At 32.9% G+C, this 61498-nt stretch overlaps 4 protein-coding genes across 5 annotated transcripts in view; 1 reads left to right on the top strand and 3 right to left on the bottom strand.

The window, feature by feature from the left end:
- Nucleotides 1-7292: 7292 nt before the first annotated feature.
- Nucleotides 7293-9889, top strand: LOC105331839 (DNA damage-regulated autophagy modulator protein 2). The gene is made up of 7 exons (XM_011434198.4): nucleotides 7293-7442; nucleotides 7955-8080; nucleotides 8211-8278; nucleotides 8592-8731; nucleotides 8877-9045; nucleotides 9360-9436; nucleotides 9580-9889. Exons 2-7 carry the CDS (start codon nucleotides 7959-7961, stop codon nucleotides 9736-9738), a joined length of 735 nt encoding a protein of 244 aa, XP_011432500.3. The 5' UTR covers nucleotides 7293-7442; nucleotides 7955-7958; the 3' UTR covers nucleotides 9739-9889.
- Nucleotides 9890-19671: 9782 nt separating this feature from the next.
- Nucleotides 19672-35194, bottom strand: LOC105331840 (mucin-like protein). Of its 2 annotated transcripts, none has more exons than XM_066084931.1 (35): nucleotides 35067-35194; nucleotides 34409-34569; nucleotides 34133-34283; nucleotides 33795-33990; nucleotides 33471-33715; nucleotides 33135-33360; nucleotides 32724-32966; nucleotides 32510-32638; nucleotides 32218-32421; nucleotides 31674-31922; nucleotides 31001-31202; nucleotides 30596-30762; nucleotides 30215-30376; nucleotides 29956-30084; nucleotides 29534-29662; nucleotides 28808-28933; nucleotides 28377-28499; nucleotides 27659-27910; nucleotides 27411-27539; nucleotides 27021-27146; nucleotides 26590-26724; nucleotides 26308-26427; nucleotides 25969-26217; nucleotides 24723-24956; nucleotides 23842-23967; nucleotides 23338-23595; nucleotides 23138-23161; nucleotides 22896-23002; nucleotides 22716-22780; nucleotides 22405-22589; nucleotides 22107-22209; nucleotides 21997-22016; nucleotides 21137-21248; nucleotides 20603-20712; nucleotides 19672-20123 (listed from the first exon to the last, which is right to left on the bottom strand). In XM_066084931.1, exons 1-35 carry the CDS (start codon nucleotides 35115-35117, stop codon nucleotides 20107-20109), a joined length of 5265 nt encoding a protein of 1754 aa, XP_065941003.1. In that variant the 5' UTR covers nucleotides 35118-35194; the 3' UTR covers nucleotides 19672-20106. The 2 variants fall into 2 exon arrangements, with proteins under 2 accessions (XP_065941003.1, XP_065941004.1); XM_066084932.1 differs by having other exon boundaries at nucleotides 19675-20123; nucleotides 28808-28930.
- Nucleotides 35195-35351: 157 nt separating this feature from the next.
- LOC136275352 (uncharacterized) lies at nucleotides 35352-42446 on the bottom strand. Its single transcript, XM_066084215.1, has 10 exons — nucleotides 42296-42446; nucleotides 41290-41598; nucleotides 41074-41208; nucleotides 40593-40886; nucleotides 40230-40505; nucleotides 39722-40051; nucleotides 39117-39242; nucleotides 36197-36517; nucleotides 35572-35868; nucleotides 35352-35383 (listed from the first exon to the last, which is right to left on the bottom strand). The coding sequence occupies exons 1-10, from the start codon at nucleotides 42444-42446 to the stop codon at nucleotides 35352-35354; spliced, it is 2271 nt and encodes a 756-aa protein (XP_065940287.1).
- A 13816-nt stretch (nucleotides 42447-56262) lies between these two features.
- The window catches only part of LOC105331841 (flap endonuclease GEN homolog 1), a 6912-nt gene continuing 1676 nt past the window's right edge, over nucleotides 56263-61498 (bottom strand). The window contains exons 4-11 of the mRNA XM_034453807.2: nucleotides 61148-61234; nucleotides 60700-60884; nucleotides 60387-60489; nucleotides 59672-59755; nucleotides 59196-59329; nucleotides 58939-59000; nucleotides 58506-58634; nucleotides 56263-58206 (exon numbers count right to left, since the gene is read on the bottom strand). Coding sequence (XP_034309698.2) covers nucleotides 56534-58206; nucleotides 58506-58634; nucleotides 58939-59000; nucleotides 59196-59329; nucleotides 59672-59755; nucleotides 60387-60489; nucleotides 60700-60884; nucleotides 61148-61234 — 2457 coding nt within the window. The 3' untranslated portion in view covers nucleotides 56263-56533. The remainder of the gene's footprint in view (nucleotides 58207-58505; nucleotides 58635-58938; nucleotides 59001-59195; nucleotides 59330-59671; nucleotides 59756-60386; nucleotides 60490-60699; nucleotides 60885-61147; nucleotides 61235-61498) is intronic.

Below are 61498 nucleotides of genomic sequence, written 5' to 3'. Positions count from 1 at the left end.
GGGATATATATGTTTTTAAACCCTTTTTTATTACATTCGTATTTTGTCTGCATCAATTTCATCAAACAGCTGGGTGGATTGATTTATGAATAAATTAATTCATTTCCTCGCATTTTATAAAATCACACAAACCAACACACTATCATAAAAAAAACCAGCAGCTACATTTATAGAAATAAATGGTTACCACAACATATGTAAAGACTAGTTAAAAACAAAGAACGAACAAAGGATCCAATAAAATATATGTTGTACACGTACATCTTGTACCATTGGCATAAATCTTTTGACACGACATTGTATTGGCCAAAACATCGCTAGAAGACGTGTCCCTTATCTTACGTTTACTGGAAAATAATAAAAAAAAAAACAGTCCAATGCCGATTGTAAACTATTTACCATAGATATGTGCTTTTAAAAGTTTCAGAAATGGCAACACCATGGCCTGAAATTTTATTGAATGAGCTTTTTAGATTCTGGAAGGATACATATGTAGATCACAATACCAATATTTTGCAACTTAAAATAAAAAAAACATCGATAAGTATTCAAAAAAGAATTTTCTCTCAATTTCTTCTTTGTTATTGGAATTCTAGTTCAGAAGTGAAAAAGCGTGTCAGTGCGTGAATCAATGATTAAGATTGTGTAATGAATCTTATACAATTTAATCGTTTTCTCATCAGTCAAAAATCTGTTATCTATAAACTTTTTACATATCACATTGGGTTTCAATTTTGCTTGGCATATGTAGCAATTATTGATAACGAGTATGTTACCTGTAGTAACGATTTTATCAACATTTAACAAATGACACAAGGTGAGCTACGTTGATACAAACTTTGATAAAAAATATTCTTTAAAAAAGTTTAATAATCAATCGACTGCAAGAATAAATTCATGATGAAAGACTTCAGGTGTTTCTCTTTATAATGAATGAGACCAGTATTAAATCAAGTTTGGCCAAGTAGAATTTTCAATGAATGTTAATTATCTGCTGGTGATGGTGATAAAAGAAGAGAAGGTTTATTAATGAGTCAATATGTAATAATTAAGTTCCTGATGGAAAGGATCTTGTGGTTTATCTACATACTGTGGTTAGGTTTGACCTTATTTGTCATTCATGTTATCTTTAAAATCTCAAACCGCAGACGCCTTTTACAATTCCTTAAAAAAAATTATAGTGATGCGAATTGGCGACATTTAAAAAACAAAGAGAGACTTTTGAAAAATGTTTTAATTGAAACTACATCTTATATTTAGCAGCTGTGTTGGGGAAAGATTTTGTCCTCGTTTTCAAACTTTATGGACAAATGAACAACTTCTACACAGGGTGGGTTTTCTCCAAAAAAAATTACCAAAAGGTAGTTTCTTTTGCGGTTATAAAGCTGTCGTCAGAGTAAGAGATATTTACAATTTTTCTGGATTGGTTGTTTTGGTAAGTTTCACAAAAGTATAAATATTCATATGTATATAAAGCTGTTTAACTGACATTCTATCCCTGATCAATGATGCTCAACCACTGAGCGTAATGATTTACTTTTAAACAAAGCTTGTAACCGAATGGAAACATTCGCCATGATGATCATGAAGCTATCAAAGAGGAAGACCAAAACCAAAGTTTACCCTTAAAAGAACAGATAAACAAAATAGATGTAACCGCTTTCTTGGTAAATCACAATGTTTACAACATGATATCGACATAAAAGCACTATAAAATAGATGATCTTAAAAGACATCCTTTATAAATGCTTATGAAAAAGTTTGACACTTTCTTGAAGCCCACAATAGATCTTAGATTTTAGAAGCTACACTATAAAAGGATGTCTGCATAACAATATCACTGTGGTTTTGGTCAAGTCTATAAAGATTTTCTAGCATGTGCTCTAAAAATGAACCCTATTTGGTCTTAAAATTGCTTTGGATAGTGTCACGAGTTGAACACTTTAAAACCGACACATTATGAGGATGTTTTCAAAATATTATTATTTAGTTACGTTAATGTTAAGTTCTTCAAGATTTTCTAGCATGTACTCTAAGAATAACCTCTTCTTTGTCTCAAATTGCTTTGAAAAGAGTCAGGAGTTTAACAGTTTGAAATTAAAACTTTATTTAGATGCTTTCAAAATAGTGTTATATAGTTTTGCTCCCTTGTACTAATATTTCCTAACTGAAGCGTGGACCCTTCAAAGAGCCCGTTTTAGAAGAAAAGAAAATAATACTAGTATGTTCCAGATAAATCTATTCGCATACTATTATTACAAACCTGACCTTCATACATTATAATGTCTAAGTAGTAATCCCCTTTTAGCGAAAAATAGAATAATAGGTTTTAGATGAATCTATGTTTCCCTTATATGATATATATCTGAATCTATAAACGTCAATTAAACCAGAATGCTTGCATACTATTATTACAAACTTAAACTTGATTCCTCTATACTTATCAATGGTCGGGTTTTTTTTTCAAATTAAAGATATAAAAAAGACATAAAGGAGTCAATTTCAAAAATACGTATACACCCATTTCCCTTATTCAAATACACCTTGGAAAATTTCATACATTAAATGATACATATTTTTGCGAATATCCTTGGATTCAAATATTTTGTACAGAATGTGTGAATAGTATATATATATATATATATATATATATATATATATATATATATATATATATATATATATATATATATATATATATATATATACACACTGCAGTATTATATTGCATATACAAAAACAATAATTTGAAGCCTAAAGTAATCAAAGATCAAAACATTTGAAACTTTCAAAATGCTATATATTTTTTTGCTACTAATATTAATGCAATTCTATAGACACCGAGTCTATTTTGTGATTTTCAGGTAATGATAATTACATATTTCAAATGCAGTGTGTATTTACTCTTAAATTATAGGATTCTTTATATTTGTATTTTTGAAAAATAGATCTGCAAAGGTTTTTCCAGTGAGTTAGACTTTAATGATCTTCTTGGGTCTCACTACAACGCGGAATGTCTTATTAAACAATGAATCTAGATTCTACACTTAGCCTGTACATAAAAGCCTTGTCGTTAGATATAACTTTTCTATTACAATGAATTTTGGAATCATTTTTTTAAAGTTTCGTATTTCTACAAGCTTTATTATTCATACTTTTAGAAATCATATAAAAATAAAAATAAAGTATTGCAACAATTTAAATCCCTTTTTTACAAAGGCTATGAGTGTCAATGAGTTAGGTGGACGAAAAAAGATGCGCCAATTTCTTTTTTTAACAGAGTCCTAAGAGATGTGTGTTACTATATTATTGCAGCCTTTCTCTCTTCAATGTTAACCTCGTAAAGTATGTGAGGGGATGACAATTAATATTTAAACTCTAAATTTGACAATGAATACCCATATAAGTTATAAAAAGTATGTCACCGAGAACTAATTTAAGATAAAAACACATTGACGCATTATGATTTATTGACTGTTAAGGTTTGTTGATCAAACAATTGTTACTGTTTAAACAATGAAAGGTTAAAGGATTCATCTGGTCTGCCATAAAATTAGAAACGTGGATCATGGTGGCTTGTTTTTACGTTCCAACCAATCATCAATCAGCAACTTTTAAAATTTGTCGTCAAAAATCGAGTTCAAGTATTCTATATAATTAGAAATAGAAAATCAAAATGTTCTTTTTAAAATGTTCCTTATTGTCGTACTAATGAAGTATAAATGTCAAACAAAAAATTCTAAAACTTTCGTATACAGCAGAAAATATGTGCTTAAAAAAGAGAAGATATATGACGTATTTGGCTAGGATAGCGAATATGAAAGTGTTGCATCTCCTATACATGTATAATTAGAACGTAATATAGTGGAAACTTACAACTAGAACTAAAGAAACTCTTCAAATAAAAGAAACGCATAGCATTATTTTTTTCTTGAAAATTAGTTTTTAAACACTGTGTAGTTTAAATTATATTTTACGAAAATTGATAACAAAAGACTGTTTTGATTTTAAACTGACTGTTTTGATTCATTTAAAAGGACTGTCCTGAAATTTGGTCATTTGTACTCGCTCGCTTTTCACGAAAAGCAAATTTAAATCGACAACGCATGCTTTTCATGCTAAACCGCGTCTCTGGACATTTAAAAATCAGGGGGTTTCGATGTGAAAACCGGTTCTTTCTTTTGACCGTAGACTCGCACATTATGCCACGTCTAAATGAAGCCCAGCGCAACAATGCTATTGGTAGATTAGAAGCAGGTGAATCTCAGACAGCTGTAGCGAGGGCTTTTAATGTAAACCAATGTACCATTTCTCATATTTGGAATAGGTTTTGACAGCTTGGGTCAACCCGTGACCTTCCAAGGTCAGGCCGACCAAGAATCACCACTGCTGCTCAAAACCGCTACATCAGGTTACAGCATTTAAACGATTCAGAAAAGCAACCTCAACTGCTTCATCCATTCCTGGAGGGCGTAGAATCTCTTAGCAAACGGTCAGAAACCGACTACGAGATGCTGGTATCCGAGCAAGACGTCCTGTAAGAGCTGTTGTTTTGTACCGGCAACATCGTCAAAACAGGCTTCAGTGGTCTCCCACACATAGAGTCTGGCAACAGCACCGCAAGAATACCGTTTAGTTCAGTGATGAATGAAGATTCTTGTTGCACCGCGCAGATGGTCGAACAAAGGTCTACAGACGACGACTTGAACGTTTTGCGGTTCATTGCGTCCAGGAAGTTGACTGATTTGGAGGCGGAAGTGTCATGATGTGAGCTGCAATATCCCATACGGGAAGAACAGACCTGGTACACGTAAACGGTACTTTGACGGCTCAGCGGTACTGTGACCAAATACTGCAACCACACATTGTTCCAGTAATGCAGAATAATGGCAGAATTTTTCAACATGACTATGCCAGACCGCATAAAGCAAGACTTACTACAACTTTCCTTCAGACAAACAACATTACTCTTCTTCCTTGGCCCTCCAAATCACCAGATCTGAACCCAATAGGCTAGAGTATCTTTGGGATGAACTAGACAGACGTGTCAGACAGCGGCAACCTGCACCTCAGTCGCTGCAACAACTTGTGCAAGCGTTACAAGCAGAGTGGACCAACATTCCCCTGCAACTGATTAGGAACTTGACGTCATCAATAGGGAGACGATGTCAGGCCGTTATTGATGCCAACGGTGGGCATACAAGATATTGAACATTTGTGACCTTGAACTTTTGATGTGCTGGAAACTTATTAAAAATGATCATTTAAATCTTTGTGATGTTAAATTAATTTATCTAATATAAAATATCTCTTTTATCTTATTTGCCTTATATCAAAATAACTTCAGTAACTAAATTAATGCTAACCATTACAAGTTTATTTAACCAATATTGGATTTTTGCCCTTGCCCTGAAGGTTGATATGGGTAAGCAATCAACTTTGCAAACATTAACCACGAAAGTTTATCAACTGAGAGGAAATTGAGGGTTTGAAGATATTTTAGGTTGATATATTTTAAAATTAATAGTCCTATTTAAAAAAAATCGGGTTTTTTCTACACAAAAATGCTTATCGAAAAACATTTTCATATAAATTTCAAAAGGTTAAATGACTTTTTGTGCTTTTCATTTGAAGTATCGTGAGAGCGACGAATTGATTGAAATGAAGCATTGTATATAATCATAAAGTTATTTGGGTGTGTCTCTCGTTTTTTAGAGATAATTGTTTGATTTCTTACATGGTTAATGAAATGTTTTAACACCCGTTGCATTATTCTTTATTGCTAATATGGCCTTTTGTAGCCTGTTAAAAAAGTAATATTGAGATGTTATTTAACTCATTGACAGAAGGGATATACAACATGCGTTTAAATAAGAAATCGGCGCCTTCCTAATTCAGAGTACTCCTAAATCTGGCTCCTTGATATGGTTCAATGCCATGATGCACACGTTTGACGTATTCTGCTTAACTAAGATCTTGAAATAGAAGGAATACTAGTTAAATAATATAGCATGATATGAACGTGGATAGGACTGTTCCGTGATTGACCTGAGTTAAAACAATATTTCTGCAAACGATTTTTAAAGACATACTATCTGTGTCTAGAATGAACAAGATAAAATGAAATATTATGCTAAGCGTCATATACATGTACTTGCAAATACAATAGTACATTCCATATCGTTAATATAACTAAAGTAAAACATACATTTCTATTTATTTATATATCTTTTAAACACCGGTAATATATGTCTGTCTTATGGTCAAGATCTAGTAAATGATGCCAGGGTGTCTTTTTTGGTGCTAGAATCATTATGCCGTCATAATTTGTTTGATGAATCTTTTTTCCCATACTTTACAACTTTGAGGGAATTATGTAGGAAAAATCCAATTTCGTGACATTCCATATTAAAAAGTAAGAACCTTTTATATACTATATTTTAACCAGAAGTCATACATTTTTATCATTTAATGAAGATGATTAAAATATGCATTATTTATACTGTACGATTGACGGCTGTATTGTGACTGACTTTGCGGAATAATAAGACGCCGGAGACAGCTACCACAAGACAATGATGATTTAATGTTTCCTGGCGTCCTTCAAAATTTACACCTGGGAATTTTGTACTTTGTGAATGTCGTTCAATGTGGCGGCTTTGTTAAGTAGAATATATTTGCTCCGATTCACAGCATAACGACTTTAATTTTTGTTTTGTTTTTGTTTATTCTTCATAAACATAATATTAACGTCGCATTTATCAAACTTGGTCAATTGCACCTCATTAATTTTTATGAAGGAAAGCCGCTTGACACAATTAGACTTACAATATAGGTCACGACACCTGAGTCATCAGTTCCTCACTGTGTTTACTTTTAATTGTATTATCTCAATAAAGAAAATAAACTTCCTATTATTTTAAATGATAACTTGGATTTCGATTAATAAATGAAAACATAGCAAGATTTAAGGTAGGCCCTGGACAGTCATAATGAAAAATCAAATGTAATTAAAAGTTACAGTTCCAGTGATATCAAGAACAGTAGGATTTAAATGGAAATTTCACCCCCCCCCCTTACCCCCCCCCCCCCCAAAAAAATTAATATGCCTGTAATAAACGAAAAAACAAAATGAATGGCGTTCAACACTTTTCCCATACACCTGATGTAAAGCGACCTCATTTATTAAACTGCGTTGTATGTGATATATCCTCTTTATTGTCTGATTGAATTATACGAGTATCACGTGTTGCCGAGTACCTGTTATCTGCCTTCATTTATGTACAGGTGTACACTTCATCGATAAATATAGAAGTGATTCAAAAAAGGATGAAATGCACGTGGAGCAATCAAATATTGAGCAATGTCTCGTTAATATCCTTACATAACAATCAGCCAAAAACGGATACCCGCATTGTCGTTGGTAACGAACGGTAAATCCAGTAAGTATATTTTAAAACTTGATGTTTACATTATGGATATTTCTAATTACATGTTATACACCAATAACAATCGTATTTGTGGTATTTTATTACGTTATAATCATACACGTATATGTTAATCAACAGAGGAGTTGAATAAGACATAAGCGATTTCTTACATTTGGTGGAAATGTATTAAAACCATTCATACTATAATATTACCTTACTGTCAAGGTCTTAAGAGGTTCCTTCTGTTTTATTCTGTTATAACACACTTTAAACGTTTTTGTGGATGTTAGATCACCGAAGATTGACATTTTATTGATATTTAATAATTATTATGATTTTTTTTCAAGTCACTGAAAAATTGTTTATTTCATTAGACATTCTTCAAATATGCATCATTTCGATAAGAGATAACAGTCATAATAGAATCATCTAGAAAACTTGTTTGTTGTTTTTAAGCTATTCGACCTCTGGAAATAACTTTTTGCTGTGAATGACAACATGCTTTCGCATTTTTGTTTTTCCAGGAACATGTATTTAGGGTTACATGTCCTCCCAGTTTGTCTACTTCTCGTTTCCCTGACAACTTTTTGTTTGACCTATATTTTATCTGTCACAAGAAACGATGTCAATCCAGTGTTACCATACATCAGGTAACAAAGCACGAACACCGCGTTAAACATGGAAAAACAAACTTACATTTAGAACTCATTGATTTTTTCCAAGAATACAGGTATCTCGGTTTGCTTAATGTTTAGTTATGTATTTTTTTTATTTTTAAAGTGACACGGGAACAACCCCATATGAGAGCTGTTTCTTTAGTTTCTTCCTAAACCTTTCAGCTATTCTTGGTAAATATCTTACTATATAGCAAAGTGTTAGACAATCACGCAAACTATGTTTCCAGTTTTCTTTTTAATTGTTTAGAAAGGTTCACTGAAAATTGTTCTTTTCGAAATAAATTGACGTCGTCAACCTCCTGTGTCCTGCTGACATTTTATGTTTTATTATCAATATTTTGATATGTTTTTTACCAAGAACTTTTAGAAATCCACATCCTAAATATTTTCCTGTATTTTGTGTATGGTTAATTCCCCTATGTTATTTCAAGCATTTTTTACTATATACGTTTGTTAAGGTGGATTGCCCCTATATTTTTTGCAGCATTGTGTACAGTATACATTCGTTACCGCTGGCTGCGGTTAGTATCTAATGAGGAGAGATCGCTGCGATGCTGCAACATCATGGCCTTGGTTTTCGGTGGATTATCTGCCCTTGGTCTCTCACTGGTTGCAAACTTCCAGGTAACAATTAAAAACATTTTTTTATTATCTACTTAAAGTACAGCTATTCGGCAAATCGAATGTTAATACCGACTGTCAAAACGAACATAATTAAAAAATCAAACTATGGTAAACTCAAATACATAGAATTAAACAACATCTTAAGGAAACAAACCTGGAAGGTGTTCACATGACTGGAGCGGCAATGACGATTGGTTGCGGTATTCTGTACATGTTCTCACAGACGGCGCTGTCCTACAAGATGGCTGACACGCTATCTCTCAGCAGACTTAGGCTTATCATGGCTGTCGTCTGCTCGCTTACAGCTGCGTCTTGTATCCTTCATGTCAATCATGAACATAAGATCTGTTTTAAATCACCCAATCGACAAAAACATTACTAGTACTGGCCAACTTTTTATCAATGTAAGCAATCATTTTATCGGTTACCGAAATGTCATTGACATTTACCTTGTAATATGAAAAGATTTTATGATTAGAAAATGAGTACATGCGTATATTTTGCGAGGAAGACTTGATTTTTTTTTGGCTATATTTATTGGTACACTATACATTAAAACAGTAAACAAGGGAGGAGGTATTGTATGGATATGGATATTTTTTCTCATGTTTCTTTAACACGTTTTAAGTTTTGATCGCCACTATTGCCGCCAAATCTTTGCGTTCCTCGACAACAGACCCCCTTCATTGGGCCTCTACAGATAAGGTAAAAACATAGCAATAGCAGCTGAAGTAAACTAATTTTGTGTGTATTCAGACCTCGTTACACAAATTTGTGAAGTGTACTAGTTAAACATCCAGATTTAATGATTATGTAAGTCAGTAATTTGTTCCATTTTTACCCAACAGGGATACCCCGCCCACGTGACTGCAGCGGTCAGTGAATGGCTGACCTGTATTGTTTACTTACTGTTTTATGCCACGTTTGTGCAGGATTTCAAAAGGACGTCTGTTTCAGTTAGCTTAAACATAATAAGGATGGAGGAATCTGAAGGAATCAAGGTTTAGAATTGTGATGTGATTTTTACAGCATATAACTGATTGGATTGTTAACTTGCATTTTCAAGCTTGCTCCAAAATCAGTATGTCCAATGTTACTTTATGAATCCAAACTATGAAGTCCATTAAGATTTTTATTTTTTACTTCTTTATTTTTTATGTACTGTATGGTTGATTATACCTTTTTACTTAAGTTTATTAGTAGAAAATAAAAATTGTTTTATGAATATTAATCAATAAACAGTTCCTGAAGACAATCATTTAAAATATGGTTATAAAAGATAGCCAGAGAACGTATGCATGGGTGTAGGATGAACAATAGACCCGGTGCCGGAATACTTCCTCACCCAGACTCTGTCCCCCACTTGCAATTGGAGAGAGACTAGGTTGGTCCCGGTTTGATACATGTTCTGCTCGGGGGTGTGGAATCCTCTGCTTTCTGAAAATGTCCTGACTTGGCTGTTTCCATTCAGCACAATGTCGGTCGATATACTTTCGTCACCCCAGGACACAACAGTGGTGAAGAATACGTATGTACCACTTACTGGTGCAGTGAAGACGCCATTGGTCGGATTAATTGTATCCTCCTCCAAGATTAGTAATGACGTCACGATAAATGATGTATGTGCGCGTTTCATCTCCTAGGACACCATGTGCAACACCCGCTGTAAATGCTACATGTCTATGACTGTGTATAAAAAATAGCATTATCTGAATTATGAACTTTCTTATGAAACCAACAACATAAACATTCATCCGCGGAATATAAAGATTAGAATATAAGATAAAATATGTGCATCAAAAAATATGATATGTTCACCTTCAGCATGTCAAAAAACGATTCAACCGATTGACATGATCTTATGTTTGCTCACCCGATGTTTGCTGAACTTGGCGATAGAGGCTTGTGTTCATTGAATCCATGGTTATTGCCAAATCATGCATCAGACTAGTTACATGCTGATACTTTGTTTCAACAGTCTCGAGACTTGCAACGGGTGATTTCGTCGACCAGTCCTTTGTTGGTTTTCTGGAGGTCGTCCACTTCGCCTCGAAGGAAAGATAACTCCAGTGACATGTTCTGTAAGTGTTGTCCTAGTTCAACCAGAAGCTCGTGGTCATTAGTCCCTGTTTCATTTTGTTCATGGCTATGTGCTAAAAGTCCGAAGGATATGGATATGATTGGAAACAGACAAAACCCAACAAGTGAAAGAGTGCTTGAAAAATACATCTCAGTCGTGCTAGTCAATTCAATATATTTTAAGACACACCACTGCTTTTGCTTTAAAGATAACAACACAAATGTATTTGTTTAAACTTTAGACATATATATTTGTAGTTATCCACAGGCCTCTTCATACTTTCCTGATAATGAAACACGCCTTTGATCTACGTCATTTCTTTGTCGAACAATTAAATAAATGTATTGGTCAGATAACTGAAGAAGCTTTAAATGACGTCACGTTTTCATTTTGTTGAATGATTAGCAGAAATTATATAAAGGATTCCCTATAGTGTCCACAACGAGACTAATCTGCAGGGGGGTTTCTGCAATAATTCATTGTATAGTTTAAATTTGATATTTTAAGTATTCATTTTAAACATTTTCAAAACAACTACGTGGCTACTTGATTATAGAAATAAACCTGAAAATATTTTTAGATATTAAACCAGTTAATGAATATAAAGGTCAATATCCAACCATTTGACACCTGTGTCACGTAATTGGTATGTCTAGAATTCAATGTGTTACATTAAATGTTTTTTGCAGGATAGCACACATTTTTATAGAAATGAAGCAACTTAAAACGATGTTGGTTATGGATTTCTTTAAGTATCACAAACAAAAACACCACACTCACTTTCAGCTCACCTAGACAAAATCAGGGGAAGCTTTTGCTATACCCCTGGCATCGGCGTCTGGACCTGGTTTCACAATTTATCAATAAAACCTCTGCACATTTTAAATTATTTCTGTAATACTTTATAACCTTGATAAACTAATACAAAATTACATAAGTAGTTACTGTAATGTAGAGAATGTGTGAAAAATACAATTATTATTTTTTTCAGTTAAAAAAAGCAATTAAATCATTTGATTTTCATAATATTATTGGGGTTAAATCGGTTGCAGAATTCATAAAATGTGAGGAGCTCATATCAGCTGATATTTCACTATAGAAAACTCTCAAAGTAATGATTTATGTATAAATAAGGCATACAGACCAGCGGGCGAAACGTAATTTATGGCAAACGGCGTCAAGAATCATAAAGGAATGAATTCCTTCTTTTAAGTTTACCGTCGACTTGATTTGTCGGTAAAGTAGATAATAGAGTAATAACGGTTTCAGAAAATTAGTTCAATACCCTCATTCATCAATAAAGGTATAATACGCCATCGATGTTAGATCTCTTCAAAAATATTATAAACCACAATGTACATGGAAAACTTTTTTTTTAAATTGTCTTGATTGTAATTCATTTGAATATTTTTCAATATACTAAATGTGAACTCATTAAATTATTACGTTTAATCAAAGTAATTGATACTAGACTTTGACCCGTGCCTTCAGGGGTTGACATTGCATATGATATTGGACATTTACAAAATTATAGATACATCAAAACACCGTATTGTTGTCATATACATAACCAAGCTACAATAATGATATTAATTTCACTACACTCTGCTTAGTTCGAATAATCTAACTGTGTCTCGAGACAGGCCATTGAAAAAAAATTATGAAGTTCCATTGTTCCATTGAATATATTCCATTGAAGTTCCATTGTTCCATTGTTGTCGTCATATCATTACTAAATTTGACAGACATAATTAAACAATTGTTTCAAACAATTTGCAGGAAAAAAAATTAATAAATTAATTTATTTCTAAGAATTGTTTAGAATCTAATCCTGCAAAAATGAGGTCACGGCGCACGGTCAAAATTTGTGTTATGTCAACAATAAACCATATAATGTTCAAAGTAATATCCCTATAAATTGGGCTTAAAACCAAATATCAAAACCTCAAATTAAGTATATTAATGGTATTCTATGTACCAAATAATGACGGGATACATTGTTTTGTCGAACAGATATTAGTAACTTAAGACAGATAATTCTCTTTAGAATTGACTAAAAACATCGACGTCGCCGGACGTCACGGCGCAACGAGAAGTACAAACAGAATGGATTTAACTCAGGAAAAAGCCTATACAAGCTGTGAAAATGCTCAATGGTGCAAAAAATAAACAACAATTATTTGCAAGTTTGTGTTTGACCGTAATAAATTTTGTGGGGGTGGTGGTAATTGTATTTTGAATATAAAACAGTCCGAAAGAGAGTAGATATCTGTTAATATTTGGTCAAAAAATAAGTAACGTCAACCGACGTTCAGGGTTATCCTAACTGTAAACTAAGAAATACACGGTTACAAAATGTAAACTTTGAAGAACTCACTTATGGTTCTCGAACAAATGTGTGCAAATAAGATGTTAAGTGGTTCAGTGCCATTTTAAATTGTAAGGAGAAAGGAACAAGAGACTAAGCGTGATAGAAGATGGGGTACATATATAAAATGTGCGTCATTAAACTTCTCATTGTTTCAACCCCTGTCACACTGGAGCTGCGTCCTCACGGCGATCCCGCTGCGTCATTGAATATTGTTATATTCAGTAGTATATTCTCACTATATAACTCTATATAGACAAATAGTCAATAACTGTAATATTAGCTCGTCCGAAAAATATTGACCAGTCAATATTTTTTTGATATTGACCGGCTAGGAATAATATCTAGAGAACCTTCCCTCTATTTCAAAAAATCGCTTCTGATTTGTTGATTCGTAAACGATGATGTAAATACCTCTTTGCGACTCCAAAACAAGATGACGTCATAATAGACAGTCAGTCAAGGCAAGTAAACAACGGACGCGCAATGCGACGGTTTGCTATCATAACGGATATAAGGATTTGCGAATTACTTAAGAAATGAACTCAATGTCTACCCAAGTTATACGAGTATAACCTGGGTTGGGGCAATTTACGCTTTATAATCCGCGAAGCGGATTATAAAAAAAGCGTAAATTGCTCCAACCCAGGTTATACTCGTATAACTTAGGTAGATATTGAGTTCATTCCTTATAATTTAATTTTCTGTAATTTGCTGTACAAATTGAGTCCGTTTACTTTTAAAAATGATATTAATCTGTTCAAAATTCAAACGTAACGTCAAGCGGATTAGTACGTTGTTGACGTTAGTGCATTGTGACGTGTCTTGTGACGTGCAAACCAGGTTATACAAATTTAACTTAATTTTTCTATCCAATCAAATGCCGCGTTACAACCAGAATTAAATTATTGTGAAGTGAAATCAGGTTGAACATCTGTATTTTATTTCTTACGGTCGGCGGAATATCACCAGTGACCGTTTGATGCTGAGGATATTTTGGAGATGAACTTTGCACAAAGTTGAATTCGTGAATTCTTTGTTGAGCTGAAAAATTACGGCGATCTGTTTTCAATTACTTTCTTAAATTTTGGTTTGTTTCTTCATATAACAAAACAAATGTTGACTGTGTTTTCGGGCAACATTGTTTATATTAGCCCCCGAGGGACGAAAATATCGCCCTCCGCTTCGCGTCGGGCAATATTTCGTCCCTCGGGGGCTAATATAATCAATGTTGCCCTCAACCCCAGTCAACATTTGTATAATGTAAAACGCCATAGTAAACGAACTAGAGTCTCCTACAGCGCTGTAACAACGCAACGGCATCTTCGTTCGCCGCAGTGGGATATCCTAGAACATTTTAGAACGCCATGCGACGGCGCGCACTGTGAACATGCACAAAGTATGCGCCGTAGCTATGCGTTCTGATAAACACGCTGTAGAAGTGGGGTAAGGTCGCCGTGACAGCGCTGTAAAGTCTACGACAGCGCATGTGCAAGCAGTCAGCGCGCAGAGCATGCTGTGGACGCGCGGTAAAAACTCCTAGCACGTCATGAGCGCACGGCGGATACCCAGCGAGAGCGCAGTCAATCGGCAAGTAGAATTCTGTAGAAACGTAGTTAGGAGCTCTGTAAGAACGCCCCAGTCGCGGTCAGGATGCCGTGACATTTTCACTTGTAAAATTTTTTAAATAAGATTGTATATTTTTTCTGAATTTTCCTTGCGATTCCATGAATTTTACAACGCAGTGAACACGTTCTGGGAACGCAACTTGGTGTGACAGGGCCTTAAAGAGTTTTCAAAACAATTACTCAAACTGTGTTCGACAAATAGTTTTCCTAAAACATTTTGCTTCCTGTCTTTATACAGGCTTTCAATCACAACACGTTTTTATAACAAAAGCAGAAGTGAAATTTTAGTCATTAGTCATTATAATCGTTTGACACAAAATCATATAAATTTTCAACTCGCAGAAACAACGGAAGACCTACTCGTGGCTTTGCCACGAGCTCTGCTCTAGTTTTTTTGTACTATGCATCCTAGACAGGTGTAAGCCCCCCCCCCCCCCCCCCTCCCTTCAACCCCCCTTGGCATTAGCATATAAATTCGATACGGAGTTGAAAGATAGATAAAAGAGAAACACGCATTTTGAAACAACAGTAGGTGTTTACAAGTTGCATTGTGTAATGGAAAAATAGGAAAAATAAACGAAATGTCTACATAAAACTGTATTTGATCAGGATTGGAATTCATTGTTCGTTTCAGGTAAATAATCAGTTACCAGTGTCATTGAATTATTCACCTTAACCAAAGTATTTCGTAGGTTAGTTTCATTGTTACAGTGTACCATAGGAACCATTAACAGCTTGAGAAACAAGAAATGAACATACATGTTTTATCTTATGGTTCTCAACTCATTTAGAGTTTTAATCGCTACTCTTGTCGCCAAATGTTTGCCGTCTTCGACAACAGAACTGAAACCCATGAGATAAGATTAGAACCATTGTTATGATCGCTTAAGTGTACAATATGAATATAATTAAAATGAAAAATTGATCACCAGCACTCAGAATATATCATTGAATTAAAAAAATACAAATATTTTCTGAACATTTTGTTTCCTCTCGATAATGATCTGAATAACCATTAGTTTCATGTGCTTATGTAGATATCTCACTAGAAGCAATTATGATGCCTTCATTAAGTAAGAGAGATTAAACTTGAAATAAAACTTCTATTTAGTACTTGATTAAAAACGACCTACAACTCTAGTTATAAACTAATTACGATAATTACTTATAAGATCTAAATTGTATTACTTAAATTTTTAATCTATAAAAAAAACTTGAAGTTAATAATATATATATATATATATATATATATATATATATATATATATATATATATATATATATATATATATATATATATATATATATAATATATATAACTTTAATGGTATTCTATGTATTTCATTTGGATGCAAACTTCCCAAAATGTGAGGATTTCCAGAGAGCTGACCACTGGTAAAGGAAATTCTTACATAAATGATTTATATAAAAGGGGCCAACCGACCCTCAACGAGCAGAAATTATGACAAACCACGTCAAGAATAAAACATAAGCAGGAATACACATTACGTTATAAAAACATTAAATTATTTTCCATTGTAGAGTTTACGTAACAAAGCTGTTCATATTTTTTATAGATGTATGCAGCTAGCACAGTATCAGTATGCTTTCGGAATGAAGCATATATTGCAATTTTTAAAGGTTTAAATAAATGTTTGTACTTAAAGGCCGAAATTTTTTACAAACGCCCCCTTTTTTAACTTAAAAAAATGATGCCGCTTGTCAATCAAGTTTGAAACAATAGCAGGTTGATTGACGTGTTAGTCGTCATCTGGCCAGGTCTGTGTAACTTTGATTACTAGTGATTAACAATATTATATTTGATTTCATCCATCAAGTATGTAAAGGGGAAAATAACAAGAGACCCACGGGCCACATCGCTCACCTAAACAAAAATAGGCATGATCAAATCAGCTTCATGGAGTCATAATACAAAATATCTGGACAATGTGGTATTACATGTATACATGTAGATCCTATACAAAAAAATCTGTTTCCCCCTGGATATTCTTATATTTATAATCAAGTCAGGATGATTTTATAGTGATATCACATTCAGCATTGCAGTTCTCAAAAAGACCCTTAACAATTGTTTATATACAGGATATCAAACCCTGAACCACTTGTGAGGCCCAATAATCGACCAGGGGCCAATGTTTAAACAATTTTAAAGAATCAGTAAAAGTATAAAAATGATTGCATATAAGTAAAAGCATATACAATAAAATTTCAGTTTTTGTAAATAATTAAAATGTTTTCCTTTGTACAACTGAATCCCCAATATGGCCACACACTATTCCTAAAGATTGTGTTTGAACAAATTTGAATCTACACCATCTGAAGTTGCTTTCACTAAAGTTACAGCTTTTTCTTGGCAAATGTTTTTAGAAGATATAAAGATTTTCATTTTTTATATATTCCTATGTAAAAAAAAAAATTGCCCCACCTTGTGACCCCATCCTACCCCCTGGAATCATGATGTAAATAAACTTGAAATCTCACTACCTGACAATGAATCCAAACAAGTTTCAGCTTTCCTGCCCAAATGGTTCTTGAGAAGCAGATTTTAAAGGGGCATGGTCACGATTTTTGTCAAATTTTATTTTTCTGTTTTTATTATTTGCAATGCTTTAGGAATGCATTTCTAATGATCAAATGAAATTTGTGTGCCATTCGTTGAGTTTTAAGCAAGATACAGGGCTTGTAATTCTTCGTCATGTAAACAAGGCTCGTGCCCTGTTTTTGATTACATAGGTTCAGTATACCAGTAAAATCTGTTTAAAGCTGGTTTGTCTAGCTTAATATTCATTTTAAGCATAAATAAACAGTTCCTAACGATTAACACATTCATTTTAGGTCTAAAACTTGAGTTTGCACTTCAACATTCAAAAGTAAACAATCGCTTTTGTTTACATAGCGAAGAATTGTAAGCTCTGTAACTCGCTTTGACTCATCAAATGGCATTCAAATTTTGGTTGCCTTTTTAAAATGCCTTACTGAAGCATTGTAAACATTAAAATCGAAAAAATAATTTTTGACCACAATCGTGACCATGCTCCTTTAAAAGATTAACTCTATGTATTCCTATGTAAAAATCTACCATCCACCCAATGTTGCCCCACCGTACCCCAGAGGGTCATGATTTTCGCAACTTTTAATTTTCACTACCTGAGAATGCTTCCAAGTTTACAAGTTTCAGCTTTCGTAGATAATGGTTTCTGAGAAGAAGATTTTTACACAGATTTACTCTATATATTCCTGTGTAAAAATTCAACCCCCATTGTGGCTCCACCCTACCGTCGGGAGTCATGATTTTCTCAAACTTGAATCTACACTACTATAGGATGCTTCCATATAAGTTTCCTGGCTAAATGGCTAAATTTTTAAAGATTTACTCTATATATTCTTATGTGAAAATTTAACAACCCCCCCCCCCATTGTGGCAACACCCTACCCCCGAGGGTGATGATTTCACAACCTTGAATTGACGCCAGCTAAGGATGCTTCCACATAAGTTTCGACTTTCTTTTGCCAAATTGTTCTTGAGAAGAAGATTTTTAAAGATTTACTTTATATATTCCTATGTAAAAAGTCGACCCCCCCCCCCCCCCAATGTGGCCCCACCCTACCCCCAAAGGTCATAATTTTCACAACTTTGATTCTCCACTACCTGAAGATTTTGAAAATGTGAAAAGTTTACAGACGGACAGAAAGCCAGACAGACGGACGACAGACAAAATGTGATCAGAATAGCTCACTTGAGCTTTCAGCTCAGCTAGGTGAGCTAAAAACTAGATTTTTAGAATTAGTAATAAACATTTAGCAATTGAAATTACACAATTTATATTTAAATTTTCGTGACCATATAAATTCCACAAAGACGAGCAGCTCAAAAACATATCATTTTTTAAACAAACTTAGGAGCTATTTAAGTTTTATTTAATGGTACATGTAATATAGACAATAAGAATCTGGTGCAAAACGAACTCCATCTTCATTAAACATGGCCTTCCTTTACATTCTACTTTGTTTTGAAACCGTACATGAGGTTTTATTAGCAATGGGTTAATGTTTCGCACATACTGTAGAAGCAAAAAATATTCATTGAGGATTTAATTTCGTTATTTCGTTACTTTCGTTGGCAGTATAAATCAACGAAATTAAATCCATGGCGAACTTTTAACCCTAATTTTAATAAATGCAGAGTTGATACGCGATATATTTCAGGGATTTCAATATGACGAAAATGAATACCAAATATCAACAAAATTGTATTTGGTTTAAAACAACAAAATTTTAACCCAACTAAAATGTGTGCTTCTACAGTAATTATATAAATTTCATTATTTCACTTCATCTCTTTTCCTATTTTATTTAAATATGAGCTTGCTGTGTTATAGGAGCTCTTTCCCGAGCTTAGTATTAGAAAAGAAATTACATTGACACATCTAAAAACTAGAAAAAGAAAATCTATAAATTCAAGTTTGTTCAAATCATGGTCTCCGGGGGTAGGGTGGGGCCACAATAGGGGGATGAAGTTTTACATAGGAATAAATAGAGAAAATCTGTAGGGAGTATCTTACATGTATATATTAATGATATTTCATTCAAGTTAAACAATATCAATGTTAAATACATATTGATATGTAAAAATATCTTATATATTCAACCATGAACTTTGATTATTTTAATAACTGCTCACTAATTGTGAACATTTGCCTGGAATTTCACTTTTTGCAAATTTTTGTTTACAATGAAGTATTAATACTCTTTATTTTTCCCAAATTACACTAAATTTCAAAGGTAATGATAAGAATAGACCTATAATGTTTCATGTAATTCCGTGTATATGTTTGTAGACATGCATCATCTCATTTTGAATGAATTCTATATTTAAAATGTTCTGCATATATTAATACAAACAAGGTAAATGATAAATACCAGCACATTGTACTACAGATATCTAGAGTTGTTCGTTTAGTGCGCTTTGTGTATATGTATACAATAAGATTTTAATACAAATATTTATGTTCATATTTAAATTTTGAACGTTTTTTTTTAATGTTATATTCACTCAATGAGTTGTGATTTGGTGACAAATATTCTGTATAATTGTAATCAATACACAAAATCACTAAAAAATGGTAAATCCTTCACTTTTTAATAATAATATATATCCATACATCTTAAAACTAAAGAGAGAAAGAGAGAGAGAGAGAGAGAGAGAGAGAGAGATGATTATTCAGACTAGTTTTTAAATAACAGTCTTTGTTTTGTTTCGAGAACCCCTTCTTGCATGTCATTCTTTGTTTGGAACTGAAAAAGAAGATATTAGTTTTTTTTATTACGCAAGATTGAAATGATAAACCTTACTCTACTACATATATAAATAATATAATACGCCGGTTATTTAGACACTTGATCACCTTTCCGAACATTATAATCTGTCATTTTTTCCATAGAATTTTTTTTTTAGATATCCTACAGGAATATTGTTTATTCTATGTGATAAATACCTTCTCATAAAAATTTAAATTGAACTCTTACAATAAAGCACATAGTTAAATTTTTCGGACCATTCACCTAAGACAGGTGTTAAAAATATAATTTTGGCATTGGCATACGTATTCAACACAGTGTTGAAAAAATAACATCTATTTCGAAACAACAAAAGGCGTTTCTAAGATTTGTGGGGAAAAAGAAAGTAAATGCCTAGAAGAAAGTGTGATCATGATTGGAATGTATTTTTTAAGGGTAAGTAATCAATTACTAATTACAAATGTATAATTTTTTACCTTGGCCAAAGTACGCGCCATATGCTCGGCTGTCATCGTTGTAATTTGTTGGTGGAGTATATTCTCTGCGAAATTTCATTTTCTGAATGTAAGAATCACTTATGTCGATTCTGTAATAGATGTTTTGATACTCAATATAATTCTAATATCACAAACAATCGGTATCAAACACAAAAGAATAATATTGCATACTTAAAAACAATTACAATAAAAAAAACTGGTTTAATTATGCATATCTTTTTTATGAATAAAAACGGAACTTTTGGTCTTTCATACTTATTAACACTTATTCCTTAAATACCTCATGTCAATCAAAGGAGGAAAAGACACAAAGAAATTTTATTTTTTATGAAACTAAATTAAGAAACAAGAACGAATCATCCTATATATTCGACTCATATGAAAACTGCCCTCCGATGGTACATTAGTAACCTATCTATCAAAGCTTTAATAAAAAGCTTTATGTCATATTTGTATTAATTAATCAGACGATTTTTTTTAAACTACTCGTATGAATATAACAAAGTCACTCACACTTGGACACGATTTGCTGTCTTATGATGATAAATCCAACAGGCCACAATAGCTATTACAACAACGGAGAATGGAATAGTCACTCCAAGAACGATCAAAAACGTCGACAAATCTTGAAAAAAAATTAAATTGTTTCAAATTACGTGTACTAGCTTTTAATCGTTAATCTATAGAAACCTATTTGCGGTTATCGTATGTTTTGTAAGCAATTCAAACGTTCAATCTTAATTCGTTTTGTTTAAGTAAGGCTTAAATCAGATGTAATATAATTGTGTGGTTTCATTAATATTCAAGGGTATCAATTTTCGTGGATAAATGGAAAATCACAGTTTCAAGGATGCGTAAATTCGTGGCCAATGATCGATCCTATCAATACAAAATATTAGTAGAAATTCCAGTTCAATGAATATTCAATTTCAAGGATAAATTTAATAACGATATCAACGAAAATTGGTATTCAACCAATATTGATGAAACCACAGTATATGAGCCAGTCCTATGATATCGCGGTAATTAATCATTTTGTCAAAAAATCTATCAATACAGAAATATTTCCAGAAACTAATGTTATTGTGAGTTTCCTCTATTATATTCCTCAGTGATGTTCAACGTTTCTCTGTTTACTTTGTCTGAAATTATCCCAACGTCAAATGTCAATTTCAGAGCGTGCTACTTTACATAAATAGAAATACCGCTATACCATAGAACCCGCGATATGATAGGAAACAAGTATACCCCTAACCTAATTAAGATTAATTCAGAAAATTCTTTTTTTTAAAATATGATTAACCAATTTGACTCAATGAAAACAAAATCATAGAGATTTTATGACAAAATTTTTACGAATTAAGTAAACTTACCTTTATCAGATGAATCTTTGCTAAAAGTATTAAGTATATGCATATTAAATTGATTATAACTTTATTACTTTCAATATGAAAGACATATCATTTATTGTAGCAATACTTACACACACTTTGCTATACCAGAGGAGTCGATGCATTTTTCGCCTGATAAACACGAATATCCGAAACTGTGCATAACATAACAAGGTGATGCTAACGGTGAGATGCCTTAAAATATATTTGAAAAGATATAGATGTTTTGATTATATTTCTTGCCTCGTAAAATAATATTAGTTTTATATCTCTTTTTTCTTTGAAAACAAGTCGGATTTTTAAAACTAAATGCATTGGTTAGATTCATGCTCAATTTGTTTTACTTTTAACCTTTAGTCATGAAATCAAAAATGATTTAATACTCCTTACTGTATTGTGGAAGTCCAGATTGGTCTTTAATTGTCATATGCAGTATTGTTGGAATATGATGTAGCACCATCAATTTAATTTTACCATGAAGAAGATCTGTCATGCATTTTGCGAGTTCAGTAGTAAAGTTGACCGATTTATTAAGGCTACCTATGATTTCATAGTCAATGATCAAACTCCCAAACCTTCAAATATGAAAAAAAAATAAGAAAAAGATTCGCTAATTGCGGAACTGATTATTTCAGTTTTAATTTGAACATTTTGTGGATAAATTATCGTTCACTGAATGATGAAGAATTTTCGTTACTTACTGAGCAGATAACACTTTCACCAAGTGGAATCCGTCTACATTTTCCTCTTCGTAGAAAGCATTTAACTAGGATACAATATTTTAACATTGTCATTAAAAAAATATGAAACAAATTTTATCTCAACAAAAACCATAATTTATATTTGAAATTAAAAAGTCTATCTATTTTGACATTTCTTACCGATTTTTCAAATTCCTCCACAATCGTAACCGAATCATTCAGGAACTTCTGACGTTGAACGTTTATGTCAAACCTAACTTCAACCTTCACCTTGGTTTCTGTTTCATCTTTATATAAAAGTTTAAATTAAAATTAAAAGATAGGTCACCATTGATGCAAAGATGGTTAAGTCTTTATCCTTAAGATGCATCATCACATGATCTTAATTTGAATTTAAATTGTTACATGTAGTGTGTTCTTACTTGTGGAGTATCCCGCTTTTGGTTCTGTAAAACATAATACAAGAGAAAAATAAAACGTCCAGTCAAAAAACAAGCAATGATTTTAAAACATCACAAAATACTGAAATAAATCATCATGAAAATATCTTTAGAATTATAGTAAAAGTAGTTAAAAAGTAGTCAATTGTACCTTAATTCTTTAAGATAAATCGCATACTTACGAACACAGTTAGTTAGATCTGTTCCTCCATAACGACACTCACAGATAGCAGAACCGGGGGTGTTTACACAAACGTGTAGATCTGAACCACATATCTTAGTCCCTCTTTTACACTCATCAATATCAACGGTGCAGTCCTTCCCCTCCCATTTTGAATTGCAGGTACACTCCCCCGAAACGGCATCACATTCAACAGCGTTAGTTCTGTTACAAGCACATAGTTTGGAACACTGCTCTCCATATGTGAAATTATCGCAGACTGTGTAACGTGTTCAAGTGATGAACAAAAAGACGAAAAAGGGACAATTTTAGCATTCCTCAATCAACACAATTTACTGGTATAATAAAGATAAGTGAAAAGTGTTATATATTCAACGAAGTAATTCAAGTTTATCTAAATAACTTTTATTTAGATAATTCTTATGTTGAAAAAAGAAAAATCTGTTCATGATCATGAGCAGTAGCAAAGATGCAAGATTTCTGATAAACTATTCATTCCCCAAACCTGTGCATTTGTGCCCATCTCCTTTGAACCCTTTATCAGGACATTTGCACGTATAGCTGCCAATAGTGTCCGTACAAGTAGCATAGGATGAACACGTGTGGCTTCCGTCAGAACATTCGTTAATATCTGTAAAAACGTATGGGTATATAAAAGCAAGGTGATGCTGTGTAAATTTAGCTTTAGCTCTTAATAAAGGGATTTTTAAAGTCATTTGCGACAAAAATGGCGGCTCAGAAAAATTTAACAAATAAGATTATGTCTTGTAAAACTCTCTCAAATATGATAAAATATTTCTTTTCAATCTTTTTAAACAATATTGGTGAATACAATAAGGGCTGTTTTATTGTGTTAACTTAAACAAAAGTATATAGATAAAAAAATGTTCTGCCAAAAAATGAAAGCTTTATTCTACGATACCTACGAATTGTTTTGACTCAATTTTTAATTGATATGTAAACAACCAAAATCTTCTTTCAAAATGTATTAATCAAATTAAATCTTTCGATATAACTTTGCTTGAAACAGTTTGTAATTATTTTGACACATTACAACTTTCTTATTACGATAAATTAATTTATATATTAAAAATATTATTTCAGTGATTTTATGAGTACAAATATATATCGGGGGTCTTCTATTTATTAAATGAAAGATATTTAAAACCCCTTAAATAAGCAAACAAACACTCGCTATACTCAGAAGCTTAAGAACCAAAAAGATTGTCATCTGTTGTGTTTGACATGTTTTCGGAGGTAAAAATACAATGTCAATTAAAAATACAATCGAATAAAATTGATTTTCAACATTGACAATTAAGTAACTATTGTAAGAGTAATAATAAATAATGTTTGACTGCTTATAAAAAAAGAAGAGTTTCATACTGTTGCACTCCTTTTGAGTTACTGGATCGATTATGAATCCTTCATTGCATAAACATTTGAAGCTGCCTGGTGAGTTCTCACAATCATGACACTTGGTATCCAAGCATTCATTTATGTCCACACAATCTTTTTCATTTTCCAGTTTAAATCCGTGGTTACAAGCACACTCGTAACTTCCTACAGTGTTATTACATTTCTGTGGACAAATACTCGAGTCCTGGCATTCATCAATATCTGTTTATATAAAATACATCAAATTGACATCGTAGATCTAAAGAACTTATTAAAGGGGAAGGAAAGTAAAAATATGTAGTACAATAAATCAATTAATTATTATCTACTATGATTGTAAATCGTATTTTTTTTAAACCCGGAAAAAAGAATAAATCAAGAAAATTGATCGCTTATTCTAAATTTCCCGCCGCTATGAGACCTGCCATTTAACTTTAATCTACGACGTCATACCATCTATTCCGGTTTGGTTTGTTTTCTCAATATAGCATCAATATTAGCAAATAATGATATTCGCTCTAAATGTTAAGTTCTAGAAAATTTGAAACAATGTCGATTTGAGACCAATCTTTTGCCTTGACTTTCTACTTTACACACCAACGTCAAACGGAGCATGTTGGTTAAAATCTATAAGCGGAGGTTAAAGTCTGGGGAATCTCCGCGTAATTGTGGAAATTGTCAACTAATACAAAGTATCGTAAAACATTTCTGCCTGTCGTTTTTTCGACATGGTAATTCCGACATAAGATTGGGTGTATTTTAAAAATCCCGATTACAATTATAACATACATATTTAGTTGGCAAAAAACATGACTTGCGATAAATATGTTCCTTCAGGTCATTTTCAACTGTGAATGATAGCAGATTTAAATCAATTGTGTTCAGTCGATTACATGAGTTACAGAGAGGCGTAAAACAGCGTTTAATTCAGAGCACCTTATACATTGTATATGTAAACCAAACCGGTATAGATTGAGTGACGTCGATATAATATTTTTTTTGGGGGGGGGGGGGTGGTTAATACAAAAGTATTCTACATCATGTTAGCCTCCTGTAAATACAATTTCTCTAACTCCAAACGTGCATCATAGCTTAATTATGTATTTTATTTTCAAAACAGCACGACCACGTGTAATTATTTTAATCCCTTTATTAATATAAATAAAATATATTTTTGACTTTTCGTCCCCTTTAAACATTTAGAACACGTTCGTGTTGATTTTATAACTTATACCTCTACAAAATCCATTAATTTTTCTAAATCCTGGTGGGCATTCACATCGGAAGGAACCGGGGGTGTTAACGCAGATGTCGTGGTGGCCAGGGCAGGGATTAGATTTGCATTCGTTCACGTCCTGCTCACAAGATTCCCCGGTCCACCCTGGTTCGCAGACACACCCCTTTATATTGTTACATGTCTTTGAACCACGTCCACATTTGCAAGGGGTTTCACAGTTTTCTCCATAGAAAAACTTGCCACAGGCTATATCATGAAAGGAAAACAATATATTAGCAAAATAAAATAAAGGGATCCCTACATTACAGTGTAAATAAAAGCATTAAACAAACTCACGTTCGCAAGATATTCCATCATTCTGAAGTTTGTATCCAACTGCACAACCGCATTTAAATGAACCCTCTATGTTTGTGCAGTTGTGGGCACATTTGTTTTTGCTGCTGCATTCGTTGATGTCTTAAAAGAAATGAAATATTAACTTGTTCTTACGAAATATTTGAAATAGGAAAATGCACGAAGCAGTATTATAATAAGACCTATCATTACTTTAAAATTAAATAGAAAAGTGTTATGAATTTCATATTGAGGGCATCACATGAAGGAGTTTTTTTTAACTACCGATGCAAGTTTTGCCGTCGCTATCAAGCTGGTATCCCGATTCACAGAAACAGATTCCAGATTTTGGGTCATGGCCGCCTCTCCTACATCCATAGCTACAGTTCCGACCAGGGAACAAGGCACACATGTCCTTAACTGAAATGTATCAATGATTTCAGACTTAGAAAGAGCTACATACAAAACCCCTTAACATTTGAATTCTTCTTTATGGTCAAAGCTGACCAAAACACTTTTAGTTATATCAGGGCAGCACGAAAAATCTTATCTTTTACAAATATTTCTATCATATCACATATAAATATACATATGTATGCTAGAGTTATAAATATTTTGAATTTATTAAATATACATGTGTTGACTATTTTTTTGTATGTATATTTGCATTCTCCTCATTGTGTTAATTTGTAAAACTAAATGAACTTGAAACTGACCTCTTTCACAATTCTCCCGATCCTCTCCTAGAGTGAATCCGTAGTAACAACCGCAGTTGTAGCCACCGTCAACGTTGATGCACATTTGAGAACATGGGTGAACGCCTGTCTCACACTCATTTATATCTAAAATTCATCGGATTTTTAATTTGATTTACGTTTATATATATTTCGATAGTTTGAAATTTTTACAATTATGATTACTTGTAAACCGGGCTTAATCTTCAACAACTTTCCTCAAGTCAGTACTCAGCCTAAAGTATGACTTTTTACCTCAAATGTATGCATTATTCATTTTTGGCGCTGACGACTTATTTGGGTAATTCATAGCAATTTAAAACTTTGGAGGCGGTGGGGCCTGCATTGGTAAAGAACAGAATCTAAAATTACCTTCACATGCCCCGTTTTTCATCTGAAATCCTTCCAGGCATTCACAGGAGTAGCTACCATACGCATTTTGGCAAACTGTAGTTGATTTTGGACAATCGTTCAAGCTCAAATCAGAGCATTCATCAATATCTATTATACGTAGAAATATAGAAGATTATGCTCGTGTATAACAACGAATACATTATAAAGAGAAGGTTGTAAAGATAAAAAAAAAAACGAAACATTTTAACAATATTTCCTAAGTTCACCTTCGCATTTGTCGGCCATTAACTGGAAACCGTCTTCACAGCCGCACAAGTAGGAACCCTCCAGGTTTTTGCATACGCGGTTGGAGCCACATATGAATGGATCTGTGGTACATTTATCGACGTCTTCATCACAATTCTCTCCCGTCCACCCTGACAGACAGACACACCCACTCACTACGTCACACCTGTCTCCCCCGGGACCGCACTCGCACACCTTACTGCAGTTGTTGCCATAGTTAGGAGGTTCACAACCTGTCCAACACAAACGCAATGAAAACAAATCAGTTCGTCCTACAAACATTGTCATATACCATACGCAGCTTTTATAGCTCTTATTCTTATTTCCTCCTTTGTATTCTGTCAATATATATTATTACTCACGCATGTATGTCTGCGTTGTAATTTTCTAATACCCCAGTTTCAAACTATAACCACATCCCTCCAAAGAGTTCCCATACTCAAACCAATATTTTCTCAGAAATATAATGAAAATGGAATAACGTTTGTTCTTTTAGTTTAGCGATAATTTGCAGTACATGCGAGGTCGATGATTCCAATATTTGGAGTGATTAGCAAGATACTTTACAACCGACACTAAACTTCTGATTTAAAAACAAAGTTTGGACAAATATTACATTCAAGTATCCTCGCATTTGAAGCAGTTTAAAATTATCATCAAACATTATTCTAAACTAAAACCCTATTTCTTTAACCATACCTTTGCATGATGTTTTATCTTGGCTTAGATAATACCCAGGCCGACAGGTACAGTTAAACGAGCCCTCTGTATTAACACAGCCTTCCTCACACGGTGAAGTCGGAAGCTCACATTCGTTTATATCTGAAGAATTCAGAAACGTGTCCAATAATAATCTTGAAAATATTTCAAAAAGCCCATCAATTCTTTTAAAAAGTAAATGATGAAATCATTTGTCAAAAATGAAACTCATTTCAATTCAGTCTAAAACAACGCCCTTATGGGATTTATATTTATTGATGTGGTCAATCAAAATAGCTCTGATCGAAATTAATTTTTTTTTTTGAATAAAAATAATAACACGTGTATTTAGTACTTATATAAGCTGCAAAAAATTCTGATTGCAGATTAGATATTTTGATTAGATTGTTAAACAAAGTTTGTTTACATACCTTTGCAACTGATTCCATTCGATGCCAGTTCGTATCCCAACGGACAATCACATTGAATTGTTCCGGTTTTGTTACTACAGGTGTACTCACATTTTGAGGGAAAGTCCTTACAAGGATCATTATCTGCTTAGGAAGAATTATCAGATTGAAAGTTTAAATGTGAAGATCCTTAAATCTATTACTGTAGACTTCTCTAATTTTAATCTCATTTCAATATAAGAGGTAGTACAATATAACTAGGTTTTTTCCTAAAATTCGAACATATGCGCTTCGATTTAAAAAAAATTATTTAATATCGTTAAGCGATGCTTTTGTCGAACTCTCACTTTATATTACTTAAACATATTGGGACAAAAAAGACAAAAAAATCATTTAAAATGATTGGTGGTCAAATACACTTAGAAATATATCGTCGGTTTGATTATAAAATTTGACATTTAGGAAGCGAACATTGGTATATTTTTTTTAAAAAGTTATAATCTGCATGTCCAAAGATATCCTTGATTCACATGTTGCTCTATTTCTCGATAATCATAAATATCTTAGAATTTAAATGATGTTCATTTAAAAGTATAAACAAAATTCTAAGATTTGAAACGCCCTCTTTGGCTTATCGCGGTTCAAAACATGGATTATTTTTAACAAAAATCGTCCAAATGTGCGGCATAAATATCTGAGGACAGACTATGATAGTTAAGATAGAAAATGTGAATTGAATAAATATACCTGCTTTGACACACGAACGATGGTCCGATTTCAAGGTGTAACCCAAGAAACAGCTACACGTGAAAGAGCCTGGTGTGTTCTGACATAATTGTTCACATCGCGTTGTTCCAGTCAGACACTCATCAATATCTATGTATAAAACACTTGTATAATATAGCAAATCAGTAGTTGTTATATGTGTAAAATACAAATGTTTATGAAGGAAGAATAGAAACATTGGTTGGATATCAATATTTATCACTTATACTGGTACTGTTTTTGTATGGCGTGAAAAGATTGGCGTATTTGATTAAGAAATGGCCCAATTTTTATTAACAATAATATAGTTAAGTTAAAGCTAGATGATTTAAAGTTTAAGTTCTTCTAATGAGGATTAATTTTATTAGGACAAGTCCAATTTTATCACATAACAAAGGCTTTACCTATGCACTTATCCTCAATTTTCTTGTATCCTGGGAGGCATTGACAAATATATCCACCCTCCGTATTCTCACACGTCTCAACTGTAGCATTGCAGTTATTGTTGTCCTTCGATAGACACTCGTCTACGTCTGGTTAAATGGCGAAAAGAAAAGAAATAACGCCTTCATATCACAATAGTTACATCTCAATATTGTAAGACAATTTAGGAATGAGGCCTTTTTATCAAAATTATTTAATACAATCAAAGTATTGTTCAACCTGAACAGCTGTCATCGCTCGTGTCGTAGCCCCGGGGACAGGCTGAACAGTTGTAACCTCGCCCCAATACGGACTCCTCCTCCGGACTCAAATCTGTGCACTGTCTGTTCAAAGAACAAGGCATCTCGAGGCAGGCGTCAACTTCACTTTCACAATTATCACCTGTATTGATAATAGTAATAAGATTATTCTTACAAAGAGATTTCTTTAAATCCTGGAAAAACAAAATGCATCAATGGTTTTTGTTCCTCCAAAGTTTTTTGTTATAGAAATTCAGGAATATTTTACATGTATATCAGTATCGCTTTTTAAGGTTTATTCAATTTTAGGATGTACACTTTAATTTAATTTGATTATTGGTGTAGTCAATTTCATAGATACCAGTGTATCCTTGATCGCAGTCACACACAATTTTGTGAAATCCAGTTTCCCCCGATGATGGTAAATTATCAAAATCACAGTTTCCATGGTTACTGCAGCCACTACACAAGTTGACGGTAACATCCAGCGCAGGCGACTGTACACCCATATCGTCTTCTGCAAGAATACTAAAACCAAACAAAAGTCAGTTATATTTGTAATAATAATACATGATAAATAAAACAGAGTAATTACAAAATGTACTAAATAAAACCACAAATGAAATTTTTGCGGGATGAACAATGGGAAACTGACACATGTTATCTTGTGATTACTACGTAAAATTGATTTGTATAATAGTCACACTGAAGGTTTCCTTTGCAAAAGGAAGTTTCAAGAGAGTATTGATATCATTTAATCAATTACCTGATCTCAGAAACGTCGTCATTTATAGGTGTCCATGTTGCAATTCCTGTTCGATTGTCGAGAACAAAATGGTCGGGTTTTTTTAGTACAACGTAACGTGGACTTGTCTTTCCGTCATCAGAAATTTCAAATTTGAATTTGACTGTTTTATTTACATGCACATTGATTGTGGTGTTTCCCGATATTTGCGGTGATTCGTTTTCTGTAAAAGTATACGTGTAAACATCTGTATCCACTAAACAAATTGTTATGAAGAAAAGTTTTAATGTAAAATTATAACTTATTATTTCAATGAACAAAATAAAAAAAAATAATGGTTTTCAAAATTCGGTTTGTCAAATTTTTTAGGGGTTTAGGGGAAAACTATTTTGAGGCACTGATTGAAGCAAAATTACATTATTGCCGTCCCGTACAAAAAAATTAGTTTCTTTTATATGCCATTGAAAAGGAATCTTTATTATGAAAAAAAACTAAGATTTGTTTTAATCTTATTTATAACAAATTTTCAAGTAAACAAACTATCATATTAGCATGTTTAGGCAGCAAAATAAATTCTGAAAAATACTGCTCATCTTGCTTTGAAGTAAAAACATGTTCGATAAACGCATTGTAAACGATTTTATTTGTATTTACCTCAAATATATCAGAGATTTAAATCAACAAATTTGATTACCTAGCTCAGCAATATTTTTATCCGATGTTTCCTCTGACTTCCCAGATGATAAAGCGACCTCAATGTCTCCCGTTGCCAAGTAATCAGAAATGCAGGATGCCGAGGGATTAAGTCCACATTTAGCTTTGGCATCGTTTAGACGGCTTTCGTCAACTTCGTCCAAAAACATAGGAACGAACTCAGGATGGAAGAAATCTCTGAACGTCAGTCCATCATCATATTGGAATAAAGATTTTCCTTTTACTGACCCTTTAAATGAAAAGAAAGAATTATATTAAGATCACTTTCAAATTTAAAAAAAATACTTGAATAATAAACGACGAAGAAAAAGATACACAAAACAATCATTCAATTAAATTATACAATATTCATTTGCAACAGTTTGGTTAAATTGACTAACATTGCGGTTTATAAAAAGTTATAATTAATTAACGTTTCGCAGTTTTAGATTAAGTCAACTAATGTCAAACTTTGCGCAAACGAATGGCAATGTACCAGACTCTAAATATATATATATAGATGGTAGTCATTAATATAAACTTGCAATGTTGTCCAAAGTTGAAAAAGATATCTCTCTCCGTTTTGGTTGCTTTCTCATCTAACACTGTCCCGTTTGGCAACATAAAATCGTTGCTATCGTTGCCGTCAAAGTTTCCCATCAAACCGGATGTCAGACCTTTGTATTTCTTATTCACAAGAGTGTCGCTAAGCAACATATTCTTTCCAAGGCTTATCTTCACAGTAATTACTAAAATAAAAACCGTTATTAAAATATAGAACCACAAAAAGAATAGCTAGTGTTGTTGAATAAACGATTGAAGAAAAATGCAACTTACGTGGCTTGAGAAATAAAGCAGAAATCTTTCCATTGTCCCAACGAATGGAAATATTTGTTGTCAAAAGGGTGTAATTTGAGTTTTGAAACTGCTTAGTGAGATCTCTGCCATTTGCTTTAATGATCATACCTAGAAAGAAACGTCAGAGGTTCAATTGAACAGTAGTATAAAACAAACACTAGACTTACTAACTTTCATGAGAATTGTAAATTACTTTTCTTGTTGCGGGCCATCTCAACCTGTATGCTGGCACCAGTTTGGTCCTTCGCTACGAACGCGCTGAAGACAGTGGCGTTAGATTTCGCCCCATTCTGAGATGAGGCAAGTTCTGTGCGTGATTGGAGCTCAAATGTTGTCGTGCCTGTTTCTATTTTCATCAGTGTGTATTCTCCATAACCGTTAAATGTATAGAGTTTTCCATCAAGGGTTGTAATATGCGGATCCCCAAACGTACCAGCTATAAAATGAATCACAAAATGTTTACTGTATCCTTTTTAAAATTGAAGAAAAATCCCCTTTTAATCCCTTTTGTGTCCTTCATTTTAACGTAATTATTTATACAGTTTATACAAAAATTAATTGTCCTCAAACGCCAAGTTAACTACTTTTATTAAAAGACTATTACCAGAAACAAAAGGTGATCTGCTATAGCATGTTGGAATCGGGCGAACCTCGTAAAACAAATCACATTGTTCTGTACTGCAACAAGCATCTCTAGGATGCGAGTCATTATTATTATATTTGTTTTGGTCCATAAACGGATTATATTTTAACATGGTTCCTGCTAAAGGTTTTGACAATTGTAGTGGTCCTAAATGGTCGATATCAGCATACATCTTGAAGCAGCATTCCTAAAATAAACATATGTCTTAATACAGATTCAATAAATAAATTGAATAAATGAAAGTATTGATTTCGAAGGTAAATAAAATTTGTTAAGACGTTATAAGGTAATTCTTACAGCATTGATATCGACCAATATAGAGGCGTAGCATAATAACCGATTCTTTGTGTCAAGTCGACTGATGGCAAAGCGTGGATCAAACCGGAGTAAACGACTATTGCAGGGACATTCAATGTTGTTGGTTAAGAGCTGTTGGCCAATTTTATTATCTCGGTTATAGTTATACCAAATTCGACATTCTCCTGCTTCCTTTTGTGTACGAACCCCTTTAGTGAGTTTGTAAATCCAGAAACCTCGTCCTCCTTAAATAAAATTAGCATGAATGTGTTAACAAAAAGATACAGTTAAGTATGTCTTGTAAATATGTTTTAAATGAATTACCTCCATTTCCAGGCACGTCTGACATTCGAAACACACTTTTGTCTTTGGCAGTTCTTTTTTGCACAATGGTATTACCAAAACGATATCCCACTGATATCTTAAGGCCATGTTTGTACGGTAAATTTACATCTACATAATTGTAAACAGCAAAGGTATTCTCTCCATCAGATATAAGGAAAGTTTGAAAAGTAATTTTCTGCAAAGAAAAATATACTAGAAATTATTATATAAAAAGAAATTTGTATTAAATGGAAAATTGTTTTATAATATAATATAATAAAGTAAGACAGGTGTACTAGATAAACAGTAAGTAACCATGAATATTCTGGTAGTCTGACCTTTTTTTTAATTCCCCGCACTGTCATATTCTCCCATGTCACTTTCACAAGCCAATTTGCTTTGAATCCTTTAAAATCCTTGAAATAAGCCTTTATGATATTGTCTGCCTTCTCCATAAAGGTTTCATTAAAATCGGCTCTATTTTGTTGCCTTTGAATGTATATTAGGTTAAAAATTTTATTTCGTTAAAAACATTAATAATAGTATAAAATTAGATAAAAAGTGTAACACAAATAGACGAAATTTAAATGAACGAGACTTTATCGGTTAAGTACCTTGAATATGTTTTATAGTACACTTTTCCAATTTTTTCTGACTTTAGCTCAGATGAAAATGGACATAATATCTTTTTCCCCTTAAAATTTGGAGAGTGCAAATCTAGTGCATTTGGACTTTTGAAGTTGTCTCCAAGCCCTATCACGCCATGAAAACCAATCTACGAAAAGAAATGTTCAATTTAGTCTTACGAAATAATAACAGTTATCTGTCTAAACAAAAAGCACATAAAATATATCTCTAGCCAAAAGAAGTCATTAGTCTTTTTAAAATTTTCTACTTTAAGAACATCCATATCGAATTACAAAACATAAAAACATAAATCTTAATGGTTATTAGACTAGCGATTCATTTGCTGGGAAAACACTGTTGTAAAAATATATGACGTTACTGGCAGTTGTAGACTTATAACTGGCTTATTGACAATGTCGGGATTGGGTTTTTTGTGTTTTTTTATGGTTCTCAATTGATTTTTTTCACAATGCTTATGATTTTGGTTATCATTTAATTTGTTTTGTAAAATTTTGTTAATGGTGAAAGAAAAATACAAATGCATTTCTTTGTATTTACATCCTAACTCATCTTAATTAACTTCTATGTTTATTGGAAACAATAATGTAAATTTAGCTTGCCAAAATGCTAAGCACATAAACTTACATATACTGAGTTGAATCCGCCATCAGATCCATCCCCAACATAAACAGTCATCGGTGCTTTAAGAGCTTCACTTGTCTTTTTGTTTTGCAAAATGATATCTGATTCTTTCTCTCCATATGGAAGTTGTATCTTTCCAGAATATTTAGCTACAAATGTTTCATTAAGATTCAGATTTCAAAAATAAAAAGAATAGAAAAATAAATGTTTCTTTTCAACAAAACTATGCTTTGTCCTCACATTTCTGTTCTTATTGAAAGGATTTAGATGAAGAAAACAACAATTATGTTAAGCTTTATCTATTTTTTTAGTGATGAGAGCTTACATAGGCAAATATGCAAAGTGCATATTGTTCAACATGGTAAAATGTTGTTTGGATTAATCATTATTATGCTTCAATTTCTAAGTAGAATTACTTTCTGAAAAAATATACATTTTGCCGATTAGATTCTAAAATCTATCTCTGTAATAAGCTCATCGCAAATTGACGAAATAAATGTAAACTTACATCGAGTGGTCTTGATCTTAAAAACATTAGGAGCGCTTTCTTTGGTGCCGTAGGTAGGATAGTTTGTCGTATAGCCATAGCTGAGTGCTATGATCGTGACCTCATATTCGTGTTCGGACATCAGCAGAGAATTCCAGCGTATTTCTGGTTCGTATCCCGTTGTTATTTGTGTTTTTTTGTCGATGGTTACTTTGTAATGGTTCACAAAACCTGTTGACCATTTCTCCCACTTTAAATATAGGTTGTCAGGTGAGCGATTACACTGATTCTTCATGATCGGGCAGGGTCGTAAGGGATCTAAGGTGAACAAGAACAACATTATGTCATGATTTAGACAAAAATCCATTTGATTATTTGTAAATGAACTCAAAATACTTCTAGTAGTATTTTTCATTTAAGATTTGTAATGCAAAAGCTATATAAAAACCTAATGATATTCAGATTATTAAACTTAAGCTTCTGATATGCCATAAACGTTTTCTGTACATAACGAAAGATCAGTTGAAACCCTTTTTTATGAACAAAGTAATATCTTATTTGTGCATGTAATTCTTTTTTTTTTCTTGCTTATGTTTTGTAATTCGTTTCCTAACTTGATTTTTTTCATAAGCGGTCTTTAACTAACCAAGTATTATTGACTGCGAAGACTCATCTACAGTTATATTTTCCTTTGGATTCTTTAATTCGGCATGTGTTCTGACTGTTGTCCAATACAGTCGCCCTGGTTTTAATTTCAGGGAGCATGGTGTTATGTATGTAGTGTTCTTTCCAACAAACTTAGAGCCAGAACTCCCATTGTAACTGATGGTTTCTTCCCTCCATAAAACTTCATATCCAATCACCAAATCCGTATCGCGGAATGGTTCTTTCCACTGAAACGAAAATCCAGCTCCTTCTTCACAGAAGAAACTTTGATGGTTGAGCGTGTGTCCTTGTAAGTTGGATCCTGTGTTGGTGAAGATGATACAGATTTAAATGTAAGTCAACTTTGATTTAAACGTATACTGATCATTTAATCTCGAGAGGGCCAATTTTAGCGGATTGTAGGATTTTTGCTTTTTTGTGGGGATGTTATTTCGTGGATGCATCGGTTTTCAGTTTCAGTAGGAAACTAAAATTTTTATAATTAGTTCTCGTGGAGGATGTAAATTCCTGGGTGAGGGCTACCCATGAATACCACGAAAATTGAGCTACCTCGACTTATACTGATTCCACAGTAGATTTCGTCAGTCTGCACTTAAAGGGTTATTACCAAGATTTTTTTTTCACAGTGCCGTGATTTAAAAGATGCAGTATTAATGTCGATGGATAAACGAATTTAATACTGTTTGACACTGTGTACTTAATCCAACAATAATAAAGAGAAATAAAATAGCAGGTTGTAAAAAAATACTAAGTTTTGCTCAATTCCAAGCATGTGTAATATCAAAAGGAAAATATAAAACTTTCCCGAAAAAAATCAATGCACAGAAGTAAACAAATGAAAATTGATTATATGATATAAGCGATTTAAAGTAATTTCTACTTTTACATATTGTTCAAATCACTTTCAGGATATAATTAAACAGTTAAAACTTATTCACAAACTATTGCATATACATATAATGTTTTGAATTAAAATAAACAACAGAAAAATGTAGTTTAAAAAATTTGAATTTTTTCTTTGAGTAAAAAACGTATACACATAACATTCCGAAAAAAGCACATAGTTCACAATTATACACTTGACAAATAGCTGCAATGACTAGTAACTAATATATCCACGTGTTTAATTGAATAAAACGTGTCATATCTGACATCAACCACTTTTCAACGTTGAAACAACGTTTTAATATATACATGAAACTGAACACATATTTTCAAATTTAAACTTCCTTATCATTCATTTAATTTAGGTTTTACTTATTTTTTGTAACGTGGAAGCATTAAATGATGTGATTTACAATATTAAATGTTAATTTGAATATATTTTTTCTCATATATTTTCCAATAAAATATTATATTGTTGTCTTATCCAATTAAAATATCAATTTTCTTTCAAATAAAAAGTTAAATTACTATGTCACATTACATTTTTTTAAAAAGATTGTTTTGATACAAGAAATTTGAGATTGAGTTGTGCGTACAGCAAGTGGCTAATTGCATTTTAACTGGGTCAGTGAGAAGGGGTTGCGCAGACCCATTACCACTGCAAGCACTGATGATCTATGTAGTTGTACAATTTACCAGACTGCTCTATGCCAGCTTGACCGCTAAAGACGTTATTGGTGAACAAAGAAAGTCAGTTCTTAGGTACACCTCGTGCAGTCACTACACAGATTTACAGTAAAATGCCGGGATTTTAGCTTTTGAACTATTAATTTGTTATATATTTTACACTGGAGTATCTTGGGGGTTATTTTTTAAAACAGTCTGCAGAATGCAAATGATGAACTGACTATTGTGGATTCTACGTTTTTCTGTTGACATCCTTTGTTTCATGCCATGGCTACCATTTGGCGAAATGTACGTGTTTTCTTTGTGATCGTATTCTTACAGCCTTACTTAAAACATTTTGAAATGCGAAGTTAAACTTTTTAAGGAGGACTTTATACACAAGTTGTTTAGCGAAGGATATACTCAAATACTACTGGGATTTAAATAAAGGCCGACTTTAACATTTGGATTTTTTTTTAACAAAGTGTCAAAACACATAAAACAGCACAACGTTATAAAAGAAGATATGTTTATAAACAACATTTTTGCCAAAAAAAATACTTAATTTTAACTTGTTTTCATTGTCATATCTATATATTTTAAATTAGATTTCAACACAATTTCTACGTTGAATCAACGTTGGATTTTGACGTTGAAACAACGTTACATTTTCAACGTTGCCTCAACTTTCATATGTAACCTTATTTCAACCTTGATTCAACGTTGATGCCTGGTGTTGAAACAACGTTGTTTCAACGTTGAAATGCTCACTGGATAAATTTCTGTACGTTGAAATTTAAAATTAAATTTTAATGCATTTTAAATTAAGATGAAATTATTTCCCAACATCGGATCTCTTTTTGATTTGGGGTTTTTTTTTAAATCTATTACTTGTTTTAAAAACAATTTTATAAAAACAGGAAATCACATGCAAGAAACTAATTATTTAATTGTTAATAGTTAATGACGATAACGTTTCACTAGTAAGTTGTATTTTTAGTTGAAAACATTTTACCGTTCAATTTCATTTGCGTCCATGACGTCAGATGCAATGCGAAAATTGGTCACTTTTCAGATATGCAAATCATTGAACGGATTAAAATTCTCTAACGTTCTAACAATGTAGTGCAAGGTTCTTCTTTTTTTAGCTGAAATGAATATATAGTAAGTGGTCTTTTTTTAGAAATCGATAAAATCTTGATAATTGCCCTGTAACGTGCAATTTATTTAGTTGGGTTTTTTTGTTTTGTTTTGTTTTGTTGGGTTTTTTTTTGGGGGGGGGGGGGGGGGGGCTGGGGGAGGGGTAATTTAAAAGACTGGATCTACGTCTGAAATAGGAAAATACTTACTATGAACACAACTAGAGTTGCTATGGTAATATGAGTAAGAACAGCGACACCTGCCAGACTGACAGTACATGTCAGACCCATAAAGACATTCCCTGCTTTCTTTACAAGGTACATTGTACTTCAAGCCTGTTAAATATAAAAAATAGACGAAAGATTTTTTAAAATGCATGTTATGGATCAAATTTTTCAGATATAAAAATTACGTAATGGTTGTTTCAATTCGTTCCTTATATGTTTGTTAAAATAATCATATGCGTTACTTTTTCAGGATGCAGTGTATCAATTATGTACATGTATACCACCTCTGTTTTACAAGTATATTTACAATACTTACATTAAGGAAGTTGGATGGTCAACAAATTAGCTATCGGATCTTTCTTAACTTTTATTGTATCATTGGTTAAGCTAAAAACTATCATTCAGTAAAAAAAAATCTAAATATGAAAGATTTAAGATTTGAATATCTCTTTATCTTTATACAGAGTTCTTCTTCTTTGGAGATAAATATAATCTAAAATTGGCCACGGCCACTCAACCCCCTTAAGATCACACGATATTATTAACATTTCAAACTTTTCCTAGCAAAAATTCACATATCAACATACTTCCAATGACAGACAAAGATACATTGTCGCTAGCTCCCCATCCTTCTGAATTTCTTGCTAAACATCGGTAATAGTTGGGATAGCCTTCTTCGAAAGTAACTCCATTGATATACAAAAGTGGATTACTTCTATCAACAGTGCTTCCAATGAATTTGCCGTGAGTTATATCTATATCTTCTGCTGTTCCTGTATAGTAGTGAACCTTTTGCCACTTCACTTCAAGAATAGGTGGAAAATCAGCTTGATGCTGAATTGATGCGTTCGCTTTGAGATTCGATAAGTAGGGTACACGATAGAATGGAGTGGAAGACAAAATAACTCTTGGAGTTCCTACAAAATTGTTACATTATATTCCTTATATTAATTTAAGAATTGTTTATTCCAAAGCTCATGTTTTCATAATGCATTTAGTGATTTAATTGTATAGAATTCTTTACAGGTCTATGAATATTATGACTTTCTAAATTAGATCTTGAATGGTTATTGTTAATTTCGCAATATAACGTACTGATTGTAGTTATTTCTTCGTAATATGGATCGCTTTCTTTTTCGAAGTTTCGATTCCACCAACTGACAGCTTTTATGGTAACATTGTATTTTGTTCCAGGTTCCAATCTCCTTGGCCAGTCATAAAAGTTGTTTGGACAGTTATGAGAATATCCATTTAAAATGATGACGTACATATCGATGGAGGTATTCATTTTAGGAACTGCCCAGTTAAGGTGCAGATGCTCTGGATGAAAATTACTTCCACTGATGTTGATTGCACCAGGTGGTAATGGCTCTAAAATAGAATAATTGAATCTGTTAATATCGCAATAAACAGTGCATGCAAAACTCAAAAACAGATAAGCATTGTAAAGACACTTACCAACTACAAGATGTAGCACATTACTTTTAATATATACAGTCTTTCCGACATCATTGAGGAAAACAACAGAAGTTATTGTCACAGTAAATAAATGTCCGGGAACGAAAGTGGAGTTGACATGATATTCATTCTGTCGATCTATAGATTTATTTACTGAGAAAAATCCATTGGTTTCAGAAATTTCAAGGATGTACCGCCGTACAAGATTTTCATCCTGTGATGGATCCCTCCAATTGACTTCCATGGAAGTTGTCGAAATTACACTGTTCGTAAAAATTGCCTTAAGAGATGATTCTACAATTTAATGTAATTTTAATCAATAACATGATTCAATAAATAAGTAACCTGTCTAATTATGCAAACAGAATGCTACAAATCTATCACAGATTTAGAAAACAATTGTACATTGAAATATTTGTTCATATCACTTTCAGTATTGACTTCAGAAAAAGAATCATTCTACAATCTTAAGTTAACTTACGGAAGTAGCATCTGCTTCCATTATAGTAGGCATACAAACTGTTACAAACGCATTTTTTGTAGGTATCTGAACAGATTAATTCCATTCTATCGTTACATTCCCTCGTCTGCGTGCAAGGATCGCCGTGCTGCAAAACTAGGCAAAAATACACAATTAATAGAGATCATTGACTGAGAGATTTAAAGAAATGTTGTTTTTCATGTATTGATGTCTTACTTCCTCTGACTTTCCTTATTTCCATCCTTTTGCTCGTACACCAGCCATCTTCAATCATCACTTGAAATCGATAAAAACCTTCATCTTCAAATGCAGCTTTATTGATGATTAACGTGAGGTTTGGCAAGAGTTTGCTTCCCTTATATTTGTCGTCGTTAACATCAATGGTTTCTGTTGATCCATTTCTTGTTACCTGCCATCTTGCTTTAAGACTGTGTTCCAGTTTTGCTTCTTTAAAACCACTGAATATTGCTCGTTTCCCAAAATCGGTTTCCAAAAATGACGGCGTTATCAGCATAACTGGACAGACTAATACAAATCAGAAATGTTCATAAGTTTAAGATAAGAAAATAAAAAAATATATGCTAATACGTATTTATATATTTGATTTTGACTACTTCAATATTACATTAAAAGAATTTTTATGTAAAGGCTTATATAGTACGTAATCGGGGTTTTTTTTTTACATAGGCATAATCTTAAATTTTGTAAATTTTCGCAAATGTGAAAGTTTCTTTGGATTTTCTGAGGGAAAGAGTGATCATCCAATCAAACATTGAAAGTATTACCTTATTAAGAAATGAAAATTATTATCTTTTATATGATTTTTCCTTGAAAGTGGACACCAATCTAATTATGCTTTAAAGTGTATGATGGGTCATAAACATTGAATCAGATAATACAAAAATCATTTGGTTTTGTTGTTAATAGTCTTTGTCTCTAATAATAACAATAAACAAAATTAATATTAATCTAAGGTTCTCTTTGTAAACAAAATTGTCACCTTTTGGACATTTTTTGTCGCCGTTTAATCGAACCAATTCGAGCTACGATTGTTTCAATCAATTTGTATATTAATATTTAAGAAAGATTATAATGAGGTTGATGCCATATTTGCTTGTATGTTACATGTAATATTATTTTTCAAATTCGCAATACAATCACGCGACTGTAAAGCATTTTCGCGCGAGATATAAAATATTTGTACATAGACTAGAGTCCCTACTTCTTCTATCTGCTGTAGCTGTAGTATCCGTCGTCGTTGGCTCATCCCTTGCTGTTGCTTGCTGTATGGCGTTCGTCAGGATACAGAATACCATGAGAACCGGAAAATTCCGAGGTCCTCCGGTGATCTTTAACCCATTCAATGATCCCATTTTTAGTACATCTGCGAGTCCGTAAAGAATATGCAATCAGAAATTTAGAATTTTTAAAAATAAAATGAATACTCATAAAAAAATTAAAAGATAGTTTGCATTAAAACTTGAATTTTTAAATGGATTTTTCGCTTTGTCATATATGATTTACAAAAATGGTTGAAAATTATGATTAATTAAAGCAGAAACTTCCGAAGTTTCAAGAAAATATCTTAATAATTAATTTAAGTAAGTTAAAGGAAAATAATCAAATAATTCTTTAGAAGAAGCTGCTTTATGTTAAAAGCCGTACAAAAAGACGTGTAAACATATTTCACGAGAGAGATAAAAAAATTACATATTTGACATACATGTTGCCTTGATAATGTTTTAATCAGATTTTGTAATCCGTTTACTTACCTTACCTGGTCTGCGTTATTGTGTTTCCTGTCCACACCTTTTACTTATAGTAAAAAAAATCTTATAGGAAGAGAACTGGCCAATTAAATACAAGAGAGATAACGTTTCTATAACACTGAAAATATACAAATATATTCTTTTCTTACATATAATGTATATCAGGGGAAAAACCTGAAAGCGACAGAGAATTACTAACAATATGTGTATTCGGACGAATTAACATTGCAGTATTAAAGAGTATTTATGGTTTTAAAAAGCCTTCAGATAATTATCAGTAGTAATATTACACACTTATCAGCAAACAGTATATTAAATGATTACTATAAAACATTGTATGTGCCCAACTGTCGGCTCTTCTCACTTACAAGATATAATGACAGTTCGAATTGTACTAAAATTAGTCATTTTTTGTTGAGACATTGTCAGCTCAGTGAATCATAAAATTTGATAAAGAAATAAGATAATAAAAGCCTTAAACCGAGTTTCCTGTCATTGGTGATTTCAACTGCGTCCATCAAGGTGTGGCTAAATTTTGTTAATGAAATATCTCTATGAACATTTAATTGTATGCAATCCTATAGAGAGAAAAAATATCATTGAAGAACACTAAGCGTGATGTTAAAAATCTACGACTACAAACTATTGTTAGATTTTTGTAAAACAAATTTATTTTAATTCTGTTTTTATAGATGTATTTAATAAAATGGCCCACCTTCATAAATTATCATAAATTTTCTAAAACCAGTGTACATGGGTATTAAAAATAATAACGAAACCATTCAGCATATCTTCTCTTTTTAAACTGATATATCAGAAGAAAACGGTTTCAGTAGACAAAAGCATGGTTGTTGATTGTATACTAGGATGAAAATATGATTGTCAGCAATTTAAACTTTGAAAAATATTCTTAAAGATTGTGAACTTTGATAGTTAAGATGGGGTAACTTCGAAATTGGCCTCCTTTATCTGTACTAAACATTGTATAACAATGCAAGCATCAAAATGCCTTAGTCTTGCTTTATTGCTTTGGTGGTAAAAATTCAATGTTTCCTTTTTATTTGCTTGAAGAGATAACAGTTGATCGTATTCCTGAGGAACATAAATATGAAGCGTCTTCTTTAAACTATCAGAGGTTGTACCAGTTTAATTTCTATAAACTGACAATTTTGATTAAAATCATTTAAAACATTAGTTACTAAAGTGTCACGCTTTCAAAACTCTAATTCTTTCTGTGTATTTTTTTTATTTTATTTAAGTTAAATATATGGAGAATACCTTAGTTAAGTAAACCTAGCTATGAAGCAAAATTCAACAAAATTAAATCAATAGCATGGTCAGACAACAGATACACCTTCAATTCTGTGTAAAGCTTATAAAGATAACAGATTTTATAAAAGTGTTTGTTAAATGCACCATTTAAGCCTGGAAACAAATCATCGTTAAATAAAATCCAGCCTGACAATTTGAAAAAAAAAATTGGATCCTGGTGTTTTCAAATTGCTCACCAGAACAATTGACACGAGCAATTGTATCAATCTAATCATACCATCGTATCATAGAGGTCTCTATCTGTCTCATTTATCATAACAACATTTTTCAACTCTCCAAATTATCTTGGAAACTTTATCAAAACTTCATGATATTAACATATTCAAACTTTGTTAAAAACATTATTTGAAATGCTATCAGTATGTGAATTATACATTTTCTTTGAAGGGATCCTAAATCATAACATATTATATTTACACATGGATTTGCGATTCCCAAGCTCAAATACATATGAGGGGTTCTTTTATGAATATATTGTGCTAAAATGACTTGTTTATCACTGTAGTTTAATCCTGTGAGTTACATAAACATCAACAGCATCAAAAACTTAATTTAAAATCATAACCTCTATAACTATGCACATTGATATGATTCAGTTTCGACCTTTTTTTTAACTGGCTACAATGTTGAATTATCAAATAAATATCCTCAAGTAAAATACTTAACATTTATTACACCTGTGAAATATTCTGACAAGATAAAAGCATAAGATTTAAAGGAATATAGCGACAATTTTCAGCTGAAGGTTTCAAAAACAATTTTATCCATTTTACTCATAACACAAAATCAATAGAGTGCTAATAATGGTCAGCAAAAAAAACCTCTTATGTCAGTGTCGAGTTAAAAGCAAGATACAGAGCTCATATTTTTTTGTGATGTCAACGTGTTTTTGTTTACATTGGTTCAATATAACAATTAAGATATCCTTCAACAAATAAAGCATTGTATAGATCAAACATAATAAAATGAAAATAAAAATTTCAGCTTAAATCTTGACCATGCCTTTTTAGTTCTCACTACAAAACACATTTACATCGAATGATGATAATTATGAAATAAAGCTTATACCCAATTATAGTCAGTAAGCTGGGGGTTTTTTTTCAATGGAGTTTACAAAGGTTATTATACACAAAAAAATACTATAATAAAGGTAATAACAAATACCAAAATACATATAGAAAAGATGCACACTACATTCAGACATTATGTCTTCACCATCTGGAGACGCTTGTAACAATATCTTTTTGCTGGCATTGCATACCTTTTTTAAGAAGCCTCGCTGTGGCAAAAATTTAAGACTATGTTGATAGCCCTATATTAAGAAATAAGATATCATTCAAATTTGACTCAAATGAGGACCACCAGGCCTGCTTAGGATGTTGGTTGTTATAGTTGTGTAAGAGATATTGCTTGCAATTATCAGATACCTACTGGCAATGTCGTATACGCTTAAAGATTAAAGATTTCTGCATTTATGCATATGTATGTGCAAATGCATTATTTCCTGAAATGATCATTTCGAATCCCCTGAAATTCTTAGAGATTCGTTACCTTATTGTAGGAGTTTAATAATAAAAAAAAATGTAAATCTGGTATTTTGATGTGATTTTATTTTGAGATCAAAATGTTAGAAATGTTTAAAGTATTCCAAAGATATTTATATTTTAAGTAAATGTTATAAGCTTTAAATTTTTATTTGATACTTTGATAATCTATTTTTAAAGATAATTTCATTATAAATGCTCTTTTTAGAAATCATGCAATAATGTATCTTTTATATATATAATATATAAATTAAGAGTAGTAAGACATAACTATCTAAGCTTCAGTACTGTACTTGCGGCAAATTATTCATTAATTGTAAGGGGTCAATCAGAAGTAAAAATAAAAAATAATTATCCCCTACTAATGTTAAATACACTCATCGATATCTTTTTTTAAAAACTGCATCAATTATTTTGCTTTATAACTCATATGAACATTATGAGTATTTCACAATTTAGAATTGGTAATAAGTTATAAACAGTTAACATATGTTCTTCACAAGAGAACCCGGAAGAGACCCCGTTATTTGTTGTAGTTCAGATAACCCTGCCTGGGAGACATACACACACCTTTCCGGATTATCGTCATCGGGATAAATCTTTAGATTAATAGAATGTTTAAATGACATAATTCCCAACAAAGAAGTATGTCATCGTGTGTCTCAGCAAAAAAGAGATATATGATTAGGTAAATCCCTACTCATGACCCGATAGTGGTTTTTGAGAAATTTGTATATTCGATGTTGCCTTGAAATCTTAATTTTCATCTGTATTTCAGTTTAATCTCTGTCCTCCCTCCGTTATCACGAACACACTTTTGGGTAGATTTGATAACCTTTCGTTGATTTGTGACTGTATACAAATCAATGGTCTTTTAAAGATTTAGATATAAGATTGTCGAGGTTAATAATATCCAGGGACCGTTTGCTCACCTGCATTTAAGATCGAGTATTTTGTGGTGGTTTCTTCTGTGTTTCTTTAGTGTCCAACTGCTTGATGTGTAAATAATTTAACAACATATAGATCAATAGAATTCTTAGATGATCTATGATAACTATTCTCTCAAGTTCCACAAACTTTTATCTGTTAAGCCTAACATTCGTCAAATAATTTAAGGAACCTCTGTACACTTACAAACAGGTGTTCTATACTTTGAGAAAGATATATGGCGTGAAAGTGTGCATTTTAAATTACGGTATTTAATTTAAACACTGGATACGTGTCATTTTAAAAGATGAAAGACAACGAAGAAAAAATGCCTTTAGATACTTGAGTGATGGAGTGAAACAATCAATAATCAAATTTATCCCTTACAGATAAATACAGTTATTGAGAATAAATTAGGTAGATTCTCAATTAGGTAATTGAAATCTAACAAAATATCCAATTTTTCCGGAATTTTTTTTTCTATACATCATGACTGATACTTTATTTATTCCTGAGCATGCGCTCTTGGCCTTTTCATTTCAATCCTCGGCCGAGTGAACACGAAAATTCCCTCCCATCCCTCCCCTAGATATTATGGTTGGTTTGAACATCTATATACCTTGTTTTGTACGTTTTGCATATAGCTATTCTGATACTTTTTGCTGCTGTGTATTTTTTTTTCAATTCCAGATATCGTCATGGCGTTTAAAAAATTTTGAAAAGAAATCCATGGTTGTGGTGATGAGGACAGATACATTGATGAGAGTGTTTGCACAATTTTGACATATAACCATTTGCTGAGGGATACTGTTGTCTCCAGGTCCCCCAGCTCTGATATGGTTTGTTGAATGAGTAATTTGTGAATGCTATGCTGCCAAAAGCTTACGAGTGGTAAGATCGGCGCATAGAGTATGAACATGCAAGTGGCATGTTAACTGTGAATGTTGATATGAATAAAAAGCCATGACAGTTCCGCCATATATGTGTTTGAGTAATTTTTCCACATGTCAGAGGTGATGTTGGATTAAGTACAAATTCAATTGAAGATCAGTAAATGCACAATATATATATATATATATGTATAATTGTGCAAGAGAGTGGTTCAATATTTATGCATTTCGAAATAACGTTCTATATATGCTTCTATTTGTATCAAAACTGTTATCAAATGATGGTTTTTTCAAGTTTTTATTAAGTAAAAACGAACATGGTGTCGATATGAGTTTTGTTGCACTCAAACAAATGACATGTACTGTTGCACTGGCTATGGGTTATTAAGGTGACTTATAACTGTTACAGTATCGACTTTAGAAAATTAAGTAGTAATCATGTTAACGTTCATGTACTACCAGAAAGGCTAAAAGATGTTTGTCTCATTTGGGCAAAAGCCTTAGTGACAATTAGGTGCTTTAATCTACGGATGTGCCATTAGTCTTCGTCCTTATGTGTTCCTCATTTGTATAATAGACAGGTATTTTTCTTGCATCATGGCAGGAACACCCATTTTTTTTACTACAAGTCTTTCTCTTATGTAAATATTCTCGATATCTCCCTACAAACCCCCGTTATCATACCTTTGAGACATGAAGTGTTTACTGTTGTCAACCTTGGAACAATAAAACAATATGTCTTTCAGTCTGCACCCCCTTCGGAGTGGATTTTCCAATTTTGTTCGAACCTGGTCTCTGCTTTCGATTCCGAATCGATTCCACTCTGGGTACATGACATCCTAGCTGCTTTGTGTGTCCGCATTCCCGCGCTTCCTACCTTGACGGTGTTCAATTTCGAAATCATCAAACGTATTGATCACTTCTAACCATCCCCCATTTCACCTTTCGGATCAATGAATATAATTTTTAGCTATAAATTTGTTTTGTCGACGACTAAATGACGCGTTCTCTAAACATTCTAAGGAACCAGAACGACAGATGGCTCCCGCAGGTTTACGGATGGTCCAATCAAGCCCTTTTCAATTATGTCATTCGAATGTTTATTCGTGATTATCATTAAGAATTTAGTTCCCTGTTTGATAAGACATTTGATAACACGCATTGCGTAACCAGTAATCGCCCGGCAACTCATTAAATTGGTATCCACTAAAACATTGTAATTGGGTATTTTGAACAATGCCTAGATTTGTGAACGAATATTTTACCTATACCAATCACCCAGAGGACTAATTATTTTGGACAAAATACCTTATTTTGTTTAATTCTAAAAGATTTAACGTTCTTTATACATTAGGGGTTTTTTTTAAAGAAAATTACGTCCAAGTATTTCTTCTTTTTTTTTTTATTGGGTTTTTCATTTCACAACATATGTACATATATAACATAATAAGTGATTGGAACATTTTTATAAACATTTTACGTAGTCTTTAGACTATTTCTACTTAATAGTACAGTTTTGTATATTTCATATGAAGTTCATACGTCCAAGTATTTCATCGACAGTATAATCCGCTACCATCAACTTTGTTTTGATCAACAGTTCCCTTTGTTTTATGGTTAAAAATGGTCTCTTTCTAAATTTATTATAATGCTACAGAATCAAGCATTTACTTAAAAGTTTAATGTAATGACATTTGGTGATAACGAACAGTGTTCAAAATCAAAATCAAAATCAAAAGGAAAAATACAAAACAGGAGCAGAGCAAACACAGACCTCTACAAAAATAAGGGGTAGGACCAGGTGCCTTGTAGGAGGGAACATTCTCTGCTTACCGGTCACACCCGCCGTGTGCTCTGTGTCATAATTGGGGAAGAAGGGGAAAATCCGCAGACAATCATGTAATTAATTATAGTCTAACAATAAGTATGAAAAACGTCAGTCAGCATGCGACCCAGTAGAAGATTGTATTTGCTAACAAAGTCGTTCTATCGACCATAGAACTTAAGAAAATATGACTTAAATCGAGACTGTTGGTAGTCCTGTCTTATCAACTTGTTAAACAGTACCTTTGTTGTCAGATTACATCAATGTCCCATTCCAGTAAAATATTCAAATTTTGAACAGATGACTCTGACTCTGTGGTATCTTTTATTACACGTGGACGAATCAAATGTATGTACAAACGGACTTCATAGACATTTTTTTCAATAAATGATACTTTTTAAAAGCTTTCATTAAGAAATCCATTACGAAAATTAATAATGTTCCTTTGTATAGAATTTTTCCATTGAACATTGCTGTTCAAAGTTGCTTGACTTTCATACCTTATGCATGCCAGAGTTATCAAATATATTTGATTCGACCTTTTTCTTGAATCCACAATACACCGTCGTAAAAGGGTGTTGAGACACAGAAAAACAATTACTTGGACATTTTGCATTTTTTTTTTTGGTAATAGACACGTTTTTTGAGTATAAAGGCATGCCTTCTCAGATATATCAGATATAATTAATGCAACCTTTATATTAATTTTAATGTACCACCTAAAATAAAGCTATTTCTGAATTTTCTTTCTGATACATTCCTTTTGTTTACCTTTACGATAATTTTTCGAACTATAATACCGGATAAAAGTGAAGATCTAGTGGCATTATTTGTAAGATTTAAAGAGCGCTTTCGCTCCCTTCCTGGATGAGGTACTCTATTTTTAGAAATATTTCAATAATAATAGTTCAGTTTTCTCAACTTTTATATGCTGGTATGAGCTACCATTGGTGGATCTTGACAATACAACGCAGATACTTTAAACCTTTTCTTGAATTGTATTCTCTTTATTTTAATGAGTCGAATGTTGGATAACAATTAACAAGGCTTTGCGTAAATCTAAAGATAGATATTTGCAATGATATTCTTTTCATAAAAACAAAATAAAATCGGAAAGTTAAAATGTTGATGAACTAAGAGATTTGACATAAGGGCTACAAAAGATATCCCGAAAACGTATGCATGGGTGTTGAATGAACAATGTACCCGGTGCCAGAATATTTCCTCACCCAGACTCTGTCACCCACTTGCAATTGGAGACAGACCAGGTTGGTCCCGGTTTGATACACGTACTGCTCGGGGGTGTGGAATCCTCTGCTATCTGCAAATGTCCTGACTTTGCTGTTACCATTCAGCACAATGTCGGTGGATATGTTTTTGTTATCCCAGGACACAACACTGGTGTAGAAGATGTAGGTTCCACTTACTGGCGCCGTGAAGACGCCAGTTACTCGTTTGTAACCCCCCCCCCCCCCCCCCAGATTAGTGATGACGTTTGGATAAATCATGTCGGTGCGGTAGTAGACGCTTGAAATATATTGTGCAGTACCCGCAGTCAAGACGACCATTCTGTTATTTCCTAGTACAGAAAAAACAACAAAGTCAAGAAAATTAAAACAAGAATAAATATTGAAATGATATATATACTTATACTAGTATATAAACGTATCCGTTGTTACATTTGTCAGTCATTGCCATACCATTGTCTTTAATTTGGTTGAAAATTTTCTATGGGCGGTATATTATAACTGGGAAATTGATTAAGAAATAAACAATGTTATTTAGTGAACATGGCGTTATATTTGCATTTCCATTGTTCTTTCCCACTGTAAGCCCATACGGAGGAGCTGCAAATATTTCTCTATAATCGCAATTGCTCTGTCAGTATACTATGACGTCATAAAGGTGTAACGTTATATATACTTTTCCATGACGTTATAGATTTAAGCCACTATACGATACATCATGTGTTTTTCTCCAACTCGATTAAAATTGACGTATTTACATGTAATATTAAAACATGTTTTTGATAACATTTTAAAGGAATTACTGTTATAACGTATCATTGATTCTGTTAACAAATCTATGTGAATTAAAAAGATACATTACAGTCTGAATGTTTACTTTTGATGTAATAGCTAAATGTCAAGGTCTAGGCTAATACAGGGTATTTGCGAGTGGTAAAATGCAAATATAAGTAATAAACAACGATTATTTAGTGAACATGGCGTTATGAATAGCAACTGCTCTGCTGGCATATTTTCCATGATGCGCTAGCGCGCATCATGGAATATGCCAACAGAGCAATTGCTATTCATAACGCCATGTTCACTAGATAACGTTGTTTATTTCTTAAATGAATAGCAATTGCTCTGTTGGCATATTCCATGATGCGCGCTAGCGCATCATAGAAAATATGCCAGCAGAGCAGTTGCTATTCATAACGCCATATTCACTAAATAATCGTTGTTTATTACTTATATTTGCATTTTGCCACTCGCAAATACCCTGCATTAGCCTAGACCATTGCATCAAAAATAAAAATTCAGACTATAATGTATCGTTTTAATTCCCATAGATTTGTTAACAGAATCAATGATATGTTATTTAACAGTAATTCCTTTAAAATGTTATTATAAGACATGTTTTAATTAAATACATCAATTTTATGGTGTTGGAGAAACACATAATGTAACGTTTGTCATGGAAAAGTATATGACGTCACACCTTTATGACGTCATAGTATACAGACAGAGCAATTGCGATTATAGAAAAATAATTGCAGTTCCTCTGTATGGACTTATAGTGGGAAAGAACAATGGATATGCAAATATTTGTTGATAGTTGTGTGTTTTCTTTCATTTATTTCATCTCATGTTGGAAAATTTGACGTACGAACTTTTTAGACTGGTGAGGGCTTCTTTAAAGGAGCATAGTCGCGATTTTGATCAATTCTTATTTTCCTATTTTTATTGTTTAAAATGCTTAATTAATGCATTTCTAATTATTTACCAACATTTAAATGACAGTCATACATTCATAAGCAAGATACTGAGCTCACGATTCTTTTTATGTAAACAAGGCTCGTGCCATGTTTTTGTTTACATTGTTTCAATATGCTAGTAAAAGTTCTTTTTTAAGCTGATTTTTCTATCTGCTAATTCGTTTTCACCATAGATAAACATTCCCTAGTCTTTCTTTTATTCATTTTGGGTCTAAACCTGGATTATTATTGTCAACATTCATAACGTTAACAATGACATGACATGAGCTTTGTTTGAATAACAAAGAATTGTGAGCTCTGCATCTTGCTTATAACTCGACGAATGACACTCAAATTTCGGTTGCTTATTGGAAATGCTTTATTACAGCATTGTAAACATTAAAAATGAGAAAATAAATTCTGACAAAAATCGTGACCATGCCCCTTTAAAAACATTCATTAAAACGGCATATTTAGCTTTAGAAAATTGAAAGCGTTCGTGTTTGTGTTCATAAAGTTTGCTTTCGTCCACAGATCATTCACCGATTTGGTTTAATAGCAAGTTTTAGATGCCATACCTTCAACTTTCTCCGTCATGATTTCTAAACTTTGGTTGCAATTGTTGATTTCGCCCATTAGTTTTGTGTTTGTCTCCTGTAGGTTTTCTACTTCGCCTCTAAGGAACGATAGCTCCAGGGTCATTTTCTGCAAGCTTTGTTCTAGTTTGACCAACAGTTCATGGTCGCTTTTTTCTGTTTCATTTGGGTCGTCGGTTAGTGATGAAAGTCCTAAAGATATGGATATGAGAGGCAATATACATAAGACAACTAACAGAAGAGTGTTCGAATAGTGCATTTTTCTTCTGTTGTCTTAAAAAGCTTCTAGCCGGATATCCGTAAGAATGAAGATGAACACTCGTGGTGTCGGTTTTCAAGAAACAGACGTATTTATTTAAAAGATTTAAAAAAGCTTCTATCTAATATTTAATCGGTCGTTAGAACTCAATGTGCACAATACGGTAGTTATTCAGCAATATATTATGTATTCAAATAAGGAAAGGACGCCGTGAATTTAAAAATGTTCAAGTAAGAGAAGTGTTGTTATCCTGATAGGGTAACATTTGATATGTTTTCCTATACTTAGCAAATGATGAAATGTTGATTTAAGAGTTAACACTTTGCTGACTTTTCTCGTAATTTATTTGTGTAAAATATATATAGATAACCAAACACTCTGGTGTTCTAAACACAGTGTAACTATGATGGCACGACTTCATTACTTGATGTATTCTTATTTTCAATGTACTCCCTATTAACAAGTTCAAATGTTGACCATGAATAACATCAGTTATGTATATGCATACACTATGTACTGGTATTATGTAAATGGGTTTTGTAGAGATAAACCGTGAACATTGCTTCAATAACTTAAATCTTACGAAAACGATTTAAATGTTTCAAATAAAAGTAGCCTTTTTGTAGACACCCTTTACCATATAGTATTTATCTTTTCTTTGTCAAAGATATTCTAACAAAATAATGCAATCATAAAATAAAGTGCTTTTGATGTATCTACTGAACTTTTTCAAATAATATTTTTGAGCAAATACATTCTCTCCGAATATGATATTGATAACTGTTCAGATAGAATGGCATTATTGCCTCCACCTGTTGTTGCAAAACTTAAAGTGGACTAACTGTTCAGTTGACCTGAAGTAAGCAATGTTTCGAAATATGTCCTTAATGAAATCCATTAAAGAAAGAAATACATAGCAACAATAAAAAGGTTCATTTGGATATGAACGTTTTTGGTCAAATGAACTTGTCGAATGATTCGTATCCCTATGAACATTTAACATTGAATTTAATTTTGAGGAAGACTAGCTCTGTTTCATTCACTAATACATAACAAATTATGTTGAAACCATAAAGCTTAAATATATGGCCTTAGACTGTAGACAGACATGAACGTTTCGGTTCATACAAAAGAAAAAATTAAAATGACGATAAATATGAAAAATACTTCCAGACTAAAATACTTTTTAAATAGTTTTTGTTAAAGAATTAAACTTTACGGGTGCTATAGAAAATAAAATCTGCAAGTAAAAAAAAACATTAAAAGTGAAAGTAGTTATATTTTACTGCGAATATCTATATTCAATTGGCCCTCATAAATAGTGTAAGCGGTATAAAATGAATATCAATACTATTTAGAAACGAATCGGTACTGTACCAAGAGGAAAGTAGGGCAAGTGTTCTTTAATCGTTTCGTCAACGGTGTCTGAACAGGGCTGATTCTGCTCCAAATGCAATCATGTGATATTGATTACAAAAAATAGAGTTACTTCACGTACATTGTATTTGTTAGTAATTTGGGTTGCCATCATTGCTTTAAATGCAGATTTATAGTAGATTCATTTCCCTTTTTAACACCCATTTGCAATATTTTTTCTTATTAATAGTAAACACCAAAATAACATGTAAAAGAATGTTCGAAAAAATATCTTTCTTGTGACTAAGAGCAATACAATGATCTTCAATTCTTCAAAGAAGTTGTCCAACACAGAGACTTGGTAAACATAATTATGAGGCCACCCTGTACGATTTTACAATGTACCAAGTTTAATATATACATGTACATACCTTGTCATATAAGCATGCATGCTTTACAATGAGAAGTTCGTCAACTCTTTCAGAGAAATGTTATGTTTTTTTTCTAACATATTGCTATCAAGACATTCGGTGGTAGCGAGTTCGAATTTTGATTAATCATCATGAGAATGTATACCTCTATTTGACACAAGTTTATGATACTCAGTATTATTATTACAATGTATTTTTAATAACACACGTCAAATTTGATCACGGCATATGAGCACGTGTTACAGGATCGACGACATCCAAAAATAAGCATTGAATGCTTATATTTATTTTCATGTTTATTTGTATAAACGAATAAATATGATTTAACGATTATTTTCAAAAGTACATATCAAAATGTTATGTAGGTTTCTTAATCTTACATAATCAATCTATTCAAAACACGTGACGACATTTACTATAGTATTATACACGTCCAACATGAACAGATCTCTTCAAAAGCATTACACTCCGTTAGCACTTGGAGGCATAGTATTTTTTGGAAGTAATCACTATACTCAGAACATGCATCAGTTGACTACGTATACAGAGATTTATATTTTCATTTATCGATACAAATTTCCTAAACAAATCAGTGGGTACATAGACCATCATATAATCAGTACTTCTATTCATAATTGTACAGGGCTGCGTTCAAGATCGTAGCAGCTAGCATAGCCGCTAGGTCGTAGATATCTAGGTCAATTGAACGGACCGCTGGGTTAGCTGCTGGATCTAAGATTTGAAGTTGGAAATATTTAACTAAGACTATTTACATCGACATCATTTGTTAATTTCAAACGGAAATATGCATGTTTAATTTCATTACAACTTAAAAGATGAACAAAATATCACTAAGTAAATAGATTTCATGTTTGTTACAAAGTGGTTACTAAGGTTGCCATCTTGAATTTGATGCTTATCATGAAATATTTAGGCTACGAATATCTACGTAGCTGCTAGGCTAGCTTACCGTTCAACTACGTAGCCCTACGTAGCAGCTACGATCATGAACGCAGCCCATGTGTGGGTACATGATCCATCTCTTTACCTCTTTCATACAATTTATACAGTACGGTCGGAAATATATTTCTACATAAATATGAAGAAACAATCAGTTGTTAGTCTTTTTATCATGAATGGAAGCTATGGTATAAGAATCATTTTAAGTTTTTTAACTCTCTCTCTCTCTCTCTCTCTCTCTCTCTCTCTCTCTCTCTCTCTCTCTCTCTCTCTCTCTCTCTCTCTCTCTCTCTCAAAACAAGCTGACTAAAGCTTAAACCTGTTTTATTAAATTTTATTCAATTTCAGATATTTATATTTCAAAGTCTCCTACAATGAGTGCATCCATTTTTAACAACATTAAACCCCCCAACAATTTTTAGCCTATTTCACAAGTTTGACCGAGAAACTTATAAAAACAAATCATAAACAAAATCACACTCCTCATTCACAGGATTGACAGAGAATTGAATTTCAAATGTTTTAATTTTAAACCCTACTAAGAGGACACCCATTTTTAACAATACAAATCTGCCGAAAATTCTCAGCTTACTTCACAGATTTGACAGGTTTAACAGAGAAAGGCTTGAAGTTACTGATGAGACCAGAGTTAGACTGGTTGCCAAGTCTCTGCCTCAGTCTGTCAATCAGAGACAGGGGGCTGTGTCTACTACACTCCTCCCCCTCCCACTGACCCCCCGCCTCGTTCTCCTTCCCCAAACAGACAGGAGAACTCTGACAGAGGTCTCTAGTCCTCTCCTTGTAACACTGGGGTTTACTTTGTCTGTCTTTCCATCTGTTGACTGTGGCTAACACAGATCTCAGTGGTGATGGCCCTACACTTTCATTTTTATCACTTGTGCTGGGGTTTTCACTCATTTTATCTGTTTGAACACTGAATGACAAGTCACTAGTACTACTAACAATGATCACAGAATCATCCTCCTGAGAATTCTTTGACTGTCCACAAGAAAATTCTTTGTTACCTGAGGGAGAATCAAATATGTTTTCCCCGAGATTAACCCTTTTGATTTCTGAAGGAGAATCAAATACTTTTTTACCGACATCACTCAACATTGAAGTTTTCTCCTGGTCAGTGATGTTGAGTTTATTGAAGGAGTTCAGGAGAGAAGTCTGAACTTCAAAGTCACCAAATTCAACGGCAACATTAGTTCTGTTCATGGATGTGTTCTCCCATAGTGTAGAGAAGCTCTGAAAGGCTTGTAGTTTTTCACAAGAAGTCATGATTATAGGGCTATGTAGAGCCTCTGGTCTAAGAAATGGTGAAACCATGGCATTCTCTGATAGGTGGGGACTAAGATTTGACAGATTGTAAGAAAACTTGGACATGCTGTCAACATGCTGACCTTCAGGGGTTGAGGACGAGGCACCACTCCTGATCCTAACAGAGGGCATGCTCCTCCCCAGTACATCAGGAGTCAAAACAGAGAAGTTCATGTCAGGAACATCTAAATAATCCCCCTTGGTTATTGCCTCTGTAGATTTAGCCGTCCTTCTCTCCCAGATAGGCGTATTCTGCAAGCAAATCTGACTGTTTCCATTAGGTGATGACTGGTGTTCCTCACTAGATGTCTGTTTACTTGTGAGTTCATAGCCTGTGACACTGCTGTCCAATTTGGTCCCTGTTTGTGAAGAAAAAGTTTGAAGGTCATCTGAATCACTATCACTAGAGAAGCAGCCTCTCAGGGCACCTGACACACCCTGAGAGATTGCCCTAACCATCACATCTATCCCCTCTCCCCCCTGGTTGTTCTTTGAGGACCCTCTGGACTGTGGCTCTCTCCTCTGACGCCCCCGGGGTTTGGCAATCTTCAGCTGCAGTCTTTGAGACAGGGGCAGATACTCCTCTTCCAGCTCTTCTTCATCCTCTTCACTGCTGCTGAAGTTCAGATTCCTCTCCACAGCAACATGGCCGTCTTTCTCTGATCGCCTGGGTACGGACCTCAGGGCCAGCTCCAGACTGTGCATCGGAGACGCCTTCATCTGCTGTGTCGGCTGTACATTCAGCAGGCGAAAATCAAGCCTACTCTCACTGGGGATCTGTTTGTCTTTGTCACAGTCTTCTGTATCTATATCATCACCAACACCATTACATTCCACATCATCTTCTTCCTTAACATTCACAGAGGCTATCCTCTCACTGATTTCCGTTTCTTCTGTTCCATTTTCTTTCTCTGTGGTTTTTTTCTTCCTTGATTTTCCTATCAAAAAAAATTTATGTAGTACCCTACCTTTTCATGATATTATTATAAGTTCATACTGGTACTGAAGGGCAAAAAATTTAATACTGATAAAAAATTTTAAGATTTTTTGGCCACCGTCACAATATAATCATTGTTAATCATTGTTAACTTACAAAAAAAATTTGTCACTTGAATGAAAATCATCAATTAAGTGTCTTCATGATTTTGGTTGCATGACTAATTCAGAATCTCTGTAACAACCCACTATTCTTACAAATATATCAAGTAGTGTTTTTAATTTTTTAATTGTTGCATACTTTTGGTTTTGACTTTCTTGTTTTCCTGTTCTATATCAAACTGTGCTACAATCTGTGGATAGCTGCGCCTAAAGAGAACCTGCTCCTCAATCGTCCTGTACACATCTCCACTGACTCCACTGTCTGTTTCTAGATAATAAGTGGGAATCATGAATATTCTCCATAATGTTGCACACAATACTGTGGAATCATTAGATTTCATGGTGGCTCAGTTTTCGTGGAATTCGTGGGTACCTCTCATCCATGAATTAACAAACTCCATGAAAAAATAAATAAGGGTTTTAAAGTCATGTTTTCTTTTGTTGGCATAATGAAATACACGATATTACGTCCACACGAACCTGTAAAATTTAAGCAATCCATGAAAACTGGCCCCCGCGAATTATAATGATTCTACAGAAATCTCATTTGTAGGATTAATCTGAACACCTACCTGGCTGATTCCACAAAATCTCGTAACAAGCTACACCATGCCTCACTCTTGATTTGACAATCCTGTAAAAGGAATTCAAAACTACTCACATCTTGAAAAGTATAATCAACTCCAGTTTAATAGGTCCTTTTGGATAGCAGTATTAGACATTGTCTCAATATAAATACAAAAGGATGGTTCACGTTATGAAACACATATAAATACATAATTTGAAAAACATACTGAAGGGTTCCTAAAGTAATGGGGACATAACTTACTGTTTGGGGACGAGGTGTCGGTCAGTCTGGGGGGTACTACTGGTGAGGTCAGACATGTCCCACAGAGTTATCAGAGGCAGGACCTTCTCCACTGTGTATTCCACTGGCCACTCTAGCTTATTCAAACAAAATACCTGCAAAACAAAATACATATACAAATTGTGAGTTTTCCTTTCCGACATCACATACTGTAAATTCCTTATATTACGCGAGTACTTAATTTCGCAATCCAACTGTTACTATCAAATTGCTAGAATATAAAAATCGCGATCGCAGAACATTTACCGGTATACATATATTTTATAGTTCCCAACTCTCAGAAAATGATGGTGAGATTTTAATAACCGCAAGGAGTGCTTCTCACGATTTTACGAGGATATAAATTCCTCGGGTTTAATTAGGAATTTACAGTACATACACTGTAGGTAGATATTTACATATAAACAGGTGAGTGGTTCTTAATCCAGCATCTATACCTGAAGATTGGACATTGATGGTCGGCACCATTTTGAAATATGTCGTGGAGTCTTCTTCTTTTCTTGAAAAAATTCCTGTATAACCTGAAATAGAGGATACCAATCACCACATGTAATTGATATTATGAACATGTCCAACATTAATTTTAAATAGTTCAAGTTTCCACTTCGAGATTTGCTCCAGCTTCAATTTAGAAAATATCATCTGCAATTCTTAATTTGTGCCTTAGTTACCCTCTTTTAAGAGGAATAAAATAGGTTTTAGAGTTACCATACACTTGCTAGAGTTCTAGCCCTTTATCCTTATCAAGTTTCCATTTCCCATAAGTTTTTATAAAATATAAATGTCCTACAAACTCCCTCCTTCTCCCAATCCCAATTGAAAAACAAAGACTCCAAATAATGTAAAAAAGAGAGCTTTTTATTTATCCATTACAGTTGTGTCTGTTAAATTTCACAATAGAAAGAACACTATTAAATATATTCTTAATAACATTTTGAGTTTAAAAATTCTAACTCCAAATGAAAATCTGCAACAAGAAATACACTTCAATTTCCTGTATTTTAAAAAAAAATTAAGACTCCAGACTATATATACTAGCACTGGTACATGTATAAACTCCCTAAAGTTAGCACAGAAACAAGTTAAAGCAGACATCAAAGATTTTAAAGTGACAAACAATTCAATCTAAAAGAGTGGGGGACCTTTACTTGCCTCTTTTTGGGGGAAGTCCTGTACCAGTAAGGCTTTACGTCTGATGTACACTTCTACTGTGTCTACACAACATGACTCAGGCATGGAGCTCCACGTCTCAAATCTGAAGAAATACACTTGTATTTCTAAATGATTTTGAATTACAATTTTATGAAATCATTTACAGTAAACCCAATGAAAATATTATTGTTACTTTCAAAATAGTAATATACTAAACATATATAAAGCATTTATTTTAAAACTCTATCTTTTTTAAGAGGTAGTAATTTTTTATTTTAATTTTCACTTCACTCAATCTGGACAACAAAAGTACCTTTTCAATACATTAGAAGAAGGGAGAGCATTCATCAGTTTGATTGCCCTCTCCACTCCTACTCCTGGTACACCTTTGGGTAAATAGTCACAGCCCAGTAATAATGCCATGGCAACCAATTTCTCTCTTGACAACCCCAGCCTTTCCTCTACATCTGTCATACAGTAACATTCCACATGGGGATCCTAAAACAATAAAAAAAGAAAAATTCGATATGGAGATTTCAACATGTTCAAACCTGCAATCAGTCCCTGTACTTATATTTTCAGTGAAAGCATCTCTAGCTTTAACTAAAATGTGTCTAAAAATCATACCTATTTCATCAGGTTTAGAGATACATGTACCAATAATGTTTTCTTTAAATAGAAAATGATAATAGCCATTCATTGTCCAATTACATCAATTTACATACTGGTAATTATGTCACAGTGGTAAAAATGGAACTCACTTTTGTATTCATGGTAAAATTTCTGTATACAGTGCGAGCACCATACAAGAATGCATCTCCATCATTTGTCAAACAGGCATCCACAACCTGAAATAAGATGACAGCAGGTTATCTCAGGTTAAGAGGATATCACAGATAATGGGAAGGAAAGGTAAAGAAGGAAAAATATCAAAGATTAATAGAATATAGAACAGGTAAATTGGATATCATAAGTAAATTTAATATCATAGAATTATACAGCCCACTGGAAGGTAAAAAGTATTTCTTAAACAAAAAGGATATGACAAAGCGATATTACAAGTAAAGAGGGAACAAAAAAAATTATAAATAATTGCAATTTTTATATAGCGC

The sequence above is a fragment of the Magallana gigas genome, chromosome 5, assembly GCF_963853765.1.
Source record: "Magallana gigas chromosome 5, xbMagGiga1.1, whole genome shotgun sequence".
Classification (NCBI taxonomy): Eukaryota; Metazoa; Mollusca; class Bivalvia; order Ostreida; family Ostreidae; genus Magallana; species Magallana gigas.
This window is presented reverse-complemented; position numbering and strand designations above follow the sequence as displayed.

Excerpts from the sequence above, each read along its gene's own strand:
- LOC105331839 (XM_011434198.4), top strand. The coding sequence starts at position 7,959 with ATGTATTTAGGGTTACATGTCCTCCCAGTTTGTCTACTTCTCGTTTCC. Across the intron at positions 8,081-8,210 it reads CCAGTGTTACCATACATCAG|TGACACGGGAACAACCCCAT; the intron begins GTAACAAAGCAC and ends TTATTTTTAAAG. Across the intron at positions 9,437-9,579 it reads ATTGGGCCTCTACAGATAAG|GGATACCCCGCCCACGTGAC; the intron begins GTAAAAACATAG and ends TTTACCCAACAG.
- LOC105331840 (XM_066084931.1), bottom strand. The coding sequence starts at position 35,117 with ATGACTGTTTATGTTGGGGATGGATCTGATGGCGGATTCAACTCAGTA. Across the intron at positions 27,147-27,410 it reads GAAAAACGGGGCATGTGAAG|ATATAAATGAGTGTGAGACA; the intron begins GTAATTTTAGAT and ends GATGAATTTTAG. Across the intron at positions 24,957-25,968 it reads AATTAATGGATTTTGTAGAG|ATATTGATGAATGCCAGGAC; the intron begins GTATAAGTTATA and ends TTATATAAACAG.
- LOC136275352 (XM_066084215.1), bottom strand. The coding sequence starts at position 42,446 with ATGGGATCATTGAATGGGTTAAAGATCACCGGAGGACCTCGGAATTTT. Across the intron at positions 40,506-40,592 it reads TGTGCTACATCTTGTAGTTG|AGCCATTACCACCTGGTGCA; the intron begins GTAAGTGTCTTT and ends ATTCTATTTTAG. Across the intron at positions 39,243-39,721 it reads ATCTTTGTCTGTCATTGGAA|GCTTGAAGTACAATGTACCT; the intron begins GTATGTTGATAT and ends TATATTTAACAG.